Source organism: Balaenoptera acutorostrata, chromosome 12, assembly GCF_949987535.1.
Source record: "Balaenoptera acutorostrata chromosome 12, mBalAcu1.1, whole genome shotgun sequence".
Taxonomy (NCBI): domain Eukaryota; kingdom Metazoa; phylum Chordata; class Mammalia; order Artiodactyla; family Balaenopteridae; genus Balaenoptera; species Balaenoptera acutorostrata.
This window is the reverse complement of record NC_080075.1, coordinates 80,496,784-80,568,872: the sequence shown is the minus strand read 5'-3', so window position 1 is coordinate 80,568,872 and position 72,089 is coordinate 80,496,784. Positions and strand designations below refer to the sequence as shown.

Genomic DNA, 72,089 nt, shown 5'->3' with positions numbered 1-72,089 from the left:
CAGATCAAAGCAGTGTCAAAAACTGTGCACACAACCTAGCCCCATAAATCTTGGCTGTTACAGTAGCTTTCTACTGCCTTTTATTTTATCTACTTGTCTTATTGTTCTCAGCTAGAACAATGATTTGCTAGAGCTACTGTGCATAACCAGAAGTGGAAGATAACATATGTTTTTGAGATTTGTATATATAGATCTGGGCCCTGCCTTTTAGCAGATGAATAGAATTTACATACACAGTACATTGTATTTATTTATAGATGGATATTTGGGTGTTTTCCAATTTTCACTGTTAAAAACAACGCTGCAATGAATATTCTTGGATGTGTTTTCTTGTGCACATCTTTCAGAATTCCTCTAGAATATACATCTGGAAGTGGAATTGCAGAGCCAGAGAGGATGCTCGTTTGTAATTTCATTACTTATTGCCAATTTTCTTTCCACAGTAGATGATCCACCTTTACGTTTCCCCCAGCAGTGTATGAGTGTTTCTGTTTACCACTATCTTTGATAATTGTGAAGCCATTTAATTTCTGCTCATCACATGGAAATGGGTTTGTATCTTCTTATTTTATTAGTGGGGTTCTCAAGTTCATTTCACTTCAGGGTTCTACTTCTGGAAACGCCTGTTCACATCCCTGGTCAATTTTTTGAATGAGTTTTTGTCTCTTCCTTATGAATCTATTTTTTTCTTCTGGTTTTATTGACATATAATTGACATATAGCACTGTAACACTTAAGGTGTACAGCATAATGATTTGACTTACATACATCATGAAAGGATTGCCATTATAACTTTAGTAAACGTCCATCAACTCATATAGATATTCAGTTAAAGAAATATAAAAATGTTTTTTCCTTGTGATGACAACTCTTATTTACTCTCTTATCAACTTGCATATATAACATCCAGCAGTGTTCATTATATTTGTCATGCTGTACATGACACCCCTAGTACTTATTTATCTTATAACTGGAACTTTGTACCTTTTGACTGCCTTCATCCAATTGCCCTTCCCCACACCCTCTGCCTATGGTAACCGCAAATCTGATCTCTTTTTTTTTTGAGGTTTTTTTCTATTCATTTGTTTTTGAAGTATAATTGACCTACAACACTATGTTAGAGATATCACCTCACACCTGTCATAATGGCTGTTTTCAAAGGGACAATAAATAACAAAAGTTGACAAGGGCGTGGAGAAAAGACAACCCTCATGCACTGTTGGTACAAATGTAAATTGGTGCAGCCTCTATGTAAAACAGGATGGGAGTTCCTCAAAAAATTAAAAACAGAACTACGGTACAATCTAACAGTCCCACTCCTGGGTATTTATCCAAAGAAAATTAAAACACTAATTAGAAAAGATGGACACTCTTATGTTCATTGCAGCATTATTTACAATAGCCAAGATATGGAAGTAATCTAAGTGTCCATCAAATGATGAATGGATAAAGAAGAAGTACACACACAATGGAATATTGCTCAGCCATAAAAATAATGAAATCTCATCATTTGCAACATCATGAAAGGACCTAAAGGGTATTACGCTAAGTGAAATAAGTCAGAGAAAGACAAACACCGTATGATTTTACTTTGTGGAATCTAAAAAACAAAACAAATGAACAAATATAACGAAACAGAAGCAGAATCATAGATACAGAGAACAAACAGGTGTTGCCAGAGGGGAGGGGTGTGGGTGGAGAAGAGAAATAGGTGAGAGAGAAAGAGGTACAAACTTACAGTTGCAAAATAAATGAGTCATGGGTATGAAATGTACAGTGTGGGAATATAGCCAATAATTAAGTAATATCTTTGTATGGTGACAGATCATAACTAGACCTATTATGGTGATCATTTTGAAATGTATAGAAATATCAAATCACTATGTTGTGTAGCCTGAATCTATTTATACAACCTGGATACCAATTAATCCTTGGTTTGTTATATATGTGGCAAATCTATCTGAAAGTATTTATTGAGTGCCTTCTACATGTAGTGCTAGGGACATGGGGGTGAATAAGACAGACTGGGTCTCCATTTTCCTTCCGTCATCTTAGCTGAGACCCTAGAGGGAGTTCTCTAAACACTCTGTGCTTCCGTTTCGCCTTGTGTGGAATGAGGGTCACGTTTGTCGTAGGCAGGCATCTCAGATGTCCCCTGGTGATCTTTGTCTCTTGGGTTCCATGTCCTTGTGTAATTCTCTCTGAATAATGTAGGCTGGACCAAATGACTCACTTCTAATGACTAGAATACGGTAAACCTGATAGGCTGCCACTTCTGAGATTAGGGTTTTGTTTTGTTTTGTTTTAAAGATTAGACTTTTACTGAATTAAACTGAGATGTAAATTCATGACTGATTCATATCTTGAAAAATAAGGAAGTCTAGGTTGCATTAGGAGGATTGATAACAAAGGAAACACTGAAATGTAACATAAATCAAATAATTTGCATTATCCAGAGCTGAGAAATAAATAGTATAGTATAACTATTGTTCCCAATATCCAATAGAATTTAAGCCATCACTGTGGAAACAAACAGTTTATATAATCTTTTTTTTTTGTAGATTCCACATATAAGCTATATCACGCGATATTTGTATTCCTCTGGTTTACTTCACTTAGTATGATAATCTCTAGGTCCATCAATTTTGCTGCACATGGCATTATTTCATTCTTTCTTATGGCTGAGTAATATTCCACTGTATATATGTACCACATCTTCTTTATCCATTCATCTGTCGATGGGCATTTAGGTTGCTTCCATATTTTGGCTATTGTAAATAGCGCTGCAGTGAACATTGGGGTGCATGTGTTTTTTTGAATTATGGTTTTCTCAGGGTATATGCCCAGGAGTGGGATTGCTGGGATCATATGGTAGCTCTATTTTTAGTTTTTTAAGGAAACATCATACTGTTCTCCATCGCGGCTGCACCAATTTACATTCCCGCCAGAAGTGTAGGAGGGTTCCCTTTTCTCCACACCCTCTCCAGCATTTATTATTTATAGACTTTTTGATGATGGCCTTTCTGACCGGTATGAGGTGATACCTCATTGTAGTTTTGATTTGTATTTCTCTACTAACTAGCGATGTTGAGCATTTTTTCATGTGACTGTTGGCCTTCTGCATGTGAGATTAGGTTTTAAAGGTCTGTGACTTCCATCTTGCTGACTCTCTCTCACTCTTTCTTGCTCGCTCTCTTTAGGAGCCAGATACATATCAAGGGGCCTAAAGGACGAGGAACTAAGGATGCCTTCCGGCCAATGTCCACCGAGGAACTGACTCCTACTAACACCCACTGAGCGAGCCTGAAGTGGACCCTGCTCAACTGAATGAGATAATGCGACCCTGGCTGAGAATGGATGGCAGCCTTGTGAGAGACCCTGAGCTGGAGGACCCAGCTAAGCTGGGCCTTGATTCTTAACCCACAGAATAAATAAACGCATGTTATTTTAAGACATGAAGATCTGGGGTAATTTGTTATACAGCGACAGATAACAAATATAATAAATGACCTTATCAGGAGGTGCCTGTGAGGATGACATTATATAATACAAGCAAAGTGCTGTGAACACTGTGTAACACTTGATAAGGACTCCTTAAATGTTGCGAGTGTTATCCTACTTATTGCCAAGGTTAGGCAACTTGTGCATTATCCAATATTGAGGCTGACAACGAGTCTTGTCTCCCACAAATCTCCCTCAAGCCCTTTGGACCGCAGATCCGACCCAGGGAGCAGTCTTGCAGTTACAAATCTCAAGGGTGACTTCTTCAAACAGGTGAACACTCCAGCCAAGCTCAGTTCTGACTTTCTCCAGGAAGGTTTTACACACAGACCCCATCCACAAAGCACTCTCCTTTACTCTGGAAACCCCACAAAGCACTCTCCTTTACTCTGGAAATCTTCCGCCACTATTTTCAGTGTCTGATGCATATGGTATGGTCTAGAATTGTATTCTGTCTTCTCATGTCCCCTTCCCCACCCCCAGATCAACTTGAAGCCCACTGAAGCCCAGCAGTGGAACGTTACAGAGCTCGAAGTAGACCGATCAGGTATGCGTGATCTTGGACAAGCCACACAACCTCTCTGTGCCCATTTCCTCATTTGTAAAGTGAAGACAGCAATACCAACCTCAGAGATTAATACTTTCACACCTTTAGCAGAACGCCTGACCTAATATTCACTGAACAAATCTTAGCCATTTCCATTATTATCATGACTTTGTATCTCCCTCCACCCCTGTGCAACACTAGGTACCTGAAGGGGATTCTACATATGCTACAGTTTTTTTTCCTTATCACCTTCTTAGTAGATAATTGATTTCTTAATGTTACTCTTTACTCATGTCCTCTCTCAGTGGAATTCAAGCTTCATTAGTGGGGGGTCTTTGCTTGCATTGTTCATGAATTGATTCCAAGGACCTAGCACAGTGCTTAACATACAGTAAGTGTTCAGGATATTATGACTGAATGAATGAATGAATGAATGATGCTCACAAGCCACTTAGCCTCTCCGAGCCTGCCTTCTCTAAAGAGGAATAACACCACTACTGCAAGGAGCAGCTGCTGCTTTTGCCTCCCTGGTGTTTCTTCTACTTCTAACCACACAGCTCCTCCTTCCTGCGTCAAGGACATTCCATGAGATTCAGGTGGCACTGACCGGAGGGGTGGTACTGTCACCCAAGCTGGCCTGGCCAGTTGAGAAATACCACTTCTCTGGCTATGGGGGTGCCCAGATGGGTATATGCTCCAAGCAGGCCCAATCCATAAGATTCGATCGGTGTGCTGTGAGTGAGGGGTGGCTTGGGGGGGCCCAGGTTGGCTGGGCCGTGTGTGCTGGAGGTTGCCAGCAGCCATCTTGCAAAACGTGAAGGCAGTTTGCCCAAGGACGAAGCCGGGCAGGGGTAGGCAGAGCAGAGCCAGCAGCCTCAAGAAAGAGTGGACCTTGTGCTCTTTCTGTTCATAAGGACTGGCTGAGAGTCAGCTGAGACAAACAAGATTTCAGGAATGGATCAGGGGACTAATATGGAGAGAAGGACTGAGGTGCCAGAAAGAAGGAATTCTCTGTCTGAAATGCCATCCTTCCATGTTTATTTGTAAAACTCCTACTCATCCTTCAAAACCTCATTTGAGGAGGTTTTTCCTCTTCTAATTCTCCCAGGCTGAATTGATCATGATTCCCTCGTGCCCCATGGTACCAGGTTTAGACTTGATCACACTCTTACCACTACAAATTGCAGTTACCTGCTGTGTTAGTCATCCAGGGCTGCCATCACAAAATATCACAGATGGTGTGGCTCACACAATAGGAATTTACCTTCTCATGGTTCTGCAGGCTAGAAGTCCAAGATCAAGGTGTCAGCAGGCTTGGTTTCTGCTGAGGCCTCTCTCCTTGGCTTGTAGACAGCCGCCTTCTTACTGGGTGTTCATGAGGTCTTTCCTCTGTGGATGTTGTCTGTGTTCTGACTTCCTCTTCTTATAAGGACTCCAATCATATTGGATTAGGGAACACCCATATAGCCTTATCTCACTTTAATCATCTCTTTAAAGGCCCTGTCTCCAAATACAGTTACATTCCACAGTATTGCATGGGGCTAGGGCTTCAACATATGAATTTAGGGGGGCAAAATTCAGCACAAACCCCTTTTTACCTGCCTATTTCCTCCCCCAATTTTCTTGAGGTCACATGAAGCTGCTTTGAAAACGTTTGATGAATGAAAGAAAGAAAGAATGAGTAAGTGAAAGGAAAACATTGTCCTGCACCAGGGCAAGACAGAGCTTTCATTTGTCCACAATGGCCACGTCCCTATTTGGCCTGCTCTGGTGGGTATAGAAGACCCTCGTGAGCTGGCTTAAGTCTACCAGGGTTATTGGAGCTCCTTTGGCCTTGTTTTGGGTGAGACAGTGCGCCAAGGGGATGCCTACATTCAAATGGCAAAGAATCAGATTAATTATTTTAATCTTACTTAAGGTCTTCCTTGCCTCTACTCTCTTGCTCTCTTCCCACATGCAATAAATCTCCCAGAGCTGTCAATTTTTCCAAAGTAGCTATCACTTGATGAGCTCTTGATTGGACTAGAAAACCAGCTTCCCAACTGGCTTGTTTCCCACCACTGTCCCCACTTTAACGTTACCCTCGCCCTTGTGATTGCAATCTATCTGGAATACAGGGCTAATCTTGCCATTCATCTGCTAAAAAAAAACTCCAAGGACATCCCACTGTCTAAAAGACTAGGTCACATTAACCTGCCCTTCATACCTTTCCTGGCTGTTGTCTCATCCATCCATCCAGTGTATTCTTTACTCTCCACTCTCCTGCCCCACCAGGACCACGTCCCCGAGCCTCAGCCTGTGCTTCTCCCACTGCAGTGCCTGTAGCATTCTTCTCTCTCTTCTTCCCCAGGGAACCCACCCTTCCCAGGCCACGCTTCCCAAACCACGTGCTCTGCCAAAGCCTTCCCACCCTCCACCATTAGTTGTCCTTTGAGCTCTTCATCATAGACTCAACCCTTTTGTATTATAGCTATTTGTATACATATGTTTAACTACACCTGCTAGACTGGGAGTAGCCTGATGGTCTTATTAATCAGTGTATCCCCAGCTCCCAGCACAGTAACTGGAATATAACAGATACTCAAAAACAGTTAGTAGAATTTCTCTGGATGCCTAATATATCCCAGGCATAGAGACATGCGTGGATCTGACGTAGACACAGACACTACTTATAGTAATATGCAGTAATATGTTAAGGGCTTGAATGGAGGTGAGGGTGGGAAAGGCTTCCTGTAGAAGCAGCTCTTGATCTTGGGCTGGTCACATGGGTAGCGACGTTATGAAGGAAGTGAAAAACAATCCATTGCCCATGCAGGGTAAAAACAAGGGGAAGCATTCCCAGTAGAAGTAAGTTGCCCAATTCAAGGAAAATTAGAAGCAGCCAAAAAAACTTCAAGAATATTGAGTGGCGGAAATTAGTGGAGAAGTAAGAATCATTTGCTGAAAGTCTTCACGTTGAAGTGATGGTCCTTGTCTTGCAGCACTGGTCACCTGCTTTCATGAACTTCCAGATAGCAAAAGAAAGGGCGAGAGCCCACATATGGGATGACTTAAATTGGTGCAAGGGAATATGCGTGTCACTCTGATCGGGGGTGGTACATGCTGCATTATTAGGCCCAGGCTGAGGCCACGGTACAGTCATAAATCAAGAAGCGGGGGTTTAAAAAACAGTGGAAGTGTTAAGGAAACATGAAGTGGCTGACCTGTGGGGCTGGGCTCTTACTCCCGACAAGAATTTCGATGACTAATGATGTGGATACAGAAGTACTTAACTTTCTCATAACCGCATGTGTAATTTATTTAATTCTGGGGGTATCATGCAGTTCTGGGAGCCCTTTAAGATGACGATCAGTTGAAAAAGGTTTCCCACTATTCAAAAGAGGCTGGAAACTTATGCTTTCAAAGAAGATTTTTTTTTTTCCCCTGGTAACTGGGGTTCATGGATAGAAAGGTGGGATTGAGGAGAAACCACCCACCTTTCTAGTTTAATTTATAGTTTTTGAAGTTCTACCAGTAGATAATCATTCAACTGGGTCTTTGATAGCCTTTAAAAAAATAAAAATAACTGAGAAGGAGGTGTATCTCACTTCAGGATTTAGTGGATCGTGTTCACAGAGATTCGTGGCAATCTGCTGAGAGAAGGGCCTAAATGCTTGTGGGGCGTTGAAGGATGACAAGTCACATAAGCCTGAGACTGCCTACCTGCCTGCCCACCTGCCGTTCTGTTAATCACCTGCTGCCTCATGTCTCTGAGCCTCGACTTCCTCATCTCTAGAAGGAGACTAAGAATACCCACCTCACAAATTGTGGAGAAGATCAAAAGGCAAAGTTAGAAGCATGTGTCCATACATGATATGCTTCTTAGATGTGTGTGAAAGTCAGATATATTTAACTTGAACAAGCATTATAAATTTATAGGCATATTATAAGAAAAGATTGGTCCCAGCTAATTATAAACTACATAATCCCTAACTGGACATTATTGGTTTAGTGCAGTCTTAGAAATAATATTTTTAGTATGTCTTTTTTTTTTTTTTTACTAGTTTCTTTCTTTTTCTTCTTATTTTACTTTATTTTTATTTTTTTACTTTACAACTGAACACAGAGATAGTGAGCATAAGCCAAGTGAATGATATTGTTTACTTGTTTATTTGTGTCTTCTTTACAAGCGTAGGCCAGTTTTATAAATCTTTTCAAAGAATTAATATTGCTGATCCTCTCTATTGTATGTTTGCTTTCTATTTCATTAGCATCTGCTCTTATATTTTAAATTCCTTATATGTTTATTTTTTTATTTACTCGAGTTAATTTTTCCTGTACTTTTTTTAACTTCCGAAAAAGAATGCATAGCTGATTGATTTCCAATTATTCTCTATTTCTAATATGTTCATTCAAGGCTAGTATTTCACTATCATTTTCTAAAAATATTTTAAAATTCCTATTTTGATTTCTTATTTGATCCATCACTAATCTAGAAGTGTATTTCTTGATTCTCAAACTTACAAGAGTTTCCCAACTATGTTTAGTTACTGACGTCTATCTTAACTCTGTTGTGATTAGGGAACACTATGTACTCTCAAATTCATGAGATATGTTGAAACTTGCTTCATACCCCACTATAAAATCACTTTTTGACATTCTTCTGCCTGTCCTTGAGATTTGATATATTCTTTTTTTGTTGGGTACAGTGCTGCATATCTGTCCATTAAATCAACTCACTTAACCAAATTGCTGTTCAAATCTTCGACAGGCTCACTCACATCTGGCCAGCTTTGTCAATCAATTACAGAGATAGATGTGTTAAAAAATATATCCCACTATGACAGTAGATATGCCCATTCCCCTTGTAGACATGCTTTTTTGCTTTTGGCTTTGTATGTTTGGAGGCTCCGTAACTTTGAATTTCATAGTTAGGTTTATGAAATTTTTTAAAAAATCTGTTATATCTTCCTGGTGAATTAAAAACATTTATCATCATGAAGTGACCTTCTTTAGCTACATAGTGCTTTTCAGCTTAAGTGTTAGTTTGTTTTAACAGAGTTATGCCCGTTTTAACTTGGTGACTTTTCCTGATGCATATTTTTCCTTTCTTTTGTTTTTAATATCTTCATACTTACTTTCAAGATATATTTCTATAACACTGGGCTTTTAAAATAGTATAAAAAGCTCCATCTTTTTTTTTTTTTTACATTTATTTTTAATTAATTTTTATTGGAGTATGGTTGCTTTACAATGGTGTGTTAGCTTCCACTGCACAACAAAATGAATCAGCCATACACATACAGATATCCCCTCCCTTTTGGACTTCCTTCCCATTTAGGTTACCACAGCGCATTAGGTAGAGTTCGCTGTGCTATACAGTATGTTCCCATCAGTTGTCTAAAAGCTCCGTCTTTTTTACAGAAGTATTTATTCACTTTTATTTATTATAACTACACATTTTGTTTTACATCTACCACGTTATTTTGTATCCTATATTTGTTCCACATTTTCTACATTTTTCCTTATTTCTTATTTTCTTTCAGAAACATTACTTTTATCATTCTGTTTTTTCTGCTATACTAGTTTAGAGATTACACCTTTTAAAAATTATTTCAATGGTTAGTCTATATTACATCATTCATCCTTAACAATAAGTTTGAATACCAAACTTTACATTTATCTCACTCCTGCACAATAGAAAATCTTCAGAACAGTTTAACTCAATTCACCCCTTCCTGATTTCTATCTAAATATTATCAGGTATAAGTCTATTATCTTACATTGTTATTTTATTTACATTATTATTTATAAATAATAAATGTTTCTACAATTATTATTTTCTAACATGATTATCAGCTTTATACTTACACAATATTTTCTTTGTTCTTGCTTCTTTCCTGTACCTCAGAACTTCTGTTTGGAATTACTTTCCATGTGTCTGAAGTGAATCATTTAAAATGCCCTTTGGGGAGGGTTGGATTGGGAGTTTGCGATTAACAGATGCAAACTATTATATATAACATGGATAAACAACAAGGTCCTATTGTATAGCACAGGGAACTATATTCAATATCCTGCAATAAACCACAATGGAAAAGAATAGGAAAAAGAATATATATATATATATATATATATATATATATATATATATAACTGAATCACTTTGCTGTACACCAGAAACTAACACAATGTAAATCAACTATTCTTCAATGATATATGTGTGTGTGTGTGTGTGTGTGTGTATATATATATATATATATATATATATATATATATATAATATGAAATATTCTGAAAAAAATCTATGAGCAGCCACCATTTATATAGCTATATTTTAATTTAGTGTTAGGTATTAACTCTAATTATGGTATTAAAATCAATTGCAAAAATAAAGTGAAGCAATAAATAGGAAAAAAAAAATAAGATGCCCTTTGATGTGGTTCAATAGTGGCCAGTTCTCTCCGTTTTGGTATGTTTGTTAAGATTTTTATTTTGCATCCATCCTGGATATATATTTTGATTGGGTATAGAATTCTGGGTTGGCAGTTATTTCCATTTAGCGTATTACTGTCTTCTGGCTTACATACACTACTTCTGGTGATAAGTCAGCTGTCCATCAGTCTTGCTTTTAAAGGCAATTTCACTGTAGCTTTTAAGATCCTCTCTTTGACTTCTGTTTTCTGTAGTTTCTTTATGATGTATCTAGTTACAAATGCTTTTTTATTAAAATATAGGGTTCACTCAGTATTGTACATTCTATGGATATTGACAAATGTACAATGACATATATCCACCATTATAGTATCATACAGAATAGTTTCACTGCCCTAAAAATCCTCTGTGCTCTCCTTATTCATCCCTCCCTTCTCTCTTAACTCTGTTAACTGCTAATCTCTACTGTCTTCATAGTTTTGCCTTTTCCAGAATGTCATATAGTTGGAATCATACAACATGTAGCCTTTTAAGACTGGCTTATTTAACTTAGCAATATGCATTTAAGATTCTTCCGTGTGTTCTCATGACTTGATAGCTCATTTCTTTTTAGTGATGAATAATATTCCATTGTCTGGATATACCACAGTTTATTTTTGTTTACCTAACTGAGGTACATATTGGTTGTTTCCAAGTTTTTGCACTTATGAATAAAGCTGCTATAAATATCCGTGCAGTTTTTTTGCATGGACATATGTTTTCAATGTTTACCTTTTTAATATTCCTGCTTAAAATTAGGCTTGTTGGAGATGTGGATTATTGTTTTTCATCAGTTCTGGAAAATTCCCTCTCATTTTCTCTTCAAATATTGCCTCTGTCCCTATTCTCTCTTTGTTTTCTTTCTATAACTCCAAAAATATATATTATATATTTTTATTCTATCTACCACATTTATTAATTTCTCACCTAAAATTTCCATTTTTGCATCTCTCTTCACAGCATTTTAGATGGTTTCTTCTTATTGTCCCTTTGGCTCATTACTTCGCTCTTCTGTCATGTTCAATCTGCAGCCAAATGCACACTCTGAACTTTTAATTTCAGTTATAGTAATTTCCATCTCTAGAAGTCCAAGTCCCATATCATTCTAAAATCTGTTGCTTTTATATTTTTTTGCTCCCTGCTTAAATTTTCAAACTCATTTTTATTTCTTTATACACAGTAAGTATAGTGGGTCTATCATCCAAGTCTGATAGTTTCCATATCTGATATTTTGCCATCAGTGCTGATGACTCTCACTCATGGTACCTGCACTTGCAACTTTAGTGCTAATCATTACCCTTGAAAAAATTATTTATGGAGGTTGTCCAAGCCCTTTTATGAAGGTACCTTCCTCTAAAGAGGATTTGAAATTTTTTTTTTTTTCCTGCTGGTCATCTAGGGTATTACCAGTCCCTAACAATTTTAGACCAAATTGATGGTTTGAGTTTTCTTGTATTGTCCTGGTGAAATCAATTTTCACTTATGCATGGGGGCCAGGGGTTAGTTTATAGCCTTCCAGGGATGGGTTTTCTCTTCTTTTATATGTTCCCTCTTCTTCTCAATCTTAAGACAACTCCCCTGTTACATGGGATAGTTGGGAATATAATATAACGTTAATTCTTGCTCACCCTTACCTTGAGTGTGTAGTCGTTCAGAATCCCAGCTTAATGTGAGTTTGTGTGGGTGCCTATCAATCCCAGATTTTGTTCAGGCTTTCATTTCTAGCCTCCTTCAGTTTCTAGGCTTCTAAGTAGTCAAAAAAATTTTATACTCGTTGTTTCTTGTAGGGAGACAAATGTTCTCTATGACAAAGTAATTTTGCCTTCTCACTTAACTTTTAGGATTCTTACCTTCATGTTTGCATGATCTTGATCAAGAATTTCTCACCATCTTGTCAGCATTTTGGTGTTTTTAAGAAAATTTATTTTTTTCTATTTTCATCAGAATTGTTAGATGTCCTTAAATAAAAATTGGTCCAAATAACCTAGCCTGCCAATTCCAGAAACCAATGTTCCCTGAAATAATTATTTTGAAAAAGAAACACACAAAAAATCTTTTCTCTGTCACCTCCCATTTTATTTAGAAAATTTTACATGAAATAATGTTGATGTATCATGTGTGTTATCAGTTACATAGTGGGAAAACTATCCTAAGTATTAGGAATCTTTAATTAGTGGGTTTTCACTAATAGGATATGTGTAATCTCTCTGAATTCTCAACAGATGTTGGAGAGTTAAAACTGTTGTATTTCAAAAGAAATGGATGCATTTACTATAAAGTACAGTAATATGGTTCTTTTGATCATTGTACTATGATTTAAGTCAGACATCTTCATTGTTTGTGCAATTTCTCAAAACCCATGAAAGATGATATATTTCCCTCTGGCAGAAAACCAACACTCTGGATTGGGCACTGGGTTATTTAACCACCCTGATAAATAATTTACACTTGGGGATATTATGCAGAAACCTTTTCAATTAACTGGTGTTGACAGAGAAACTAAATATAGTAGTCAATGAAAAAATTTTTTTCAACACATTCTTGACCTAACAGGCAGAAAAAAATCTTATTTCAAATATTATCTCCTCTAGAAAATGAATATACTAAAGGGAAAATTGTGAATAATAATAATTATAAATATGAGAATTAAATATCTACTTTTTTTTATTTTAGAGAAGATTTTAACTTTTTCTGTGCACATTATTTTAGTTCACTAAAAGAAGTGTACACTGGTACAATGGAAGGAGTCAGAGGCTCTAAAATCTGAAAAATTTTGTTTCAAATGATGAGCTCATCAGGCTTCAGGCAAGTCACTAGGCTTAGGAATAGAAATACCCTGCAGTGTTGTTACAAGGATCAGAGATAATACACGTAAAATATCTCACAAAAATAGTAGTTATTATTATTCTAGAAAGAACTTTCTCCTAATTTGTCCTATTAATTTATGACCCATGGTCTTAGGAATTTGCAAAAATGTGGCATTCTTTAAAAAAAAATAAGCCCTTTAACTGTTTTATACATATATACTTATTTGAAAATTGATTATGGGGCAGAGTAAATACATACTGGTTATGGCAGAATTAATTGTGTTGCCTCTGGAAGATCATATCTAATCAACTGAAGGCAGCTTGTTTACTAGAATACACAGGACTGCAGAAAAAACTGGAAGGCAGTAGCCAATAATTTAAACTCTATAGAAGCTTCCAGGGGAAGTTGTGGCAAGATTAATTCTTTTTCATCTGTGAGCCTTCTTTGTTGATATTCTAGCTTCTCTCCTATTAATTCCAAATTACCACTGACTACAGTTGTCAAAAATGATGACACACTTACTCAGGGCTTTCATGTTTATCATTCCATGTTCTGCATAAGAGTATGTAGGAAAATCCAGCATTGCTTTCACAAGCCAGAAGGGCCTTCTTTTCCCTGTCAGGGTTGAAGTCATTCTCTAAGGTGTAGGAAGAGACCATCCTCCAGGCCGGTTAAGTCAGCTCCATCTACCCTGGCTATCAATAGTGTGGTAGACTGCTTAGTTTTTAGGTCATTAATTAACTAATTAAATAATCAACCTAATATCTTGTGAATAATAGATATAATACAGTCCTGTACCAGATGTTAGCAGGAAGTGGGAATGTTCAAACATGTCCCTGCCTTCAATGCAGTATAGTCTGGTTCTTGAAAACTCACATCTAGCCTTTGAATCCCCTCTCACCTTTACTTCTCTGATTTGATTTGCAGCAGATAAATAGAAATAAATATTCCTAGGGTAGCCAGGGTTTCAGTTATGAATGTCTTTTTAATCAGTTCACACTATCCCAAACACTTATGCAGGATTATCCATTACAAGTCATTCTACAATCTTAATCAAATTGCCTGCTAAAGGAAGCCCAGTATTTATTACTTTTTTCTTAAATGGAAAACAGCTGTGATAAATTAATCCGTTCACCTGAAATCTCATATTAGCAATGATTCTCAGATATTCTCTCAACTGACAGTCTTTCCAACTATGAATAATATATTCCTCTACCCCTATCTGTGTCTTTGAATGTGGCTAATTCACCTGGTCCCTTTTCTACCTCTCTGTGAGGTACACTAGAGGCAAAAATGTCTCCTGAGCCTGACTAGCAATATTTAGATGATAAACAGATATTTAAAAAAGGAAAAAAAAATGTCACTCGGAAGGCAGCATGGTCAGCAACAACAGAACACATGCTTACAAGGCCCACATTAAGGTCCACGTCCATCCAGAGCATAAATCTCCTGCTTATGCAGGTACCACTGCTAACGTCACCAAATATTCAGCCTCAGAATTAACTTCCCCTCCTCTGATTCTATAATAACAAATCAAGATTCTGATTATAATTTGGCTCCCCAAATGGATTTCCTCACTTGTGTACAAAATGCTACCTAAAGGAAAGAGATTTCCAGTTCCTTTGGTGGTTTTTCATTATCAACTGACATTTTGACAAGTTCAAATATCTGAGGCTGCTAAGCTAAGGCCCAAACATCATACCATTGATTTCACCAAAGGCATTCCATGTTGGCTGCCTCTCTTCCATCAGCCCCGTCCCTTTCAAGCTGTAATATTCAATTTCTTCATGTCTTCTATATATGCCTTCACTTGCTCATTTGCAAAGTGATTTTTATTTACAAATTTATGTTTCTTCTCTCTGGTCAGTAATCCTGGTGGTCTGTTTTCTTTATAGGAAACAAAATCCATCCCAGAGACGGTATTTTAAGGAGAACAAGATAGATTATAAGAAACTAGGTGTCTACAAAATGATCGGAAGGGCTGGAAAAGTGGGATAGGTTATATTCGCAGGAATGACTCCAGAAATACAACAGAACTGACCTGCAAGGGGAAGTGACTGCCTTTGCCGTGATCAGGAAGGTGGGAATCTGGAGGGTGCGATGGAAACACTGAGTTACAACACACAGCGCCACAGCTATGAGTCAGGGGTCAGGAAACGGGGATTAGGAGGTCACCACCATTGTAGCCTCCTCTCAACACCCACTAAGAAGTGGATGGACACAGAATTGTCAGGTCCACCCCAATTGCCTCTTGTTATCAAAAACCAAAAGAAAACCAAAAGAAGAAGAAAAAAAAAAAAACCCACCAAACTAAACAAAAAGAAACCACTCTGTACCCACAACCTTTCTTGCCAGCAGAAAATAGTCAGAAACACTAGGAAGAAGTCTTCCTTTTCAATTCCCTCTTCAAAATCTCACTCTAGGGGCATCTACATGTTGGAAACGGGTTTTCATCCAGAACATAGGCAATGTAGATTTTTGTTTATTGTTTTAAAACTCTCCAGCCTATGCAAGATAAAAAGGGTGCTCCAGATGTAGGTAGCAAAGAAAACTGAATGGCAATTGACCACATCCAAAATATTATTGGTTCTATTTGTCTTATGTTCCTACAAACTTAATATGTTATATTGAAGGTATCTTATCTTGCACACAGCCCACTACTCGTATGTAATCTCTTGATGCTTGTGTATGCACTTGTGGGTATGATCCAAATTGTGCCCTGGAGTTAGCTGTAAGCTATACTTGGCGTGATGTCCTGTGTGAGATCCTGTATAGTTTCATACCCATGGAGGCTACAACTAATGGTTAACTATGTAATGTGTGGGTATCATTGAATGTCCCCGCATCACACATAGTGTGGAAAACTAGAAAGGTAAATCCCCATTGAAAAGAACACTCTCATTTGACTTCTTGCATCCCACATTTACTTTAATGAGATACAGACCTCTCCCCCAAATCTGCTGTTCCTTTCCTTTCCACTTTGCCATAATTTTCTAATTTAAGTATCGTCACTTTTTTGCAACTTCAATTATTTTTTCAAAATATTCAAATATAGTTATCCTCTTTTCCAGTTCACAGGGAACTATAGAGTAAAAAATGTGGACTCAGAGGAAAATGAAAAGTATACAGTGACTTTTGTAACACCCCCAGCTTCATTTATCTATAGGATGGCTCTTGATAGCTTTGTGTGAGCTTTTGAAAGTTCAGCCAAGCCAGCTGCATGATCAACACAGAGACAATAGCTCCCACACACGGGGCTGCATGGATTAAAGAACCTGATCCATCAGTAAATCTGCCAGATGGCAGTGGAAGAAAGCTTGTAACTCTCTCACTTTCATTTCAACAGCAGCAAACAATGTTCAGTGTTTAAAATAAACTCTTCCAGATGAGCTAAAGATAAACTCTGAGGTGGGTGGACTTGAGCTTGCTAGGCTGCAGCTCTGAAGTGTTTGATTACATTAACACAAAATCCCTGGGTAGAACCCACTTCTGTCAACAGAATGCTTAGACTCGAACACCTACTACACGAAGCCATTTCCTGTGCTTTCATGGGTTGGTGGCAGAAACTTGCTTTGCTTTTTTCACAAACTAATAATGATTATACATTTCTCCCTGCTCAGCATTTCCTCAAACCATGTGTATAACTTCCAGATATACCTAAAATGCCAACACTGTGTGTAGGTCTGCACAGATAAAAATCTGTTGAGTATATTTACAATTGAAACTTCTATTTACTAACTCAACTTACAGCTCACATAGTAGCAAAAAAGATGCCATTAGGATTTAGAGCCATTCTGCTAATAACTGGATAACTATCCAGATCTATGGAGTATACAAAACAAACAAACAAACAAATAAATAAATAAATAAATAAAGGTACAAGTATTTTAAGTTAGAATTTATAAAGGAAGTTTGAAAATAGACTTTAAGACCTGCAACTTAGGACAGATCAAGCTGTAATACATCACATGTAACATGGAAACTTCTAATGATAAAATGACATACTGAAAAATAACTGCTAAGTGTTCAAGAATTCATCTGTTTAACACAATGAGTAGGAGCTTTAAATGAGAGACTGAAGCAGAGTTGATGAAAATACGTCTTAGGCTGCAAAAAACATTCAGGACAAAATACATCAAATAATAAATATATTGGGACATTAAAAAAAAATAAAACATATTCCCAAATTTAGATTAGGAGGCTTTGGGTGAATGTGATTCACTACACAGATACATTTATTGCCAGTTCCTCCAAACTGAAACTTTTCTGATATGTCAGTGATAGCACTACTTTATACAATAGAAGCCCTCTTATTGGAAATTGGTGGGTCACATGAAAAGTTGATTGAAGAAAGAAATTGTAAAGATGAATCATATGCACCACAACATTATTATTTGAGCTTAAAACATATAACATGTCCATTCATTTCCCAACTTCTGATATAAAGCCAAGGACTTGTCTTTTTTGTTTTTCTGAGTCTTTAAAATGGGGTCAAAATTTAAAGCCACTTGTAAAGCACTTAATACAGACAACTTTTAGATTTTTATAATATTTATTTTTAGTATTTGACAGTTGTTTTGAAACGTTATTCAACAGTAAGTTTTTAGTGATTCACCTTCATTTAGCTTTTACAAAGCACTCAGCTTACTTTTCATAGAAATCCATTTTCTCTTTGTATTCATATTTCATTGGTTTGCATTATGATTAATAACTTCTAGTATGATTAATAACGAGAACAACTAACATACACATACAGGTTTGGTTTGGTTTCCTTTGTTGCCTCCCAAATCCTGCGAGCCTGGAATAATGCCTGGCACATACTGGGCATTCAATAAATATTTATTAAATGAGTAAATGAATGGTACGAAACTCACTCTTCCTAAGTGTATAACAGAATAGGTGGGGGCAGAAGTGCCAGAGGTACGCTAGCGGGGAGCCTGCCAGCCTAGTGCATTCGCATGCTGTGGGCATCAGTCACCACGTTTTACAAACAGAATGGAGAATCAGTTATTGCAGCCGGTCTGTTAGATGATGGCTAGTAAGAGGGCTTCTACTGTACTTTGATTAAACATCTAGTGTAGCAAAAACTCTTCCTCATGTCTGTGCAAAACTGAGGGCTCCATTTAACTTTCCTCTAGGAGTAGACGCCCTTCCTCCACGGTAACCTGTAACTAATTTAACTCCCTATTATCCAGAGAAGGTTTGGGAAACATCTGAAGCTGTTTCTGTAGGGACCAAGCTCCTGAAGAGTGATTAGTAACATGTCTTCTCTGCAGCGTTCCTTAGCACATTTGGAATCAATTAAATATTCAAATATAGGTTCTCTTAGATCTCTGGCCAGGCGCGGCAGGTTTGTGAGAGAGGAAGCTGAAGGCAGATAACTGCTATTCCTCACACCAGAATCTATAGCTGGAGAGAGATTTGAAGAATACACTCTTTACACTTCCTGGGTCCGCAAGCAAATAGTCACAGGAGATTAGAAATGATTAGGAGAAACAACAGGAGACTTATTAATAGGAGTAACAGTGTACATGAGAACTGCACCTTACATGGTGTCTTAAAGACAAATGAGTGGGAACTTCCCTGGTGGTCCAGTGGTTAAGACTCTACCTTCCAATGCAGGGGTTGTGGGTTCGATCCCTGTATTGGAGAACTAAGATCCCACATGCCTCGTGACCAAAAAACCAAAACATAAAACAAGCAATATTATAACAAATTAAATATCATATTTTTAACAGATTGTTAAAAAAGAATATGTAACAGAAAAAGAATATGTGCATATGGCTTAATAACCTTAAGTATTTACAATCTAGCCTTTTTTAAAAAAGGTTCCTGACTCTTAGTTTAGAGGTTTTTTTCCCCATTATGTGTACTCACCTAATTACTATTACTAATAATAGTATAATGATAAGGTACATAGGGAAGAGGAAATGAACATGTGGCAGGTATTTTGTTAAACTCTTTACTCTGTCGGCCTCTTCACTGAACAATCCATTAAAGTTAGCATTCGTGTCTCAATGATAGAGCCAAGAAAACAGAAGCTCAGAGAGGTTAAGTAACTTGCCAAGGTCACAGAGAGAATTAAGCAGTAGATTTGTTCATCAAACCCAATGCGGTGGTATATTTAAGCAGTGAGATCACTTTCCCAATGCTACTTAGAACCCCACTATATAAAATAGTTACTCTGAGTGAAGTTGAGGCAGAGGACCCAGAAATCTCACTCATTTTCAGAAAAACCTGCTTGAAATAGAAGTCAGTATTGCAAAAGATTAAGTCAGTAACCAACATGAAAACGGGTTTCCAACTCAATTGTTCCATTATCTGGCACATTACATGCTTCTTTCTTAACAATATTTTGCTAAAGGCGAGAGTATCAAAGTAACAGAATTGTCTTTTTCTTATTTCCTTGCCCAGTGAAATAGAAGTCAGCAGAAAGGGGAAAGGAGAGAGAAGCAAAGGGTTTAAATAATCTTCAAAATCTAACTAGTTATACTATAGCGATTAGCCCTTGATTCCACCAAACACCGAGTGGGAAGGACATCTTCCAAATGGCAGCTCGTTTTACCTTAATAGGTAGTGTTTCCAGATGAGTTTCTAGCTTTCTAGTTTTCCATCATGATAAATTAATATATCCTATTTTATTATGGTGCCACAAACAAGAACTCTGAAAGGCTCAACTCTTACAAAAGGCCCAAATCCCCTGAAAAGCATCAGGTATCAAAATGCAGCCAGAAAAGATGGTATTAAATGAAAAAAAAAAAAAAAAAAAGGCTCCTTTTTAATGAAGTCGAGGTGTAGGACAGATTTATTAGCTTCCATTTTTCCAGGTTGCATTCTGATGTATTTCCTGCCCATATTTCTAAATTCAGCAGGTCTCTTTGTAGGATTATTTTTTAAAAATAAGTTTCAAAGAATATGATGCAGCTATAATGACTACACCTGCAAAGACACACCTGTGATGATACAAACACTAAGTGTTTCTCATATTCACAACCCAATGCTCTAACAGAAAACAGACCTTCTATACCATCTGCCAAGATCCTGCCATTCTTAGAAAGAACTGATACTGGTAACCAGATATTACAGTCTTAAAAATAATAACCAATCAAGGACTAGTCCTGATCAAAATGGCCATTAAATTCTGTGTAGTTCAGTCTATCCTTTACACTCATAATTCCTTTTGCCAATATTATGAGATGGTTAAAACAAATAGTTAAAATTACTATTGATGCCTACAATATTCCTACTTACTCAATTATTTTTATGTATACCACCATTGACTTATTATTTACTCACACATTAGTCAGTATTTACTGTGTCAGGTACTATACCTGACTCTTGAGGAAGGAAAACTAGTAAGAATATAATCTTTCCTTGGATAATTCCTATTGCAATTGTCTAGCTAGAGTTGTGAACAAATAATTAGTGCACTAAATTCCTAGTAAATCTGCCAAGATCAATGAAAAAAAAGTAGAGTGAGAATTGGATCCTTCTACAGATATTAAGGAAAGGAACACACTTGAAGGGAATGTTAAAGGCTAAGTAGTATTCCCAGTCAAAAAGAGAAGGATATTCCAGATTGAAAGAACAATATAAGGAAAGGCCCAGAGGCAAGTGGGTGATTGGTCCATATGGAGGAGTGGGTTATACAATGAAAGGAGTAGAGATGTACTGTCTAAGACGTTAGTAACTAGGCCTATTTAAATTTAAATTGACCTTAAGTAATATTAGAAAATCAGTTCTCAGTCACATTTCAAGTACTCAATAAACACATGTGTCTAGAGTCTACCATATTGGACAGTGCAGACAGAATTATTTCCATCATTGCAGAAAGTTCTACTGGACAGCACTGAGTGTAAGAGTACAAGGTAAGCATGTGGCCAGTTCATGGGGAGTCTCAAAAGTATACTAAAATGTTTAAATGGAAATGGTTTATAAACTACTGAATTGCACAGTGTCCCTTCAGAAATAGCCTTGGAAGACTCCATCCTCACAGCATTGCCATGATCTATTATACCCATCCAGCTTCTACATTTGAATAAGACTTCTCTTGAAGAAAAGAATTCTGCAGCTTAAAAAAGAAAGAAAAAAGGCTGGAAACCCAGTTATGGGCAACTGGAAACCACCACAAGTTTTTAAGCAGGGACATGACACTGTGACACAGATTTGGGTTTTAGAAATATTACTTCTTAAAGCAGTGTGCAAGATATGTGGGAAGAAAAGGCACTGGGCATACCAAGACGAGTAGAGGCTAATGAGATGATAAAGGACTAATTTCAGAGAAACTTCTAAAGGAATACACAATTAAGAATTTGCATCAGTAAATTTATTCCAAGTAAGAATTGTGCATTCACACCATGCATATTATATCCGGACAACAGCCAGTATTGTCATTAAAACATTTAACACTTTAAACATACCATAAAACTCAAAGATATTTGAAAAACTTCTCAAAGTATCTATTTCAAGTCCCTGAATTCTTTAATATTTGTAATCCATGCTTGTTCAATTATAATTTTAAAACATATTATAACCATACCACTCATTATAATCATTGATATGCTTATTATATATATTTAAAACATCTTTTCTGAAATTTTATGTTCTCCAAAAAATAACTTTTTAGTAACTTCAAAGTATCTCTATGTACCTCTTAGCAGTACTATGGTAAAACCAAAATTGCGTTTTCAAGTAGCAAGTGCCCAAGCCACACCATTCCCGATCAAAGATAGAGCTGACATCCAGGGAATTCCCTGGCGGTCCAGTGGTTAGGACTCCATGCTTCCACTGCTGGGAGCCCAGGTTAGATCCCTGGTTGGGGAACTAAGATCCCGCAAGCCACGTGGAGTAGCCAAAAAAAAACCAAAACAAAACGATAGAGCTGACATCCAGTCTTACAAACAGCTCTCTTCTACTCCTTGTTCCTACTTTAATATGCCAACCATTACTTCACTGACATCCCAGAGTTTTCCTGCAACAGATTCATCCATAGCTTTGGGCAATAGTTCTTCCTCTTTACAGTCCCCAAAGTACTTTCCTGACACACCTTCTACCTCAGGGGAAGAGGCTAAATAAATCGAAGTCTGGGCACCTTCTAGTGGAGTTTTGAAAAAAGCCCATGACACCAAATTGAAAAGTGGTTTGACTAACAGTGGGATGTGTATGTGCCTCCCAAGGTTGGTCCGCACCACGCCAGGGTGTAACGCATTGACAGTGACGTTTGTGCCTTCTAAGCGGCGGGCTAGTTCTCTGGTAAAAAGGATGTTAGCCAGTTTGCTCCGACTATAACAGAAGCTTTTATTATAGTTTTGTTCACTGTTCAAATCTTCAAAGTTGATGTCTCCGTATTTATAAAGTTTGGAGGAAACTACTACAATCCTGCTGGGAGCTGAACTTTTAAGGAGTCCAAGGAGAAGATTGGTGAGTAGGAAGTGCCCCAGATGGTTCACTCCAAACTGCATCTCAAACCCATCTTCAGTCTTCATATACGGGCACTGGAAGATGCCTGCATTGTTGATCAAAACATCCAGTCTAGGCTCTTCCTTCAAATGGCAAAAAGAGAATGGCAGAGTTATGAACACAGGCCTTAAATGTGCCTAAAATAAAATTTTAAACAATTCCTGCAAACTACAAAAATTCTAAAAAACACCTCTATGAGTTTTCAACAATTGAGAGAAAAGAAGAAGATGACAACAATGACTTGCATGCCTGACCTGGTGCTTTTCATGTTATCTCATCTACTCTCAACAACTCTATAAGCAAACTGAAGCACCAGAGTTAGGTGATTTGTCCAGAATCACAGGGCTCCTAAGTGGCAAACAAAAACCTGAAGTTGAAATCTGACACCAATGGCCCTATTCTTAATTAGTAAGCTAGACTGCTTTTCTAATTGGGATTTTCAAACCATAGCTAGACAGTCAATGTGAGCTAGAGAGTGGAACTACAGCAGAAGACAGGTCAGCATTGTTTATTCCCAGAGCTACTAGTATCAACACCAGGGGCAAGTTAGGATTGTTTTATTCTGTAATTTTCTAAGAATAAATGTCACCATGGGAATGGAGCAACTCCGAGTTGTTTCCTTAAAAATGGGATAAGCAATAGAGAGGGTGAGGGATGCAAATTAAGACTGGAGAGAACATCATGAATAAATCAAAGAAACATTGAGAAAAATATTAAACAGGTAGTATAAACATATCAAAAACAAAACCATGAATCATACATACTAAGTCTCACAATAACAGCAAAGGAGACTTAACAGAGGAGGTCTGCCCAGCAAACACCTTTAACCTCTATTACGACTCTAGAATTCACAGTTCTTTTTTCCCTATATGAAATCTACCTCTTTCAAGCTTCGAGGAGCCCCCAGCTTAGAGATCTATACAGTCAGAATTTCGCACTTTGACCATATCCTCCTGCATCTTCCCAGATTAAAGTCCTAAAATTTAGACTGTCCTCAAAGGGAAGTCTTTTCATTCTTTACTTCATGTAAGTTGGCTTTCCCTTGTCCCTTCCTGGCTCCTCTGTCTCTTTTGATGGGCAGAGAAAAAGAAATGTACAACGTGTTCCAGGTGTAAAGACACAGTGATGACCCACAATTAAATAAATTTGAGGTCAAATTTCAAATATCACTGGCCCTTTTGCCAAATGTAAGTGAAAAGAAAAATGTGTTAAATTTCACAACTGTTATCAAAGCCTACCTGTCAGTGGATTAACTATTTCTCATTCTGTCTGTCTCAGCACCTTTTGCTTTTCCAATAGTCAACTTCAAAAAGAAGGCAAAAGTTCACCCGTGGGGGAAAGAAAGGAGTGTTCTTTTCAGTAATCCTTTGGAAGAGTTTCCTGTATTAATCATTTCTGAGCCATCATTCTTTGTTGGGCTTGTGTTATTTTAAGACTGTATCATTTACTGTTTTTTAAATTCTAGAAGATAAATGACATAAATACCAAGAATACCAACCTGTGGGAAATTTACACTTCCTTTTTTTTTTTTTTTTTTAAATTCTGGTTATAGTCACTGAACTACTGAACTTCAGAGCCAGGAAGGAACTTAATACATACTTAGAAGCAAGGACAACTTAGTTATCTCTTTATCTCCTTAACTTTTAATTGGTTCTGTCAAGTGGCCAAAGTAGTGAGAAACCATAGGTATCAAGGAATAAGTATACCCAGCCCCATCTACATTTTTAATGAATAGGAAGATCCACTTTTGATTCTCCCAACATCTCTTGTACACTATTACTTCTTATTTCTAAACCTGATAATGAAATACTGGTCATAAAGGCAAAGCAAACCAAAACTCTCTGGATCTGCAACAGCTCCCCAACTGTGCATCGAGTTGCCCTAGAGAGTCACAAGGAAACTCTCAGGGTGATTTGGAGTATTTTAAATTTTCAAGGGAAACAAAATGATACTCTGCTCAACATCTCAAAAACTACCAAGCTCCAAGTGGTTTACATCTTCAACATTTTATTGTGCTATATTCCTTTTGATGATGTCCTACCTTTGCAAAGCTGAGTGTTTAGTAGTTGCTGCAATAAAGTGCAAGTACAATGTTAAAAATCAACATAGAACAGAAATGAGGGTGGCAATGTTCAGTCTGATTCCAAAGTTTGACAAGCTGGTCCAGTGAACAACAGATGCACATTTCCCGTTAGTATACTTATGGTTATAATAATTATGGTTATTGAAAAATGAAATAAAAATCTTTTTTTCTTTCATCTATGCTATGTGTATTCTTTTTTTCAAACAGCTACTAAGTTGTTACATAAATACTTATTAAGTTGTTTGGATCTAATTACTTAATGAGTAAGCTCTTAGATATTTGTTTTGGCCTAAGGGCATCATGAAAAAATTAGAAAGTTTGGGAACTTCTGCTCTAGACTCAGGAAACTCCTTTTCATATAGGCTCCTTTTCTATGCCAGCTAATTTTAAACATCACTCTTCTGAATGCCCTCTTGCAAGTCACTTCTGCAGGGAACCCTTCTACCTCAATTTCAGCAGAGGACATCCATTTCAGTGTAATATCTACTATCTAAACAAAGAAATCCTCTACCTCACTGGCAGGCAGCAGAAGTACTGTATAGGGGTTAAAAGCAAGGGCTCTAGAGACAGATCGTGGGCAAATTACTTAGCCTACCTATGCCTTAGTGGCCTTACGTTGTAAAATGGGGATAACAATGCCTACCTCACAGGGTTACTGTGAAGACTGGATGACAAGAGCAGTCAAAGTCACTTTAATTTCATTAAAAATTAAAAAAAAATATCTGAAATGCTTGGAACAGCTCCCGGCACACAGGAAACTTTCAATAAGTGCTAGGTATTATATGGTTTTCATTTCTGTCCTCATTTAGAGCACATGACCACTGGCATTCCAAGCTTCAGTCTATTTGGAAGTTAGGCCAGAGTATGGTTAAGGATACTGCTCATGAGTTCACTGGTGGCAGAAAGCTAAACTTCCTACCCTAGCAGAGGGGGAAAAATTGCTCCAAGGTCCTTGTCTAGCAACTTCCCCTATGTGCTCTCAGGCTCTTTGAGAGATGGCTTGGTGCACATTCACTTTGGACACAGGAAAAACAATCCAGGAACCTGGCGGATCTCCTCCTGAGCTGTCCTCACACGGCAAGAGGAAATGTTCAGAAACTCGCTTATTTTCCTCTTGGGCCCATTTTCTTACTCATCATTCTTGGAAGACAGAAGACTGCCCTACCAATTTTTCCAGCCTTCAATTCCCAAGCCGCCCGAATCATTCCCAAGGTCACACCCCCTCGACTGTGGGCGGTCCCCTCCCTGGCTCAGCCCCCGACCCTCCAGGCCCCGCCTCGCCCGCCGAAGCCCCTAGCCAGTCCCCGATCTCCGGCAGGTTCCCAGAGCCCCACACCTGGAGCACCTCCTGACAGAAGGAGCGCACGGAGCGCAGCGAGGCGAGGTCCAACTCCTTGACGACAAGCTCGCCGGCCCCGCCGGAGTCAGGCCCCAATTCGGGGCCCCCAGCCTGGCAGATCTCGCGGCGGAGCTGACCCGCCTCCTCCTCGGCGCGCGTGCGGTCCCGGCAGCCCATGATCACTCGCGCCCCCAAGCGCAGCAGCTCGGCGGCTGTGGCGCGGCCCAGGCCGCTGTTCGCACCCGTGATCAGCACTGTCTTCCCGTGCATGAGGCCGGAGTCCCCGCCTCGGTGCAGCCGCTGGACGCTGGGCCCCACGAACCGCCGGGCCGCCAGCCACAGGGCCCCACCCAGTGCGGCCAGTAACGCCGCCACGGTAGCCACTGCCATGGCCGTCCGGGCCCAGGGCCCACCTGCCCCTGCGCGGGACTTCCGGGGTCGCCGGGCGCCCGGGTCTGAGCTCGCCACCTGTACGCAAAGAACGCTGGGGCGCGGCCTGTCGTCCCCTGACGGCGGCGTGGGGCATGCTGGGACTTGTAGTCCCCCTTCCGAGGGCACCTGATTGGTTAGTAGAGGACAGCGCTCTGTGTGGCTCTTCGGCGGAGCCGGCTCCCAGCCTGAGAGAAGGGTGAGCACGGCCCCGGGTTTTCAGGCTCCTGAGGTCCCTACCCATGGAAATCCCAGAGCAGTGGTGGCCTTCCCCGTGGAAATGCCTAATGACTACTTTGAATTTACAAGTCTCTTTATAGGCTGCTTTACAAATCCCACACTTCGGGGCTGGCTTAGTGTGTTTTCCGTTAAGGGCGCCTGGGACTTGTTAACCCTCAGTTCAGTTTACCTTCATCCTCTGGACAATGGTCCCTGCCGAACTGAAGTCTGAGGAGAGGCTCTTTTTTCCCACAGCTGACGCTAAGAACTTAGCAACATGAATCAGTTAGAAATAGAATGGGCCAGTGGTTCTCAGACTTTAGCGTTGCATTGGAATCAGCTGCAGGACCTGTAAAAACAGAAATTTCAGGGCCCAGTTTCAAGTTCATTAGAGTCCAAAATGGAACCTGAGAATGTGCATTTCTAACAAGTTCCCAGGTGATTCTAATGCAGGTGATCTGGGGACCCCCGTTTGAGAATGTTAGACCATTGTGGCCTTGACCCATATATAAAAAGGCATTCTCAAACGGTCTTATTTGACAGTGGTAGAGATACACTGGGAAAAGCGTGCACTTACTGTACACATAGACTTCTGAGCAGGCTCATTCACAAGTGTCTTCCCCATTCCCTCCCGGAGAATATTAAATGTAACAAGGAAGGGAAAGTGCTTTTTACACTGTAAAATGCTTCAGAAATGTCAGGGGTTATTGCCACAGGGATCCATCTTCAAGCTGCAAACTTCAAACTTTAGACCAAGCTACTCTTAAGTCGTCATACGTTCATCTACTCACCCATCCAATATATGCCAGGCCCTGTGCCCTGTGAGAGTCACGAAGAAATAGGGCACCATTTCTGCCCTCAGGGTGCTTACTGTCTGGTCCAGAGACCTCTCCTGCCCCAGCCCCCATTCTAGAATCTTCAGGACAAGAGAAGAGACACACAACTTCTGTAGTTTGAAATAAACTCCCTAGATGATTTTGATAAACTCTCCTCCACTCCCTTGTATTTGGGAAGGATATAACATGCAACAAAAAGGCACAGTACAAAGAGCCAAGGGGTAGAATGCCAGAAGAAGGTTTCTTATGAGTGCCGAGAATGGAGCTCAGAGGTGGGACAAGCACTGTCCCTGAGGATTAGGCAAGGCACCAGGAACAGAAATCATGAGGGGGTGGGCCTTTATGCCATCCTATCTGTAACTTGAAGCTGCCTCTCACACTCACTGAGCCGGGAGCACGTTTCCTCTCTCTTCCTTTCTGTCCATCCACATCTTTCCTGTCCTGCAAAGCCCACCTCCGTTCTCTACGTTTCCTGACCACTTCCAGCCCATACAGATTTCTGCTTCAGCCTTGTGTGTGACCCTCACTTGGCACTGAGGACAAACAGCCCTCTCATGTTGGCTATTTGAGCTTGCACATTTGACTTCTTCTAAGGGATTGTTAAAGGATGGGATTATGCCTGAGTCTCTCTTGTGGCCTTTATCTTGGGGAATGCGTAGAAAACAGTAGGTACTCAGTAAGTGTCATGACTGATATATTTTGGACTGCCTTACATCAAATTAGGAAGCAGATCAAAAGATGTGTGTCAGCAGTGGTATGCTTTAACTAGAACCGGGGTGGAATATGTATATGTGGGTGGGGTAGAGATGGAGATGGGGCTAGAAGGAGCAAGAGAGGGTGTGAGGAAGAGAAGATAGACAGCATATAGCTTTTGAAGTGAGATCTAAATTTGAATCTTAGTCCTACCATTTATTACCTGCACATCCTTGGACAAGCTACTTAATCATTTTGAATTTTAGGTTCTTCATTGATTAAAAAAAAGGAAGGTAATAATATTGATATTATGTCACGAAAGTTTGGTTTGATGAGAAAATGAGGTAACATCTGAAAATAACCAGCTTGTTCCTAATGTAGTAGATTATGGTTAATAACTAATCAATGTTTTTTTTGAAAACAAAACAAAAATCACAACAGAATGGCCACAATGAAGGCTAGGATACTACACTTACTTCATGTCACATTTTGAAGTGGTAGCCAAGGCTTTTTTTCCCCATATAAACATTGGACTTACCTGCTGGGCCCAAAGCCAGAGACTTCAAATATGAAGCCTTGTAGTCCAGAGGCAATGAACCCAGGAAATAAGCTTCAAAGAACCCTTCCAGGAGGTTCTGTCTGGAGCTCATCTTAGATGAAAGTAACCTGTACGAATAACTGCTTTATTTCTGAATAAGCAATGTCAAAATTGGTATACTCATGCAGGTAGAGTGGTATTTTCATTTTTGCATTGATTAAAAGGCTGTTCACAGAGGCAACAGACTAAAAAGCTCCAGTTTTCAAGAGTGTACTTAACCCTTCTCTTTTCACTTGTGAAGACCCACTATTCTATAATGATGATGGGTAATGATTCATTCTAGCTACCAACATCCATAAATGAGCAATGCTTTGTAAAACTAAGTAGGCTTCTGACAAAGTCCTTTAAGCATTCAAGGATTCAAGTTCTAAACTTATTCTAAAGAGTCATCATTATGACTTACACACAGAGGTAGTTGCAATGTCGTCAACAGCATTGACAGCTCCAAGAGAAGTAGCTTGAAGGTAACTTGAGAGTTCAAAATGTTTTAAAAAACTCAAGAGAAAACCTTTCCAAATGAACAAAGTTCTGAGGTCTAATCTACTCTAATTGCCCTAGAGATCCACAAGATGTGGCTTCTGTAATACCAGACTCACTGCTTTATTTCCCCTTCCCATCCCTAATTGTTCTCTTTTTGATTAATTCCATAAGGTACATGAGCTGTGATGGTGCCAAATTTCTGTGCCCCTTCAATGTGGAACATGTGGTCGTCAAAGAAGATGTGGGGCCTTATCTTCACCAAGATGGGACCTTTGGGGGCTCCAGCAAGGAAAAGAGCTTCGTCTATCTCTAGACCCCAGCGGCGAAGGGTTTTCAGCACGCGGGCGCCTGAACTGGCTGCACTCCTAGCTGTAACCAGGTAGGTCCTGATAGGGCAACATAACCGTTCGTCTTTGGCATAAAACTTCTTTTGCAGTCTGCCTAAATCTTCCAGAAAGCCTTTCAAGGGACCCTGTAAAAGGAACATATGTCACAGCTGTCATCCAGTGAGCCAAAGGAAGTGAACGCTAAAAAAGCAGATGTTTATAAGAACTTACAATACTGCATGAAACATGCAGTATAGACCAGTGATACAGTGCTGAAACTCCTTGCATTTATGTGATTATATTTCCTTGTATGGAACCATCCTTGCATTCCTAGAGTAAAACATAGGATGGCCATATAATTTATCATCTAAACACAGATATTTTAAGAGTGAAAGGAGCTTCCATAAAAAGTTGAACCAGGGCAACAGACGTAAACTATCCATGGCAAAATGGGATACTCTGAAAGCTCAGTTAATCAGCAAAAGCACTACTCTTTTGATTTACTTTTTGTGAATTGCACATTTTAACATTATAAAGTGTACTTTTTTATCTTGTTCAATTCCTTCTTGGCTTGAATCCAGTCTTCTCTATATTTACAATTACTTTATATATCTTCACACTTTTATCTTCAACCTTTCTGAACACTTACTTTTAGCTGTACCTCTAGTATAGAACATAGAATTGGATTTTGCTAAGTGATACAATCTGAAAGTCTTAATTTTTAACACAAAAGCTGAGTTTGAGGCCATTTCTATTTATCGATATCACAAATATATGTGATAATGGTTCTGTATTACAATTTGTATTTCATTTTTCGTGTTTAAAGATTTCAAAAGATTGTTCACTGAGTGTCTTTTTTATTTGAACATGTGTGTATGTGTGTTTCTTCTAACATTTAGGAAGGTTTGTATTATTTCCTTCTATTGGTTACCTTTATAACTTTTTATAGTACCCTCAGTCCTCTATTTTTTAAAATCCAGGATCTATTATTTTTTATAATGAAAAATAATGAAATTAGGGTACTTCTTCACCTTTCTCTTACCCTCTATTTTTTCTTCAATCATTTGATTTTAACTGTTTTATCTTTCTCAGTGTTTGCATTTGAATTATTAAAGATTCTTATATTTCTATCTCTCAGCTTTACATTTTATCCTTTGATCAGCTATTGTAATTGAAGATATCAGTACACCTACTCTTCCTTATAACTTTTTCCTCCATATTTTTCCAGTTTTTATTAGTTAAATAATTTCTACATTGTTAGGGCATATAATATGTGCGTTCTCTTCTGTCACTCTAATCCCTGCAGTTGTTTTAGTTTTAGATCTATGGTTAAATATATTCTATGCCCATTTGTGCCTTTGTGTGTTTGTAGTCACCTCCATATTGGCCAAAATGTGTCCTCTTGTATTAGTTTTCTCAAGAATATCTTATGGAAATAATAATCCCTGAGAATATACTATGTTCTTAACTGTTGATCTGTTTCCTTTTTACTTGAATGAGCTTTTGACTGGATATAGAATCTGTGATTTATATTTCCTCTCCACATGATCTTATAAGTAGGGCTCCACTGTGTTTTGCTACTGAGTGCTGCTGTGGAGAAGACTCAGGACAGCTTGATTTTCTTTTCCCCACTTGTGTGTGCAGGGTGCCCAAAGAATTATTTCTTTATTTTTGAAGTCAAATAATATTACTAGGGCATGTCTCAGTGATGATCATTCTCTATTATTTCCCTATAGTATAATGTGGCCTTTAGTTTTTAACCTTTAATAGTTTAATGTATCCATTAAAATATTCTGATAATTCAGGATGTTTTCTTGCCTTATATTTTGATATGTTTGCATCTTTATATCTACCACACACAACCCTATCCTCCTCCCCCCATAACATAATTTCAGTGTTTTCTTCAGGTATTCTAATTTTGCATATGTTGGATTTTCTTTACCTATGACCTATTTCTGTCATTTTTCTCTCTAAAATATTGTTTTTCTATTTGCTCATTTCCAGAGTTCTACCATTTAACATTTTATCATCTCTTCCCTGATTTTGGGGATTTCCACTTTATGACCCAACTTTCTTTTAAGCAAATGTTTAGTCACAGTTTTTACCTATACTTTGGCAACTGTTTCTAGTGAGAGTTCTTCATCTGTTATTAGATTTTGCTCTTCTGTGTCTGCCTTTTTCTCATAGTATCTTTGCATATGTTCTGTGCTAGTTCTCCTTTTATTACCTATCTCTGAAGAAGATTAGTTTTCCTTGGAAAAATTAGAGAGATTCTGGGGAAAGGTCATGGATAGTATTTTAATATTGACTTGTTTTCACAATTCAGAAGCTCCTTTCTTCTCTGCTGTCATGGAAACCATTTTCCACAAACATGGCTTATCTATGTGATCATTTGTTTAATGTTGCTTTGTCTAAGGCTGCACGTATTAGAAAAAAACAAAAAGTCACATAGGTAAAAACACTATAACGTATTATATTATTGTTATTATTTTTTTGGCCACAGAAACAAAGTGTGGGGTAGTGACTGTTGGCAGAAGCTGCCCTGCTCACAGTTTGATTTTGAAACACAGAGGAACACGGCTCTCCCTGATGCTTTTGAGTAATTTTCAAAGAGAATAAATAGGGCTTGGTCAGTTTATATCGCCATGTTCAAACCAGGTACCCATATCATTCTTTCTTTCTTCTATTTTGGGGTATGTTTAACAGTTTATATATTTGTACAGTAGTGTAAGTATGTAATTTTTCAAGAAAAAATATAGAAACATGAAGGAAAGTTACTTGAAAATACCTTTTTGAGGAGTTCTATGATGTAGAACATTTGGATTGCCTTGGATATAGAAAGCTGGAAAGACTGTTACTCCTATCCTAACAACAAGAAAAAGCCAGATAATCTGAAACATCATAATTTTTCTGGAGCCCATGAAAGAGCTGAGGTAGCAGGGCAACCGACTAACACGCAACCTAAGGGAAAAAATTACGGAGAAATCTTCCAGGGCAGATGGAACTCAAGAACTGGCGCATCTTTGGCAGCGCACTAAAGGAAGACATACCAGACGCCATAGAAGCAGGTATGAAAAACTCAGGTAATTTTTAAAAACAAATTGGAAAAGGACAAGTATGGGCTAATGAGAGAACACAGAAGCCCTGGAAGCCACAGACACAAGAAATGCACACTGTTTTCCAGACTCTTTTTTTCCCTATGGATTTCACTAGTTTCTTATGAGAAGGACTGCAGACAGGGTGGAAAATGAAAGAATACAGTCCTTGGTGATGCAGACGTGGAGGAGAGGAGCCGCTGCCACTGTGAGAAAAGACTAAAGATCTACCTTGTCCCATACTTCCTAGGGGACAAAAGTATTAAACTGTTTTGAAGAATGGCTTCAAACACTGTTACCCCCAGGGAACAGGTAAAGATCTACTGCTATGGGGGGAGGGGAAGGAAAAATCCTCCACCCTTGGGAGAGGGGCAGGAGACCCAGACCATTAGATACCACCCCTATCACTGGGAGAAAGGTGAGATCAATGATATAACTTCATCCCTAAGACCTAGGAGGGTACACACTTAGATTTAGACTGATCTGGGACAACAGAGAATGTCTCTTCCTCTCACATCACCACCTGAGCTGGCAGAGACAAACAATAACAGCTGGGAGAAGGGTAACAGTGTGGAGGCCACTCATGAGGCATGGACACAAAGAGAAGGCCTACAGCTGAAAATGGAAAAGGAATGTTATGAAAAACCCTTCACTATCCTACCAGAGGAATGTGAAGCCTGTGATGAAATGAAGGTAACAATAGCAGCAACAAAATGCTTACCTAGTTGAATGCCTGATTTGGTGATTCAATCAATCACACTAATTGCTAGCGGAAGAGGAGCCATGCCTATTACCAGGCAAAAATACTATTAACCAGAGCCTATACTGTCTACAGACTATGATTAGAAATTAATCAAAGATTTATGAGACTACAATAAAAATAAATTAAAAGAGCAATTAACTTTCAAGAGAAAGTAATTAACAGAAGACTCAGTGATGATCTAGATGTCATAAATGTAAGAGAGGAAATTGAAAATAACTCTGATTAATATCTTAACAACTCTATTAAAAGGTGGATGACATACATGAGTAGACTAGTAATTTTAACAAAGAGATGGAAAAGATAAGGGTTGAATGGAAATGTTAGAAATAAAAATTGTGGTACAGAAATGAAGAATGCTTCTAATGGGTTCATTAATAGAGCCAACATAGCTGAGAAAAGAATCAGTGAACTTGAAGATAGGTCAGTAGAAATTACTCAAACTGAAAATAAAGGGAAAAAAATAGTGGGGAAAAAAAGAACAGGGCATTGAAATACTGTGGAATACATATACACACACCATATTCAAACTGCTGAAACACAAAGAAATATAGAAAATCTTGAAGGCAGCCAGAGAAAAATAGACACATTACTTACAAAGGACCAAAGATAAGAATCTCAAACAATTTGTTTTCAGAATTTATGCAGGTCAGAAGACAATGAATGGGTACCTTTAAAGTGCTGAAATAAAAATAGGGTAAATGCAGAAAGCTATAGCCTGTCAAAATAAAATATTTTTCAAAAAAGGAGAGCAAAGAGTTTTTCAGGCAAAAAAAAAAAAACCAAAACTAAGAGCCTTTGGTAACAGCATATCGATTCTATATGAAATGTAAAAAGATGGTCTTCTGGCACAAGGAATAAGATACGAGGGAGAAACCTAGATCTACACAAAGAAATTAAGATTCTTGGAAATGGTTAAAATGAAGATGAATGCAAAAGACATATTTTTGTTTTTTCCTTATTCACTTTAAAGATAATTGACTGCCCAAATAAACAATAGTAGCAAGGTATTATGAGTTTATAGTATAGGTGAAAGTAAAATGTATGCCAATATCACAAAACATGGGAGGGAGGAATTGAGAGTATACTGTTGTAAGGTTCTTACACTGTACATGATGTGGCATAATATTGTTTGAAAGTAGACTGTGATTAATTAATGTTGTATATTGTAAATCCTATGGTAACCACTGTAAAATCTAAAATGAGTAATAAATCAATAGTGGAGATAAAATGGAATCCTAAAAGCATACAATCTACACAATAAATTCAAAAGCAAAAATAATAAAAGGAAAAAGAAACTAAAGTTAATTAAAGATGAAACAAATAGAAAAAGAAGATGGTAGATTTTAATCCAACCAAAGTAATAATCACATTAAATATAAATGATCTATACTATGTATAAAATAGACAACTGATGGGAACATACTGGATAGCACAGGGAACTCTACTTAATGCACTGTAGTGTCCTAAATGGAGGGGATATATGTATGTATGGCTGATTCATTTTGCTGTGCAGTAGAAGGTAACACAACATTGTAAAGCAACTATACTCCAATAAAAATTAATTAAAAGAGTAAACCAACTGTAAAGAAAGAATTTGATTATAATAAAACTTAGTCAGGGCTTCCCTGGTGGCGCAGTGGTTGAGAGTCTGCCTGCCAATGCAGGGGACACGGGTTCGCGCCCTGGTCTGGGAGGATCCCACATGCCGCGGAGCGACTGGCCCCGTGAGCCACAATTACTGAGCCTGTGCGTCTGGAGCCTGTGCTCCGCAACAAGAGAGGCCGCGATAGTGAGAGGCCCGCGCACCGCGATGAAGAATGGCCCCCACTTGCCGCAACTGGAGAAAGCCCTCGCACAGAAACGAAAACCCAACACAGCTATAAATAAATAAATAAATAAAATATTAAAAAAAAAAAAAAAAAAAACTTAGTCAACTTGCAAATAAATAAATAAATAAATAAGATCTAAAAACAGCAATTAAAACACAGGGGTTGTCAGATTGTACAGAAAAACAACAGAAACTATGTAATATCTACAAGAAAACCAATTTAAATATGGAGATATTTTATATGTAAAAACATAAATGGTTAAAAGTAAAAACATAGAAAAGTTGTACCATACAAACATCAGTCCAAAAAAGAAAAAAAAGCTAGAATGGCTGTATGAATATCAGAGAGAGGGGCGTTGCATAATGAAAAGGTAGTAATTTGCCAAGAAGATATAATAATCTTAAATATTTGGGCACCAAACAACAGAAATTAGAAATACATGAAGCAAAAATTATGTAATTGAAAGGAGTAACAGATTAATCCTCAATTATACTTGAAGTCTTCAATGCTGCCTCCTCAATAGTGGATAGAAGAAATAGAAAGAAAATCACTGACAATATTAAACACCTGGGCAATATGACCTGAATAATACACTATTAACTTACCTAATCTAATTGACATTTATTGAATATTCAACCCCAAAACAGCAGGATAAACATTCTTTTCAAGTAGACAAGAAACATTTACCAAGATAGACCATTTATTCTGGGTATAAAATAATCCTCAACAAATTGCAACAGTTGAAATCATAGAAAACATATTATCTGACTACAACAGAATTCTACTTGGAATTAATAACAGAAAGGTATCTGGAAAAATTCCAAATTTAATTTCACAATTAAATAACCCACTTATAAATAACTCATAACTCATAGATAAAGTTACAGGGAATTAAAAAGTACTTTGAATTGAATAAAAATTACAAACCACCTATCTAAATTTATAGGATGCAACTATAGTAGCATTTAGAGGAAATTTTACAGTATTAAATGTTTATTATAGAAAAGAAACCTCAAATCACCTTTAAAAACTTAGGAAGAGCTGGTTATTAAAAAGATAAATAAAATTGTTAAAGCCTAGCATGATTGACCACAAGGGGGGAAGAAAAGAGAGAAGGCAGATATTACTAATATCAGGAATGAAAAGGGATACATCACTAAAGTTCCTAAAAATAGTAAAATCATAATAGTGAAATATGAGAAAATATTTATGCTCGTTAATTCAGTGACTTAACTGAAATGGACAGATTCCTTGAAAGACACAAACTCATAAACTGCCAGAAGAGGAAAGAGAAGAAAGAGAAAATCTGCATAGTAGTTCTGTATCTATCAAAAATAATTGAACTCTTAGTTAAAAGCATTCTAAATAGAAAAGTCCAAGCCCAGATGGCTTCTCTGGAGAATTCTACCATATATTTAAAGAAGAAATAATACCAACTCTACACAAAGTCTTCCAGAAAATAGACAGGGAGAAAATACTACCCACCTCATTTTATAAGGTCAGCATTACTCTATAAGATATTACAAGAAAAGAACACTCAAGAACATAATGGCAAAAAAAATTTTTTTAACTAAATTTTAACAGATTGGATCCAGCAATATATAAAAAGGATAATACAACATAACCAAGTTGAATTTATACCAGCAATGCAATTCATCAATATAATTTATATTTCAACAGACTAGAGAAGCCACATGTTTTTCTCAATAGATACAGGAAAGACATATGACAAAATTCAACATGGATTTATTATAAAACACTAAAACAAAACAGGAATAGAAGGTAACTCCCTTAACCTGACAAAGGGCATCTTGCAAAAAACCTGTAGATAATATACTTAAGAGTCAAAGACTGAATGATCTCCCTCTAAGATCAGGGAATAAGGCAAGGAAGTCCACTCTCATAATGCTTATTGAACATTGTACTGAATGTACTAGCAAGGGTAATAAAGCAGGAAAGATAAAGGACATACAGAATGGAAACAAGATTTTATTCACAGTCCACACTGTCTATGTAGAAAATCTTTAATAATCTACAAAAATTTTATTATGACTAACAAGTGATTTTAACAAAGTTGCAGGATACAAAGTCAGTATACAAAAATAAATTGTGGTTCTGTGTATTTGCAATAAACAAATTAGAAATTAAAAATTTTAAAGTATCATTTATAATAGCATCAAAAGTTATTAAATACTTAGGTATGAATCTAATAAACTTTGTGTGATAGCTATATGCTGAAACCTACAAAACACTGATGAAAGAAATTAAATATGACCTAAATAAATGGAGAGATATACTATGTCCATAGGCTGAAAAACTTGATATTGTTAAAATATCTATTCTCCCAAGATTAAGCTATAAATTCAACATAATCACAATAAAAATTTCAGCAGGATTTTTTTCCAGAAATGGACAAGCTAAGTTTTAAATTTATATGTAAATGCAAAGGAATCAGAATGTCAAAAGAATTTTGAAAAATAACAAATTTGGAGGACTCCTGCCACCAGATCTCAAGTCTGACTATAAAACTATGATAATCAAGACAGTGTGATATTGGCAAAAGGACAGATACCTATATTAAAGGAAAAGAAAGCCAGTCTTTTCCACAAATAGTGCTGAAACAATTAAGATATATCCATAAGTAGTAAAAATGAACCTTAATACTTTGCACAAATGCATCAACTCAAACAGGTAATAATTCTGAAAAAAAACCCCCATAAAATTCTAAAAACTTCAGTTCAGAAACATAGGAGGAAATTTTTGCCTTGGGTTAGCAAAGATTTCTTAGATATGACATAACAAGCACAATTCATGAAAGAACAAATAGATAAATTGAATTTCATTAAAATTATAAGTTTCTGCTCATTGAAGGACACTGAAAAATATTAAAAGAGTGAAAAGACAAGGACAGACTGAGAGAAAATATTTGGAAAACAAATATATGATAAAGGACTTGTATCCAGAATTGTAATACAAAGAACTTTCACATCTCAATAATGAAATAAAAAACAACCCAATTCACATGAGCAAGAGATTTGAACAGATATTTTTGCCAAAGAATACATATGATGGCAAATAAGCACTTGATAAAGTGTTCAATATCATCTGTCATTAGGGTAATGCAAATCAAAACCACAATGAGATGTAACCACCAGAACAGCTTAAAACAAACAAACAAATGAAAAACAACTGACATTACCAAATACTGGCAAGGATGCAGAGCAAAAAATCTTTCATTGGAAATGCAAAGTGGTGTGACCACTTTGGGAAATAGTTTGGCACTATCTATAAAGTTAAACGTATACTTATCCTGTGACCTAGCAATCCTACTCCGAGATATTTACCCATGAGAAATGAGATTTTTGTGTTTACACAGAACCCTGTATGCAAATGCTTCAAGTAGTTTTATTTATAAATGCCAAAAACTGGAAATGACCTAAATATCCTCCAATAGATAAATGTATAAAAAAATGTGGTACATCCATAGAACAGACTACCACTCAGCAGTAAAAAGGAACGCACTACTGATACAGGGAATGACACAGATGAATCTCAAATGCATCATTCTAAGTAAAATAAGTCAGATTCAAAACATTGCATCCTATGGGGTTCCATTTATATGACACCTGGAAAAGGCAAAACTATAGGGACAGAAATCAGATTAGTGTTTGACAGATCCTGAGGATAGGGGTCTAGGATGACTACAAAGAAGCACAAGGGAATTCTGTGAGTATTTTGAGTTTGATCGTGGTTTCACGACTGTACATGTATGTTTGTCAAAACTCTCAGAACTGTGCACTAAAAATGATGAATTATACTACATATAAAGTATACCTCAACAATTCTGATTAAAACACACACACACACACACACACACACACACACACACACGGAGATCACTATCCCAGAATGGTGAAATGAGAGAGATCAAATCAGGAGACGTCCATTACTTGTCATGGTACCACATTGGAGGCTTTATAAGCTACAATGAGAGTGGCTAAATTAATCCCGTCCAGCTGTCCCATTTGCTGGTGACTCTCAGATCTCCTCCATTGGAGACAGTTGGGATATTGTCATGATGAAACCATAAGCCCCATGACCAACATAGTTGAAAGCCTTGGTTAGGAATCATATCTCATAACTTCCTTCTCTTCAGTGGAAACATCTGGCAAAGCCTGGTCTTTATAGGAAAGCTACCCTTTCTATGTGAAAAATACCATATTTTTCCACTGTCAGAAGGACCACATTATGAAAACAAGTATGCTTAGTAAAAATTCATTGGGTATTCCTGCAATAACTAGTGTTGAACTTTACAATTTCAGTTGTTTAATGGGAAAAATGATTTAAAATATGGAGAAAAGAACTGATAAGTACAGAATCTAAAAGAAATTTGGATTCTTTCCCTGAGATGAAAAAAATGGTATTTTAAGATTATCTTGAAATAATTCTTGTTTTGAAGTTTTTTTTTCTTTTTAAGTGCTCTTTTTTAGAGATCTTGAACATTTTAATAATGCTTAAAGGCTAATGTACAATGGGCTCTAAATTTCAGCAAAGCAGACTTATGTAAAATATAACAAGGGTTTTCCTCTCAATAGTAAACTTTGCTAACACTGAACAACTTTTTGACATGAGCTCAAGGCTTCTAAAGAAGCTATTTAGGAAGGGGCTGTGAAGTTAAACATCACACAAAAAAACACACAGAATTTAAATATCACTTGCTGTAATGTGAGGTAAGTTAGTAAAACTTTCATCTTTCAATTAGTCTCTTCCTACTTTTATAAATGTAATAAAACTAACAATATTTAAGATCTTAAGTTCAAGAAGAGCTGAGAAAAAAAGGCCAATTTAAAAAAAAGGCCTAGGTAAGATTCATAGATTAAAACTGAATGATCCATTATTTCATATTCATTTTGGAGAATACTTTGATGTTCAAATCTCCTTTGTTTCAGAAGTGCAGGTTTTGTTCATTTCAGACCATGACTTTTAACACTTCGGTTCATGGATTGATTCCAAAAAACCTAAAATTTTAATTGTTCATACTTTGTACTTGCTGGGGGCTCATTATTTGATTTAGTTTAAACTCTCAGTTTTGCAGATTTTTCTCAATTAAGTGCTACCTTTATGGAGTTTAAGGGTATGGACAGAGAGGTTCAACAAATGTTTACTGACCTATTGGAAATAACCTTACTATTTTGAGAACTATTATGTAGAAATGGCTAGTTGGTAAGCCGTATTACCTCTGTTACTCATAATTTGGAGGAGATGAACTTTTTCTCATGAGAAGATCATAGAAACATTTCCAAAAGGATAGATAAAAGAATGCTAAAATTAAAAAAAAAGTTGGCAGGAGATGCTTTAAAATAAGGAGTTCATGAAACAAGGGGAGAAAACTACAAAGGATAAGAAGTGAGGAGTGGCCTGCCTAAAAAAATTTAAAAGTCATCCCAATGAAGAAATATTTATATTGGTATGTTGGAAAATAAGTAGATCAAAATTAATTAGAGCTCATTGAACCTACCTGAGCAAGAGGCTTATTCTCAAATAGTGCTTCATGTTGAAAGAATTTGTCCAGCCCGTGCTCCTTGGTAATATGGTCAGACTCGTCAGAAAAGAGGACGGCATCCCCATCAAAGGCCACACGGAGCTGTGTGTCACAGTAAGCCATGTCTTTGGCTCCATCAAACATTGTTGCAGAGGCGATCCCTGGAAGACCGTTGGAATTAATTAATACTCTTCTTAGGACCATATGTTTTAGTGTCTATTTAAAAAAAAAAAAAATTCTTCCCAGACCTCGAATTTCCTCTCTCGCTATTACCTGACGACACAACTCTTCTTCACAACCACACATCTCAAAACAGTTGTCTTTGTACTGCCTCCGTTTCTATAAGGGATGGGAAAATGTAAAATGGGTGTAGGATAGGATAATCACTGAAGATGTCCACCTCCATGAAGGTGAAAGCTCTAAAAGACAAACTTAAGGGCTGCCACTTGTGGAAACACCTTAGCAGAAAACCCAACAACGACATAAACCACATAATCATACGTGAAGGCCAATGGAATGAAACACTAGTGCAGACCTCTTTATTAACTAGAGAGAGGAAACCAAGTAATACCTTCTTGTATTGCTTCTTGTACTTTTTCAGAATCCGCAGAAAGATACAAGTTGGTAAGATATGCCTTCAAATAGCCAATGGGGCTTTTTCCACCAGTCAGACAGAAGCGGTCAATTAGTAATCCTATTATCAGGCAAGAAAGACTTTGTTATGTCAGAGACTAAAGACAGTATACTTACTGGAAATGCAAGTGAAAGTTACCTTAGGAATAAATGAGTGCCTACTGAAGTTTTAGAACTACCTTTGTAGTACCAATATTGAAACATGTCTCAGCTATTTTATATAATGGTGCATGACAGTTTATGAAGTATAGCCAGATAGGCCATGCCAGTTTACTCTCAAACAGCTGTTACGGCAGGCATTATTATCCTCATTACAGAAAAGGAAACTGAGACATAAAGACTGTCTAAGCCCAGTGCTTCACATTGACTCTTGTCTAGACTAGAACAGTGCACTTTTCCTTTAGCTACAGCATCCTCACTTGTTGAGAGGGCCAGTTAAGATGTAGCTCTGTTTTTAAGTACCATTTTAGTATTTCTTTAGTAACAATACAATAGTAATAGCAAGTAGTGATAGCATTTAAACTGTTTCCCCAAAACAACAACAAAAGGTCTGAAATTGTCTCTCTTGACTTGAAATGTTAAATGCAATCATTAGCAGACTAACATTAATATACCATTAAATGCCTTTCAAATCAACAACAGTTAAAAAACCCCACTAGATGTTGGTGAGAGGTTTGTAAAATAGGCACTTACATACACTATGGATGAAAGTATAAATTGGTACAAGCTGTCTAGAAAGTAATTTGATTTTTATTGATAAAAGTATCGATAGCTTTTAAGCAGCTTATACCTTTTGACCTAGGATTCCTTTAGATCACAATTCACTAAGGAGCCAGGCATGTAAACAGATAATTATAATATAGAAAAGACCATAGCAAAGGGAGATACAAATTGCCTTCAGCACCGAGAGAAGGTAAATAACTAACTCTTCAGGTGAAAAGTTGTTATTCCATGAGCAAGGCTGCAGAAGATTGGGCTTTATTTGTTCATTAACAGAATTAGTATGTAAATAACTAGAATTCCTCATGCTACTAAGCTCAATAGGCTTAGTGTGGTGAGGGACAGATAGACTTAAATCACCTACTAAATCAAATAAGGCTGTTTTGTAAAAATAATAGCTGTCCTTTATTGAGTGATTACACCACTCATCTCCGCTAAAGCTTCTATATACATTCTCTCTCTTCATAGCATAATACTATGAAGACTGCGTTTTTGAAAGGTAAACATATTTTCAACTGTGTATCAGTAAGATGTTGGCCTTATAATTAGGATAATATAATATAAAACTTATAACTTGTAATAGATAGTGATTATTTGTAAATATGCCTAATTTAAGCCTAGAAGTTAAATATGCCAAATTTAAACCTTATTTTGACTTGACATACCCTTAAGACTGGATATGTCACTTAGAAAGTGGGCTAAAGGTCCCCACATAAGAAGTCAGGTAAATTCATAAGAGGAAAAATGAGGACCTCCCCTTAAAGTCACCAACACACTAATGGAAATGCTATGAAGAGACTAGTGTCAAACCAATTTTCCCTGTAAAGGAATAAAGACAGTTTTGCTGGCATGAGTATGAATTTGATGTGTGGAGAGAGCAGCCGGGGAGAGTCAGATGTTAAGAGTGGAAAGGAAAGGTAAAAACCTTTAAACCTTTAACATGCATCTGTGGTGAGCAAGAAGTCTGATCGCACAGAGAAAGCCCTGGGTTGACGGCTCCTTGAAGTCAAGTTCAGAAGTGAAAAACATAAAACAGAGAAATATATTGCAGGACCTGGGATTAAGACTTTGAAATTCACACTTGACAAGTTAAGTCCAGAGCTTTGGGCCCAACTCTGTGCTGAAGTTAAAAATGAACATGGCCTCTCTTGTTCTGACATAGGCAAATAAACATTCCTCACGCAGAAGGGGGTGTCACTATCAGACACTGCATTAGTTAGGCCACAGTGAGCAAAATAACATGGCTTCTCTCTTCCAGAGCAGCGAGCTGTTCTTCCACACGGTATTTATTTTACTTACCATAGTGATTGACGCTGTTTATAAGCCGCACTCCCACTTGGGCATGGTTATTAGTCATCAGAACAATATCAAATAAGTCCTGTTCATCAGGATACAGCTCACGGAGTCTAGCATTGACATGCTGCAGTGCCTGAAGGTTACAAACACAAATGTGTGTGAAGAGGGCCAGGCAAAGTGGGCATTGGGGGTCTGGGGAGAAGGGATCCCGTAGGTGTCCAATTCAAGCCCTGAAGACTCTTCACTGAGAGACTGTGGCTCCTTTAAGGCAGGGTTATGCCATTCATGTCAGTATTTTCAGCCTCGCATACATAGGACTTCAGTTAATGTTTCCTGAAAGATGGGTAATGTTTGTTGAAAATTGTTACAACATTTGGTTTACTAGAATTATTTCTGTGAAGTACATAGATAGGCTCAGGCTAACCCTTTTATGGTTTGTCTGTTTTTGTTTTTGATTCATAAAACCTGCCTTTCTTGATCATCTGATGATTATTTTTTAGTGAAAAGTATAGTCTGCTTCAAGAATTTTCATGTTATCCTTGTGCAGAGGCCATGCTAATGGTCCCTGTGTTGTTCCAATTTTAGCACATGTGCTGCCAAAGTGAGCATTTTGTATATTTTTTAAAACATGAGTCTCTAGAATAGGTTTGTGGTTTCCTCTCATGCTTCCACTATGCCTCATAACTACTTTCTACTTACAACACGTGGAGGTGTCATTTGTTTCTGCCTGGTTATGATGTTATTGTGTAATATTTGTATAAGTTATATATGGGGTCAGAGCTATAAGTGCTGTACATTTCAGTGTAAGTTCCAAGAACCTTACTTTCTCTATTAAAGTCATGCCCCTAAGTGCCAAGAGCATCTTGACTTTCTTAATATGCTGTGTTTGGGGCAAGAGCAGCTAAAGTGAATTTAATGTCATTTGAATGGGGTGTTTTATTTCTACTGCTTGGAATTGTAAACTCATTATTGCTTCTGGTTACTGCTCCTTCTATGGAGAGAACAAAAGTTTCTGTTACAGGTCTCAGGATTTGGACTCCACTTAGGGAAGTTCAACATGCCAAATCTAGGGCTGCAGTCCCTCCCTCAACAGTGTGGAAGCTTCTGTTAAAATATAAACTGACCTGGGGTAGACTTAAAAAAGGCAAGAATGACAAGTGTGGACTAGGAATTATAAGGAAAGCTGGATGAGATCCCAGGGATTAGCATGAGTCCTTCCCTGCCATCCAGAGTCCCGGAGGGCCAAAGACAGCTTTGCAGAGTACCTTGACAAAGCGGAAGGCCGGCCCTGGGGCCAGGACGACATTCTCATTGGAAAGCTGATACTCCATGTACTTTTCCAGACCCTCTTCCTTGTAGATTTTCCTGCCGTCCACCATGTTGAAGAGCGCACGGGATGACACAGCGATGGTGATGGCATGCTTGGGTTTGGGCTGCAGAGAGGGGCACCGACAGGAGGACGAGTCACACAGACCTGAAGGGATCAGGAATGGGCCTCATCCCAGGGCAGGGTGGGAAGGAAACAGTTGGGTCCCGGCTTGGAGGACTGGGTGCTGGAGGCAGCCAAGGGCTGGGTCCTGGAGGCTGCTGTGCAGAGGGGTAGGTTTAGGGAGGAGAAGAAGGGGCCTGGGTGAACTTCCCTGTACCATGGAGAGGAGGGAGGCTGAGAGAGGTCCGGCCGCGGGGCTGCGTGGAGCGGCAACCCGGGTACCAGGGGAGGCGGGCCCTGCTCACCGGCCTGGGGCGCGAGGAGCTCGGTGTCTTCTCGTACAGTGTTCTCACAGATGCCCAGTAGGCATCGTCCTCGTCCTCCTCTTCCTCTCGCTGCCTGACCAGGTCAGACATACAGTCTTGATCCAGCTGTGACGGGTAGAGAGCCCTGCGCTGGGCATAGGATTTCCATTCAGTGGGGGGCGTGCGCGGATATTCCCGCTGGTGCGTATCCCTGGAATCTCGCGAGTCTCGCGACTCTCGCGAGTCCCGCGACTCTCGGATTTCCCGCCCCAGGCCGGGAGACCAGGCGTCGGAATTCTCAGCCATCTTGGTGCTGCGCCGGGACCCGGTCTGGAGTTGGACCTCCGGGGTCGTGGAAGAACGTGAGTCGAGCGCAATGGTTGGTGTGGGTGGCGAGGGCTGCGCTGAGAGCGGCTTTGGCGACTCTTGATGGCTAGGGGAGGTGGATGAAGTCCGGGAGGTCGTGGAGCTACTGGGGGGCTGGAGCAAGAAAGTGGGCTTCTGAGTTAGATGCCCGCCTAGGGTCCCCGTCCTCATCCCTGCCCAGCTGGAGTCGAGGAGCTGTCCCCCTTCTCTGTGTTCCATTCCTAGCTCTTAGGTGGATCCTGGTTCATCTCAGCTCCTTTAAGTAGGGCTTAAAGGGGCTCAGACGTTTCAAGGCTCCATATATTAGACATTTCTGTTACATGGACACAGAGACAGACTGCTTTCATTTCCCCCCAGTTGTTCCATCAGCACCTCGCACTTTTTTTTTTCTTTTGGAGTAGATAGGGTAGAGGTCCTTTTCCTTGCCCCTAGGTAGCTGGCGCATAGTTTGCAAAGTTCTGTCACTTTCTTCACATATACCTGCTCAGTCAGAGACCTTCAGGTAGGATAGAGGGCTTGAGGAAGGGACCTTGCTTGCCACTGCCTCCATCTGTGACCTCCAGTTAACTTGATGAGCAGCTAGACCAGAAGTTCCCACCAGAAGGCTCTGCAAAGCACCTCAGGGGCATCTGTCTCCACATTTGCTCTGTGATTAATGCAGTGAGTGCTGGGAAGGTCAGTAGGCTGGAGAATCAAGTGTCTCCCCATCACCTTCAGAGCTTCTTGTGCCAGTGAAGCTCAATTGGAGAGAACCATCTTCCTAAATAGGAACTGGTTCTAGTCATTCTAGAGAAAGGACTCCTTCACTAAGGTATGAGATAGATTATTAAGCATCCATATGTTATTCCAGTTTTTGTGATTATTTCACGTGTTTCAAAGGACATGTTCTTGGTTAGATTATTGAGCCAGTCCTCACAGAGACAGATGGATTGGTTCTCCCGGTGTCTGGGCCTGTGTCACACTCTGCATCCAAAAACTAATTCTCACAACAAACTTTTTCTTCTTATGTGACTAGGCCTAGTTAAGGGCTCAAAGCGTCACACAACCTAATACTCTTCAACAATTTATCTGCTTTGTTGACATTTTCACCCCCTCTTCTGAGTCTTGGGTACTCAATGAATAGTTTTTGAATGTGTGAAGGAAGGAAGGAGAAACCATGGAGTTTAATCATTCAATGTGCAGTTTATAGACCTAGAGATCCTAGGTTTTAATCTAGCTCTATGAGCATTACTAGTGTGAAATCTTAGGCAAGTTACTCTGCGTTTCAGTTTTCTTACTCTAGGGATTGATGGGGATGGGGGTCTGTGAGGGCTAAGTTAGCTAAAAGATATAAAGTACACGGAACAGGGCCTGGCACATGGAAAGCATCAATCTATGTTATTATTATTATTATTATTCTGGCATGTACTCTTCCCTTTCATTCCCATCTCTACCTTAAGACTTGTGTTCTTGCTTCTGGACTCATCTACTGATGGAGCTCTGGTGGATGGGCTCCGTGAAGTTCGAGACCACTGATTTCTCACTAGGTACCCTCGAGAGTCTGTCTTCGGCAAGGTTAATTCTTGTGATCCCTTCCAAGGAGAGAAGAGACCCAGGAGTGTAATACCCCACTACCGAGTCCTCCCACACAAATGCTTACGAAACAGCCATGGCAAGCTAAATATAGCAGTGATCAATGAGAAGGCCCCTGCCCTCTAGGACGTGTAATTCAGTCTTGGCCCTTGTGTATTATTCTAGCTCTGGCCTAATCCTAACTTCTGTGAGGAGCAATAAAGTGGGAATCTACCTGGAAGAGCATCCAAAACCAAGAAACAAGTCTGATATCTCATAGTTTTTCACCTGTGACTCTTATGCGGAACTTAGTAGAGTTGAGCATTTTTCCTCCCTTTTCCCCACTTCCGCCCTTAAGGATAAGCTTGTTAGCAGATGCTGAAAAGACATACCCAACATTTTTGACCAAATTACAAAGATGAAGGCCGCTGGTACCTCAACAAGGCTGTAGCGGGACTCCCAGGCAGCTGCAGAAGAGGGAATAGCGCCCTCTAGCACTGCCTTTGGGAGGAACAGGATGGAGGAGACCATGGAGAGGCAAGTGGAAGTTTCCATCCCCGTATCCTTCCCCTCACTCAGATTGCCTCTGGTTCCCCTCCAAAGTTAGTAGTTTAGTCTCTGCTCACCCTGATCACGGTGATCTGCCAGCCCTGCTCCCACAACAGGCACATGTGAATATAAATACGTATCATGCGGCAGGGGCCAAGAAGCACTTTTCCCTCAGCTGCACAAAGGCAGCGTCTACACGACGAGTGACCCCGCATGGGGCAGCATCTCAGCGAGTGATGCGGTATGACTGCACGCCTCATCTGAAAGATGGTGCAGAAGGTGGTCAATGCGATGGCCGGACTCCCCTTGCCTCCCTGATTTGAACAAAGGCCAGTCTCCTCCCACAGGCTGAGCAGAGGTTTCTACGCCATTTATTCTGCATGAACATTGGGATGTATGCTGGATGGGTAGGCAGGGGCCAGCTTCTTCTAGTATTTTCTTAACCTCGCCACGAGGACGTTAGGTGTCCCTTAATACAAACCTTGATAACTCAGTCTTTTCTCCCCAAACTCCCCTGCCCGCTAATATTTTTTTATTATGCTGTCGGCTCTTTAATTCTCTCACCAACTCTGAAGAGGTCAGCTCACCTGGGTGCTCAGACGAACTCCTGATTTCTCAGAATCCTTTCTAGATTTGTCTGCTTCCAGGCTGTCTTTTGAGTACCTCGGTCCAGTCTCATTCTTAATATGGAAACAAAGAATGTTTATTAATTTTTCATCTCGGGGCATTAGAAACCTTGGGTTTGGGGAATCAAAGGATAAATGAAAGTTAGAATTTGTCTCTTTGGCACTATCAAAAATATAAATTATAGATATTATTTTTCCTCTGTTCTAACAAGAATGAGTAAAAAGAACACATATCAGACAACTATACAAACAGATTTTTATATAGAAATTTGTTGGTTTATAGATTTGAGACATGAAGCATTTATCATTTACAAAATGGTAACATGGGAAATGCTGTGGGAGAATTTCCCAGGGGTCAGCAGGACTTGGATTTAAATGTGAAGCTACTCACACAGAACAACTTTTTTTCTCTGTTACTCTGAAGGTTGCTACTTATGGAACTTTTTCATTTGCCATGTAGAACTGAAACTTCTCTTGTTTGTTTTATTCATAAACCAATTTTCTGTGGATCTGAGCCTCATCAATAATAGATTTTTTAAATCAAGGACTTTAATCCTGTACAGATCAGTCAACAGGCACGTCTTTTATTCATATTCTCTAACTATTCATAGCATCAAGAGTGAAAAGAGGTCTCTTATTAACAAACTAATAGGGAAGACCATGTAGGGGAGCATAAGAAAATGGCTTATTTCATGGACATCTATTCAAATATTTGTTTTCATTTTCAACTGCAGGAAATACTGTTGTATTGGAACAGTGTTTCTATTGTTTCCTGCCAATTTGGTAGCTGTAATGCAATCGAGATTAGTGTTATTTATCTGTTTAAGGAGCTCAACTTCTGGCATAGACCAGAGTGCTCAGGGGCAGTCTGTTAATCTCTTTAGGCTCTGTGCCTTGCACCCAGGAAAAATCTCATTGATGTTAGTTGAATGACTGAGTCTATGTCTGAAGAGAATGGCATAGCTGCATAATCCTAGAACTAATCCTAAAATCTTTCCATCAACCCCCTCAACACTATCACCATGAAGTCCTGTCACTTACTCCAAAAGATATTTTAAATCTAGTCCCTCTTCTCCATTCCTGTTCCAGGCTTCAGATCGTTATGGGTCTGCATTCTTAGAATATAGCTTTTGACCAGATTTCATGGCCTTAAATCCTCTCAACTTCTAGATCCACCTACCCCATTTATTTAGGGTGATATTTATACAATGTAAATCTGCTTATGCTTCATTTCTGGATACACTCTTCATTCGCTTGGTTAGAGAGACCAGGAGTCTCATGATGTATCCTGTCTACCTCCAACTTGTGTGCCCTCCACTCTACACTCTATCTCTATGTTCTGTTTTTGCCAAATGACTTGTATTTGTCTATGTACCACCCTTATATTTTATAACCTCCTTTTCCCTTCAGTGTTCTTCAGAACCAAGCTCAGCACGACCTGGGAGAAGTTCTCAGTATTAAACATTCCTCTGTGTTGCCTGTGTCTTTTGTACATACTTTTACTGAGTACTGAATTGTACTTTGTTTATGTATTCTCTTTCCTACTAGGTTGTGCATTCTTCAAAGATAGCAACTGTGTTTTCGCCTCTTACCACTAACATATGAGCGTTTGCTCAATAAGTGCTGACTTATTGGATGGACTTACACCACATGATTTCATCTCCTTTTTCTCCACTCTTCATGTTCTTTACTTCTCCTTTTGTCTCTATGTGTGGTCATCATCTGAAATTTGATTGCTGCAGAGCATTTCCAGAGGCAAATGATGGACTGATATCTACACTTCCTCAGTTCTTTGGCAAGATTCTAGGACATTCAATTCACTGACCTTCTTTTTCTGTTTCAGAGATGTTTGACTCATTTCTTTAACTATTGAAATTCTTTTGTTGTTATGCAGGTTTTCCTCTCCCCAGCTCCATTTCCTGTTGTTTCTGTTGCTCAGTCTCGGTTTGCATTTAGAATGTCAAATTTATGACATCACATGTGATTCCATAGTAACTAACTGACTCTCTGAATATGTGACTTAAAAAATAAAAAGAAATAGTATTATTTGAGTGCATCCACTCATAACCATTGTCTGGGTTTTTAGGAATCAATGTCTAAACAATGTTCAAATGTTTAATAGGTAGCAATATCAGTATTACTGCTTCCTTCTTTTTAAATCTCTTTAACTTTAGTAAGTTACTCATTGTATCAATTCCATTCGTGGCTGTACATTTTCTGGTACTGCCAAAATGAATGGCAAACTCATTTGTGGACCCGAGCGTTTATTATTGTTTATCCTGACAGATTTGGGAGAACTTTCTGAAAATCTGGAGACTTTTTAACAGCTGAGATCTTGTTCTAGACACAGAGTTTAGACTTGAGTTTAGCTTTAGTGTTTGGTGTTTCTTTCACAATGGGAAGGCCATTTCCATTTATTAAGTCAAAGCACTTAATGTGGCTAAACATAGTGTGGCAGAATGATACTTGCACTGTTTTTCCTGGTGTTTGCCCCATCTTTAAACGTTCTTAAACACAATCTGTCCCTCTTGTATACACACAGAGAAGAATATGTAAAATCCAGTCCTTGACTCTGGTTTATAACGTCCAATAATGTTCTTCACTTATGGTTCTGATTTTAGGTAAGACACATGCGCCATGCCAGCCTGATTTTGTCAAACCATCGTGGACTGAGACAGATTTCTGGCCTCTCTTCATGGGAGTTGATGACTTAGTTTGAATATCAGAAGTTTTTGACAGCTTTAATCAAAGTTCTCCAAAGGATCTTCTAGATAGTTAAATACATATGCTCCAGGTTAGACTGCTTGGGTTTAAATCCTTCACCCCCTCGTGTCTCACTGTGATCCCAGACAAGTTGTTTAATTGTCCTAAATGTCAATTTCCTCATTTAGAAAATGGAAATAACGATGGTATCAACATCAAATGGTAGTTGTGATGGTTGAAATAAAAGTATTTAAGACAGTGATTGGCATTCGTAAGTGATTAACGAATATTAGTTATTACTTTTACTGATAATTTTGCTACAGCTATACTACAAAGTTAAAATTGAAAAAAATCTTTAACTGATTTAATCTACACTGCAATCTAGTTGTAGGAACAGAAGTTTAGAAATATTTCTTATTCATGTCCATGTATAACCAATCAAATGTCAGTGTGGTGATTCTTCCCATTTCCTAAACTCTATAGTCTTAGTGGCACAGACAGAACAGGGAGGGCAGGCTGAGAAGGGGCAGGCATTAGAATAGCAGTTAGGAACAAAAGCTGTGAGTCTCAGCTTGTGTTCTGCAAAACAGGAGGAGGATTTTGCAGAGAGGAGGGATTGGAAATGTCTTTGGTTTTTGACCGGTCCTCTAGCCTATACCTAAGATCTGCTTTTGCTTCTGGTCCCTTCCATGTCTCTTCTATGTAACTCTGCATCCATATATTCAATAAGTTCCTTGATTATTGTTCTTTTCCCATAGTATACCACCCAGAATAGAATATGAGCCTAATGAGTGTTTTAAATTATTTTATGTATCAATGTGTAAATATATTGTTTTGTTCTGAGTGCTAAGGGTGATGTAAAAAATTATTTGTTTTTCTTTCAGATTTTCTCATTTGTTTTCCTTTATTATATTCTGATTCTTAGCTCTGTTATTGAGCCTGGAAAACTACACATATATGTAGGCAGCTGTGTTAGTCAGCATGCTCCAGAGAAATAGAACCAATAGGATATATATATAGATATATACGGGGAGATTTATTATGGGAACTGGCTTATGTGATCGTGGAGGCTGAGAAGTCCCACAGTACACTGTCTGCAGGCTGGAGAACCAGGAAAGCCAATGGTGTAATTTACTCTGAGTCTGAAGGCCTGAAAACGAGGGGAGCTGGTGGTGTAACTCCCAGTCCACTTGGTTTGAGTAATCATACATTTAATGACTCCACAATGTTCTAGAGTGTGTACACTACAATTTATGTATTTCCCTACTATTGAATGCTTGGGGGATCTCCAAGTTTTTGCTATTATAAATAATATTTTCTCAAGTATCTCCTTTCGTTAGCTAAAGTACAAGTTCCTTAGTACAAACTTTTTCTGTCCATAATGATTAGTACATTAAAAAATATAGTTGGGTGATCAGTAGCATCTCCAAATTGGCATATCCAAATCAGAACTCTTGATTTCAATCCTAAAACCTGCTTTCTGCTCAGTGTTTGTCGCCTCAGTAAATGATACCTCATTCACTCAAATTCTGCCTCTGCTAATCAATGTATTTGGACCACTTACTCCATTCAAATTTCAGTTTTGTTGCCCTCAAAATTGGAATAGTGGGCTTCCCTGGTGGCGCAGTTGTTGAGAATCTGCCTGCCAATGCAGGGGACACGGGTTCGAGCCCTGGTCTGGGAAGATCCCACATGCCGCGGAGCAACTAGGCCCGTGAGCCACAACTACTGAGCCTGCGCATCTGGAGCCTGTGCTCCGCAACAAGAGAGGCTGCGATAGTGAGAGGCCCGCGCACCATGATGAAAAGTGGCCCCCGCTTGCCACAACTAGAGAAAGCCCTCGCACAGAAATGAAGACCCAACACAGCCAAAAATAAATAATAAATAAATAATAAATAAATTAAAAAAAAATTAGAATAGTAACATCTACCTGTCAGGAAGGCTGTAAGGATTATAGGTAGTATAATAACGTGCATAGCAATAATGGATATGTTCATTATCATTTTGTTTTAGTGAATTATGAACAAAGAATTTTGCAAAAAGCATTGCTGTGATGTTATCATCGATGCCTTACCAAGTAGATATGCTATTATGGCATAACTAGACTGTCAGATTGAAAATGAGAATATGTGGTCTAATGATATTTCCAATCAAGACTATTTTGGAAAATTTAATACAGTTAGCAATGGACGCCGTCCATGTCATAGAATGGATAGTTTGGGGCATGTTGGGCCTAATATTAGTCAACACAGCTTCACCTTTCCTGAGACAAAAGAATGGGTTGTGGAAAAGGAGAAAGAGTCAGGATTTCGTTTTGTCCCCATCTGTCACTTGAATTGGCTTGCTGTATTCGTTTTCTACCTCTTTGTAACAGATCACCATTCATTTAGCAGCTTAAAACAAGTGTATTTATTATATTATAGTTCCTCAGGCTAGAAGTCTAGGTGGGCTTAACTGAGTTCTCTGCTCAGGATCTCCTAAGGCTGAAACCAAGGTGTAAACCAGGATGGGCTCTTACTTGGAAGCTCTGGGGAGGAATCTGCTTCCAAGTCCATTCGTGCTGTTGGCACAATCCAGTCTCTTGTGACTGTAGGACTGAGGTCCAAGTTGCTGGATGTTGGCCAAGGTTTACTCTCAGCTCCTAGAGGCCATTCTCAGATTCTTGCCCCAGGAGCTCCCTCTCATTAACGGAGAACCTCCCTTGTGTTGAATTCCTCTCCTGCTTTGAATCTCTGCCTTTCTCTTTTGTTAACAGACAGAGGCAGTGCTTTGTTCTGGAAGAAATCACATGATTAGGTTATGTCCACTTGGAAAAAATCTCCTTTTAAATTAACCTGGAGTCAGCTGATGAGTAAGCTGAATTATAGCTACAGAATCCCTTTTGCGATGTACAAAACCTACTCATGGGGGTGATGTCCCACTATATTCACAAGGGAGGGAATCATTTAAGGGTAAGAGTCTTTTGTGGGGACATGATCCTAGAATTTTGCCTACCACACTCATTTAACTGACTTTACCTTAGAGAGCTTTCAAAACACAGAGCTAATTGAGTAAAACCCAGGCTTGGAAATTATTGACCACCACCATCTACCTCAAGGAATACAGGCTAACTGGGGTTTCTTCGGGCACTTGATTTAAATACATTTCCTATTTTTTGAGAGTATGGGCTGGGAAAGTTAATAGATGGAGAGGAGTCTGAGCTTATTCTTAAGTCTCTTAGATTCATGTGTTTGGATATTTTTGGAGGAGTGGTGGACATATGCCTGTAGCCCTCTGAGAGTCTGTGACTGTTGAGGCAGGTGTGGAACAGACCTGGGAGCACCTTGACTCCTGCATAGAGTGTTTATGCGCTCACAGTGTTTCTTTTGGAATAGTACTGAACATAAATGTGGGGATAAAGTGATTTATCCTTCTTAGCTCCTTTCTGTAGAAATGGCATCTCTCATGATTGGCCTTCAAAATATATCAGGTATCAATGTTGGCTTTTGAGTCAAATAAACCTGCATTTAAAAGCCAGCCCTGCTACTAACATGTAGTTAATCACGGTAAGTCCCTTAACATCTCTGCACCTTGTTTTTCATCTCTATAAGGTGGGTGTTATGATACCTAGTTTGAGTCTTTTAGGGAGGAATATATATGTAATGCTTGTAATGTGCTTGGCCCAGAGTTCCTGTTTCTGTGGCTGATGGGGTCATACACAGTATTTTGCAGCCACTCTCATCAGGAAGTAGAGATTTCCCACCCCTTGAATCCAGGCCTGCCTGTGACTTGCTTTATTTCATGTGGCGCTGGGAAGTAACATTGTGTGAGTTCTAGAGCCTAGGCCCTCAAAGGCTTGCAGTGACTGCTTTTTCCCTTTTGAAATGCATAGGGATGGTTTGAAATCTTTATGAGTGAAAAAATATGGACAATGAGAGCTCATGATTTTAATCATAGGACACTTTTCATATTTCAGACTATTTACTACTTTTTAACTACCAAACTGAGTGAGGCAACTTGTCCAAAGTCACAAAATTGGCAGTTGGTAGAATCAAGTTTCTAACTCAGTCCTACCTGCCTCTAAAGCTTAAAACGATTGTTTGTTTGTTTAATCACACTTCCTCTTCAGGGAGCTTCTCCAGTGGCCCATTCTTCTATCCCCAGCTTAACAGCAGGTCAGTCTGAAACCCTATGCAGTTAATTGAATTGTCTAAATAATTAGATCAGACAAGTCTTCATAGTTTCTAAATATGAGCCCTGTCCAACAAGACTGTGTCTCTATAAGTCTCAGAGCCTGATTAAGGAGTAGCTTCTCATATCAATCCTGTTTATGGTGTGTATGCACAGTTCTCTTGCCAAAAGCTGGTAAGTGGAAATTCCTTGTCCAAAATATTGACTGGAGGCCAATGTGCATATACCAGGCCCTGCCCAGATGGCAGTTATGTCAGCGTTCTGCTTACATAGGTCAAGGCTGCAAAGTACAAGTTCTGGGAAGGTTTTCCAGAGAGGAGAGTATACCAGTCAGAATTCACCAGTGAAGAATAAGTTGTTTTTGAAGTTCACGTTTCTTGAGTCTGTCCATCTTGATTATCCACATGACTCAGGAGATACCAGGGATTCAGGGAGCCAGAGAACTCTGTCTGAGGCACAATGTGATGGGATGTGATTGATGGATTGGGAAAGAGTAAAAAAATGTAAAACACTTGTACTTTAGAAAATATTTTTAAAAAGTTATCCTGAGGGGAGTCGTAAAGTTAAAGATGCTCTTTAAACTATAAGTCCTTCAAAAATAAAAGTGTTACTTAATTGCTGTGTAGGTTAGCGTTCTGAGCTTCAATCTTCTCATCTGTAAAATAGGAATTAAATGTTTATATACGTCACACAATTTTGTTGTAAAACTTGAATGAAATCATACAAGTAAAAGCACGTAGCACAGTTCACAGTAAGTTCTTAATAACACACACCTCCAAGACAACTTCCATTTAAAAAAAGTCTTCATGTTTGAACAGGGAGAAAAGGTCAATTAGAAGATGGCCACAGGGCTTAAAAATCAGGCAGGCCAAGTAGAAATTGGTGACCACTTTCTCATAAAGGCAAGGGAACTTGGTGCCAGTGTGAAATCGGGGTCTCGATCTTTTTAAGAAAATCATGAGGAGTTTTTTCCACTTCTCATTTGGCTTAGCCAAAATGGTCCATGTTCACCTTTATTTCTCCATCCTGCCTTCAACACTTACTTTCGTAAGTAAAGTTAACAAATGATCCCATTTCTCCCATTAGTAACAGCCGTTAGCAAGAATGTTCGACACTCACCAGCATTAACCAAACCCTAATTAGCCAAACACGGCCTGCCACCCCTTACAATGCACACCTTTCTTTCCCCACGCCTGCTATGGCTCACCTAAAAGAAACATTTGTAGAACTCCCCTCCTTAGCCCACTCTCCCTCACATCATTAATCAGCTTGCTATGCCTCATCCAAAGAAACAGAAATTATTCAGTTTCCTGTTGCATGCCGGCCAGATGAGCAAGTGCTAAGTAGAACTTCAGTACGTACCCTCATGTTCATGGCATATAAGCGGCTGCACCTGGAGCTACGGTGTGTTAAGGAGGACATGTCCTGGATTTCACAGAGGCTGCCTTTAAGCTGTCTGGTTCTGTATGATGCTGTGATGCTTCCGCTTTCCAGAGCCAAGCCTGAATAGAACAAAGCAGGGAAATACCTCCTAGCCTGGGACCTGGTGGCAGTTATCAGCTTGCTCGGAGGACCCATGATCTGAGAGGGGCTGTGAGGACTCAGGGGCTTTCTCTGTTAGGTTGTTTTAAAATAAGAAAAAAAAAACACAACAAAAAAGAAAGAGAGGGTTGAGGCATCTACCTATATTCGTGCTCATTATGCTGCCCCTGCATTGTCACTAAGTTATTTCCTGTGTGGAGGTGGCAGTGGTTGGAGCTTCACTTCCATGCATCAGGAGCTCTCAGGCAGCTCTCTTTGGACAGACAGTATATTGTGGAGAAAAGCAACGTGGTCTGCAGGCTTGGCTTTGAGCATCAGTGCTGCCACTTCCTATGGGTCTCTGCAAGTTGCTTAACCTCACAGCCTGTTTCCTCATTTGTAAGATAGGAATGATAATAATACTGACCTCATAGAGAGAAAGGAAACAAGACATGTGAAGGATGAAGCACAATGCCTGGCACAGAACAGGCGCTCAGTAACCATCCTTATCCCAGGTCCCCTGCCTCCTGATTCACCTGCAAAAACAAATTTCAGGGACTCTGGGGAGGATTTTATCTGGACCCTGTGACCACCTAAGGAGGGCCTTGCCCTGAACTTCAGTGCCCCATGAACAGGAGACTAGGAGTCTTTTCTCTTTGTTTTCCTTTGGCCTGTTTTTTATTTGGGGTCTGTGTGATTTCCTGGCAACAGCCCCGTTGGTGGTGAGAAAATATGTGTGTTTGCTATTTGAGGAACAAGCAGCTTGTTTCTAGAGGTTCCTTCCCCCAATATTGTTGTAAAATGTAGTTCAGCAGTGAATGTCCCTCAGTGCGGCACAGCTCAGACTCCAAGTCTAGTCCAGCTTGGATTCTGTGTTTCTGGGGATGCATATGGGCCAAATTGGCTTTCATGACATTTTTCAGTCTTTTGAAGTTTGACTTCAAGATTGGTAGCCTTTTCTGGTTAGACTCCTCGGCAGCCCACTTTCTCCTCCCTAGTAAAATAACAAAGCTTGCTTCCACTCCTATGTTCCCATTTCTGTGGACGGCACTACTATCCTTCCAGTAGCTCAGGTAAAATCCTGGATTTATCCTAGACCCTGCATCTTCCTCCTTGTCACATCCTGTTACTCATTAGCATCTTTTGGCTTGACCTCCTTAGTATCCTTCAAAACCAGCCATGTCCTCCCATCACATATCCATTGTCGTACAGTGGTCCCTTCCACAGCACCCCCTGCAGCCTCTATCCTAAGCACTAAGCACACTGATTTACACTTTCTTGTTCTCGTATTTTTCCTTTCCATTAGTCTGTGGAAACCTTGGGGGACAGGGCCTATGAGTTAATCATCTCTGCATCTCTAGTGCCTCATACAGGAGTTGAAATAAATGCTTCCTGGATTAATTAAAAAAGAATATAAGACATTGTGTCCCCAATTGGAAAGACTTTCTATATCAGAGGACAGACTAGGGTTTGAAGAGGTGATTTCTGTGACCTGAAAATGACTCCCAATCCTATCTCCATTAATCCTGGGCTTGAATGAGATTGTACCCATTTGCGTTTTTCCAACTATCAGCCAAAATGTTCTCAGTAATTAATTAGTCTACTCAATAGCTCAACAGAGACTATTCTAAGAAAACATAGGTATCGGTGCTGCCTGATGACCCACAGACATCTAAAACTTGACATGTCCAAAATTGGACTTATCCACTCCTTCCAAAATCTTTTCCCTGTCCTATGTTTCTTACCCCTGTGAGCCTTGTTACCTAATCAGGAACACGAGAGTTATGCAAAGCCTCTCCTAGCTCTGCCATCCTGCCATTCATTTGGGCACTGAGTTCTTCAGCATCAACATCATAACATCTCTTGAATCTGTACCATCCTCACCATCATTGTCTAGTTCCCACCCTCATCACTTCTGACAGGAACCTTCTGAACTAGGGGTTAATGGAGTGGATGATATTTCAGATACCATCAAGAAAAATGGACTCATTTTATAGATGAGGAAACCAAGGTCTAGAAAGAAGAAAGGACTTAACCTAAGATCATAAAGCCAGTTGATGATGCAACCAGGAATAGAAACCAGATCTTTGCAGGCTGTCTCTTCTTACCATATCTAGCTGCTTTATTTTATTTTATTTTCTCTTAGTCTATCTTTCTCATTTGCTTCAGTTCAACAACAAAACACTTATTGACAATCAGCTTTGTAACAAGCTTTATACCAGGCATTGGAGGTCCAAAGGCAGGAGAACAGAATCTGGGGTTAGTAAAACTCTTGTCTCTTTCTCTCTCTCTGTCTCTCTGTTTTTCTCAACAATGGATGGCCTTCTCCCTGAGTGCAGACAGAAGTCAGAACGTACATGAATGTGGCCCTTCGGGTTTTGTTCTCTCTTTACTGTGCATATGTTCCGAGGCTCGGTGTCACATTATGCAGTGCCCACTGATAAATAGTAGGCAGAGAATGGACGAGAATGATTTTGAAGAGGGAGAAAATGTCCAGATGTTAGTAGCTCATAATGTTTTAATTTTCCCCAACGCCATCACCAAAGGTTTGTCTTTGGTTTATTTGTGTTATCACAACAGTGATGATGGAGTTAAATTCAGCCTTTGAAAAGAGGATTTTTGCTTGTTTCATTTATATTCTACTGTTCTTTCATTAAACATTTCTAAATATCCACGGGGCCCAATTCTTACAAAAATAAATCAGATAAACCTAGGGTTCTTGCCAAGTCAAATATCTACAGTTTCTGGCAATTATGTAATTTCCAATTCTGCTGCAGTAACTATTGCTGATAAGTCAATCGTCATAAAGAGAAATGTTCCAGACCAATCTTTATTAGTGTGTCCTTCACTGATATATGCAAAGTCTTATTTTAAAAGCAGAGTTCTAACTTTTTTTTTCTGTCCCTAGTGAATAGCTTCTCATCATAACAATTTATATCTGGATAATGTCATTGTAAAATATAATAATGGTAAATTAAAACCCATGAAATTAGGTTCTGCTGTTATTAATAAAAACTGCTCTGGTTTTCCCCATTTTGTTATGATGGTGCTGTCTTATAATGCAACTTTGCAGTAATGTATTTCTGGCATTGCAAGATGATTTGGCCCAGACAAAAGCAATATTTAGAAAGTTACTCTGTGGAACTGCTCTGGGAAGAAAGAACTTGAGAATCATGTGCTAATTTAAATACCTCCTTAAAGTTGAGGTTAAACACATTATTGATTAGGAAAGGCTTTTAGAGAGAGAGAAAAACTGTGCTATTCTGTAAGTGGTCTAAAATAAACAAACTGAAAATACCAGCATGCTATTTTTTTTTTTCCAGGGTTACATATCTGTTTGGTGCAGATATACATTGTTTAAAACACATATATTAAAATAAAAGCATTATTTTCAAATCATGATTTCTGCCTGTGCTTTGAGAGGAATCCTCTAGAGACATTCTCCTCTGTAACTACAACTCACATGCTATGAACTTGCTTTTATCAGGGTCGTTACAATTTGTAGAATTTAAAAAAATTTTATTGGCGTATAGTTGATTTACCATGTTGTGTTAGTTTCAGGTGTACAACAAAGTGAATCAGTTATACGTATACATATATACACTCTTTTTAAGATTCTTTTCCCATATAGGCCATTACAGAGTATTGAATAGAGTTCCCTGTGCTATATAGTAGGTCCTTATTAGTTATCTGTTTTATATATAGTAGTGTGTATATGTCAATCCCAATCTTCCAATTTATCCCTCCCCCGCCACTTGCCCCCTGGTAACCAGAAGTTTATTTTCTACATCTGTACCTCTATTTCTGTTTTGTAGGTAAGTTCATTTGTACCGTTTTTTAGATTCCACGTGTAAGCGATATCAAATGATATTTGTCTTTCTCTGTCTGACTTACTTCACTCAGTGTGACAATCTCTAGGTCCATCCATGTTGTAGAATATTTTTGCTCAAATTATCTCATTCATTTCCTACAATAGGCCTAGGAGGCAGGGTTTCATTCCTATGTTATAGATGAGGAAGCTTGCGCTGACACCAGGCCTTATGCACTGTTCCTTATAGTACTTCTAGCAAACAGAAGCCTTGGCACTCAACCAGACTTTCTGCCTCTTGACAACTCCCCATCCCAACATTGTATCAAAGTGGGGAGGTGGTCCTTTTTTTTCTTTTTGTCTTTTTTATTATTTATTTATTTATTTATTTACGGCTGTGTTGGGTCTTCGTCTCTGTGCGAGGGCTTTCTCCAGTTGTGGCAAGTGGGGGCCACTCTTCATCGCAGTGTGCGGGCCTCTCACTGTCGCGGCCTCTCTTGTTGCGGAGCACAGGCTCCAGACGCGCAGGCTCAGTAATTGTGGTTCACGGGCCTAGTTGCTCCGCAGCATGTGGGATCTTCCCAGACCAGGGCTCGAACCCGTGTCCCCTGCATTGGCAGGCAGATTCTCAACCACTGTGCCACCAGGGAAGCCCGAGGTGGTCCTTTTTGATGCACAGCAATTGAGTTTTACTCTCCTGATGAAGATACCCAGGAGATAAACCCAGTTTTTATTTCTGTGAGGGGAAAGCAGCCTGACAGAGTCATCTTAGTTTAGATGCTGTCCTCTCATAAGACAGAGTGGTAGCCAGGATGTATTAAAAATCCTTTCCCACTTCACACCCTCATGGATTCAACGAGGAAGGAGCACACTGTTGGATGCCCGTGTCCGTGGAGAGCCCAGACTTTTAGGTTCTCTAACAGCAGACTCGCTTTGCAAACAGTTATCAGAAGTATTTTGTTGATGAAGACAGTGCATTTCAATTTTTGGAATATTTTCAGATGCCTTTCATTACCAGTATCAGTTAAAAAAAAGCTTGGAAAAATGGGAATAGAACTTATTCCTAATGACTAGGAGTCATTTCTTCCAGGTCTCTGCTGCTTTGTGTATACTACAGGGCTGGCTGAATGAAAACTTCCAGCCACAGGACATGTGGAGACAATCAGCCTAGGTAGGTAAGGAAACTTCAATTGAGAAGCTAGGCTGGGTGAAGAGGACTAGAAGCAGGGTTCCTCAGGCTCTTAAGGCAAGTGACACATAACTTAAGTATTTAGTGTCGCAAAGGGTGGGGCTAAAAGAAAATACGCTTACCGCACACCAGGAAAGCATTGGCTTTTCAGCAAAATGCAGACAAAAAATAAATACTGGAATAGTTTTGAAAGCAAATGATATTTAAGTTGCAAAAATTAGAATACAAAAGGCATCATTTCTGTTTCGGTTTGTATCCAGTCAGCGTTGGGCTAATCGTATAGATTTCAAGCTGTTGGACAATGGTGCTTATCCTCACTTTGTGTGTGCAGGACCATGGCAGGTGAAGAGGACAGTTGCAGGGTGAGTAAATGTATGATTGCAGGGTGATGAATGTATAATTCATCAGCTTGAGTCTTAGGGCCATTTTTGTGATTGAACAACAGGCATTAACCCTGATGCTATCTACTTGTCACTTCCTCTACTAGGTTATAAAACCTCTTTGCTGGGATGGGCGTGTCTTGATGAATTGCAGGGGGAGGGGAGGTTATTCCGGGAGGAACCTGGACCTGCCCTTGCGAGTCTCTTTTGGCATGGTGGGTCATCTGGTTAAAAGGTCAGACAGTGAACATGTCCTCTTTTGAGGCCCTCTGCTGGATTGCTTCTTATTCCCACTGATCTGGTTTTCAGACTTCAGTATTGTTGCTGATCTTCCTTTTAAACAACTGCACCAAACAGTGAGTAGGTATCTTTTGAGGCTTGAGCTCAGTACTTAATGAAGGATCCAGAGAGCCATCTGGCTACCAAAATCTTCTGGAGGATGAGGTCTCACCTAAATGTGAGCCAGGGTTTGTTTGGTTTTTTTTTTCAAAAAATTTATTTATTTTATTTATTTATTTTTGGCTGCGTTGGGTCTTCGTTGCTGCGCATGGGCTTTCTCTAGTTGCTGCGAGCTGGGGCTACTCTTCGTTGCGGTGCGTGGGCTTCTTATTGTGGTGGCTTCTCTTGTTGCAGAGCACGGGCTCTAGGCTCGCGGGCTTCAGTAGTTGTGGCTCGTGGGCTCTACAGTGCAGGCTCAGTAGTTGTGGCGCACGGGCTTAATTGCTCCGCGGCATGTGGGATCCTCCCGGACCAGGGCTCGAGCCCGAGTCCCCTGCATTGGCAGGCGGATTCTTAACCACTGAGCCACTAGGGAAACCCCAAACCAGGGGGTTTGAATCCTGCATCTTTTGGTCTATATCTTTATTGTTCATACAACAATGGAATAATAGCCATTGGATAATAGCCGCAGGATAATGACAGCAGTTGTCCAAGTGTCCTTCTTGTCCTTGCCCAGCCTTCATCTTTCTGTGATCACAATGTGAGATAAGCATCTTAGGGGTAAGAAGAAAGAAGCCAGACAACTTCTTCCTTGTTTCTTCCCGTGGTAACAGTTATTCCAGTGGCGATCCCTGGCTTCCTGCTTTCGGGGCGTCAGAGAGGACCCACCGCTCGTGCAGCCCCACGCTCCCTCCCGCAGCTGTCGTGCTCTTCAGCTGTGTGGCTGGGTGGCTCTGAGAGTCAGGGAAGGATTGCTGGGCTCCCACATATTTCACTTAGAATTCGTTTGGAAATGAGGGCACTTGGATTCCCTGCTGCTCTTGTTTTTTCTGGGACCGTTCATCAGGGATGGGGAGAGAGAGAGGTGTGCAAAGGCAATTATTGAGTGGCGTACACAGCAAGATTCACAAGCTTGGAATCTCTTCAGGTGTCCTCCTTGGGGAGTGTTTCCCTCTGAGTTAGAAAGTTCTAGTTTTAGCTTGATGAATTGTTTTCCAGTTATTTCAATTGTTTAGCCCCTGCTGGAGCTAGAGTAATGAATATTCAGAGCAGAGAATGTGGCTTTCTGAAATGATATCATAAATAGGGTTGTCAGATTGAGCAAATAAAAATTCAGGGTGGCCAATTAAATTGGTATTTCAGATAAACAGTTAATGATTTCTTAGTATAAGTATGTTCCAAATATTGCATGGACCCTCTCAAATATTGCAAAGGACATACTTAGAATAAAAAATTGTTTATCATAAATTCAAATTTGATTGAACATACTATATTTTATCTGGCAACCCTAGTCATGAATAATTAAAAGATGATATTGCTGTTATTCACAGAAACTAATTTATTTGTTCATGGATTAGTTTCACTAAAATCAATAGGTATATTAGATATTTGTCCCCATTTTTTAGGTAAATTACAGCAATAGGATAAAATATGTATTTTCTGTTTTATATTGTGGAAATAATGGGAATATCCACACAGATAGGAATTTTCATTTGTTCCCTATATGGTAATATGCTATACAGGTTTAAGTTTGTTTTTGTTTAGCTCATGAGAAGAGTGATACCTAAATATAAAATTCTTTTTTTATGAAATTAGTATACATAGTAAATCATGGATTGGATATGCTGGGAAGATTGAAACAAATAATCTTATCCTGATTTTATTAATAATATATGTTCCTTGTAGAACATTTAGAAAATACATAATAGGAAAAAAATATACCTGTAATGTTATCTATTTTAGATTTTTGTGGAAATACTTAGAAAAAGCATTTTGGGATTTTGTTGTAATAAAATTTTGCTGCCTTTTAAAAATTCCCGGGCTTCCCTGGTGGCGCAGCGGTTGAGAATCTGCCTGCCAATGCAGGGGACGCGGGTTCGAGCCCTGGTCCGGGAGGATCCCACATGCCACGGAGCAACTGGGCCCGTGAGCCACAATTGCTGAGCCTGCGCGTCTGGAGCCTGTGCTCCGCAACAAGAGAGGCCGCGATAGTGACAGGCCCGCGCACCGCGATGAAGAGTGGCCCCCGCTTGCCGCAACTGGAGGAAGCCCTCGCACAGAAACGAAGACCCAACACAGCCATAAGTAAATAAATAAATAAATAAAAATAAAAATTCCCCGTAATAACACGAATACCTTTTGATTTCATTAAAAGCATTTAGAAAACATTTAGTAGAGACATACTATTCTTTTTCCTTATTGCCTTGATTTCTTTTCCTGCTCTACTGTTAAAATGAGGATATTGATACATAACTGCTTATTTGTATCACTGATTATTTTCTTTGGACATATTTCTGGAAATGCCTTTACTGGATCTTTAGATCAAAACATTTTCAAGACTTGAGCTATTTGTTGCCAGTGCTGTTAGATGGAAACCCACACTCCCTGAGCTTTATGTTTCAGTGTTCTGGCCAGAGGGACATCTCCTGGAGTTTTTTGCCCTCCTACCTCTACGTACTCCTTTCCACAGGGATAGGCATGACTTATCTAATGGGTGAGTTTCGAAGCGAGCGGTTTGGTTCAGCTTCTCCTAGATTCACTTTCTTTCAGATGTGGCTGTGGCATAGAGGGTACCTCTGGGTCTTCTCTTCACCATGAGGTCAGATTACCAGGGAACTCTGGCCAGCTGGGCATGTCTCCAGTCGTCCGCTCTGCTTTTGGGTAAACTGAAGTTTGGAGGAAATATTAGAAAGTTCCCTGTGAGTTTTCATTTAATTCATATCCTCTTATCTAGTTATTTTAAGTAACACATCTGATGTTTGGTCTCTCTGATAGCTATGTCTAATTCTCAACTAGTCCCAAACTCAAACTGGTGACAAAAGTATTACTATCACAAATTAAAACTCCAAATATAAGCTCATTGGCCAGAAAGAGTTGAGCCATAGTTAGAGGGACTGGAATTTAGAGCTGAAAATAACACGAGGAGAATGAGGTTTTGAGTACCGCTAGCACTGGCGTAAGGCATTACAACTTTCTTTGCATAGGTCTCGCAGTTTTGGGCCTTTAAGCTTGGCAGCTGGCATGGGACATGTTGTAGCTGTGTGGCTGGGATTATTAGTTGGTACGGGACATAAAAACTCTGGTAAACATGAATTGTGTGGTCCTCAGTATGTCACCTTGATCTGATTACAAGGACATGGTTTTGGGTGAGATGGGAATTAGGTTGCTGGGAAAAGGAACCTCTTAGTTCTGTTAAAGATGATTTTAGAATTAGTATATAGACTTTCTAACTATTTGCCGATGAAAGCCTTTTTCTCTTTCTCTACTGTGGAATTTTTTAGCATGGGTAGCAGTCCAGGACTGAATCCTTCAAAGATAGCTAAGTTTCATGAAGAGTAGACAGTAGCAGTGTGTGGGTTCTGTCAGCTCTGTCTCAATCTTGTGGAATTCCAGAGACAATTTCAATGTCTGAGCTGTGTGAAAGAATTTCATGTTTCAAATCTTCCACGGGGCAGCTCTAGTTTTTTGGGGGAGTCTGAAGCTTAAGAGAAAAAAACACAAAAATTTGAATATAAAATTAGGTGTGAAAGTAAATGTTTATTAAGAACATGAAACAAAATCACAACAAATTACTGGTGACTTGGAGATCCAGATGTCTTTTTTTGAAATCTCTTTGCCAATTTATCTGGAATGCTTATCTAGAAATCCTTCCTGGTTGTGGCCTTGCTTTTCCTTTCCTGCCAGAACACTATGGCTCCCAGAACTTACAATAGCAGGCCCTGATGTGTGAGCTTTATTAAACTTCATCAGTCTGTCTCTGCCTTCTTCGGAGCTTGTCCTTCCAGGCCCCATTAGTCATCTGAGAGAACATTCACCTCTTACAAAGGGATGATAGCATACTTCAGGGAGATGATTCTCCCCACTTAGAATTCTGAGATTCCTCATGGACAGAAAAATGTGGTCTAACAGGACAAAAGTGCTTATTTCACAGGGTGCTAGGCTGAATTGTGTCCTGTGCTCCATTCATATGTTAAAGTCCTAACCTCCAGTACCTCAGCATGTGAAATAGGGCCTGTATTTGGAGATAGGACCTTTAAAGAGGTAATTAATGTAAAATGAGGTCATATTGGTGAGCCCTAACTGAGTATGACTGGTGTCCTTATAAGAAGCAGAGATTGGGACATAGACACAGAGGGAAGACGATGTGAAGACACAGGGAGAAGATGACCATCCAAAAGCCAAGGAGAGAGGCCTCAGAAGGAACCAACACTGCGAACACCTTGATCTTGGGCAATCAGCTTCCAGAACTGTGAGAAAATGAACTTCCAAAGAGGAAGTACCTAACCCATCCGGGTATCAGATGTGGGAAAGCAGTGGATTTTCAGGTATAGTAATCATAGATCTTGGGCCAGAAGCCTGGGCCTCCCCACTCCCTTTTAGAGGTGACTGCTAACACACAGGCCTAAACTGTTGATCTTAGTTCTCCCAGCAATGTTTATTTGAACAATTCAACATTTCACTGAGTAGCAGGTGATTAAGCATGAATTTACAGAGAAGAGATCAGTAGGTGACATAGTTAGAAAACAGGCACCTCCTGTAGTCAGTGGTTACCCCTACTAGGAATGAGATCTGAAAAGGCAGCAGGAGGGATGGTTACAATGCATTTGCAACAGATTGGAATGCAAGTCAAAAAAGTGCGAGACAAAGGACAAGGAGGTGTCACTGGGAGCTGCTCACAGGGAACCGACCCACTTCTTCAGAGAGGACTCCTCAGGACACAGCGTTCTGCAGGCTCCTGACACTCAGGATAACCCATTCTTCCTTCACGCTTGTGGTCCTGAAAACTGTCCGGTGTAGCATGCCATCCGACTGGAAAACAGTGGCCCCTCCTTCTGCCTCTCTCCCACTGTATTTGCTGGGGCTGCTGTGCTTTCTCATCTTTTTACGTAGTGCAGCTGAATATGTAAATACTAAGAAAATATTCACTGAATGCATTCAGACATTTCTGAATGAAATGTGAGGTTTCTTAGACACTATAAGGAAGCTTAGTCTAGTGGAAAGGGCACATTGGACATACTGTAGTTGGACAGTCTTGGATTATGCTCCACCATTTATACCAGTAAATGGGAAGGGCCACTTCTTTTAAACTTTAGTTTCCTCCTTTGTTGAATGAGGCTAGTAGCAGCCTCTAGTAGAAATTACTTAATCAATCATGATGACAGAAGGATAAAACACAGGGTTACCATGAAGTATCTTGCCAGGCTGTTCTAGACCAATACTCTAGTCATGCATCAGATTTGTCTGAGGATGATTCACATTTAGAAGGATCCAGGCCCAACTCCAAGATCTAACTCAGTAAGCCTAGGGTGAGCCCTGATAATCTGCATTTTTATAAATACCCCTCAGTGATGTTACTGTGCAAACAAATTTGGGAGCCAGTGCTCTAGACTATCCTTACTGATCTCAGAATCATTCATAAGTAGTGGGCATTACGGATCTCTGGTAGAGACTTAGAGTTTATACCCTTTTTGATCACCCCACAGAACTCTGTAATCACAGATTGCCTCATGAGGTTTATGTCTTACAAACATGCTTTAGAACTGCTATATGAAATACTTCAAGTTTCAATAAAATTATAGTTGATCACTTTTCCACACTCAACTGTATCAAACAAAATAAAATGGGTTGATTATTAGGAAACAAAAATATAGTTATATTTTAAAAAATAGAAAAAAATCCATAAGTTTTTCACTAATTTCAACCTCAATTGTAACAATTCTATAACCATTTACATTTCAATAATTCTTTTTGCTAAAATGTGAACCTATTATTTACTTTTTTAGCCTGTATTTCTTGTTTTCTAGTAGATACAACTGTTTATATGACTTGCTGATTCCTTAATTTCAACAAAATTCCTTGCCTTATTTCCATCCCTCTTTTCCTGATACTTCCCTCCAAAACAAAAGGACAATGGTCCCCTAAGGAATGACGGTTTCTTTTTTGTGGTTGCATCCCTTTTGGTGGATCTCCCCAAAACTGAAAACTTTGCTTCAGTTTGTATTGCTCCGTCATCTTCAATATCCAAGTAAGCATCAGGCCCTTGCAATTATTCCTTCATAGATTTTCCAGGCTGCATCCTTTTTCCTCTTTTTCCACTGTCACCCATTTATGCCTCTGCCATCTGCTTTACCTATTTGTTATGGATTGAACTGTGTTCCCCCAAAATTCATCTGTTGAAGCCCTAACTCCCTCCCCCATTACTGTATTTGGAGAAGGAGCCTTTAAAAGGGTAATTAAGATTAGACGAAGTCATAAAGATGCGACCCTAATCTGATAGGACTGGTTTCCTTCTAAGAAGAGGAAGAAACACCAGAGCACGTGCAATCTCTATTTCTCTCTCTCCCCTCATGTGTGTGGAGGGAAGACCATGCAAGGACATAAGAGAGTAGGTAACAATTTGCAAGCTGAGCGAGGCCTCACCAGAAACCTACCCTGCTGGAACCTTGATCTTGGACTTCCAGCCTCCAGAAAAGTGAGAAAATATACTTCTATTGTTTAAGTCACCCAGCCTGTGGTATTTTGTTATGGCAGCCCGGGCTGACTGATACACTCGCTATTTGTCACTTTGTGCTTGGAGGAAGCACTTCCCTCTTTCCAGACCCTCTTGCACAAGTAGCACAGTCAGCACAGATAATTACATTAGTTTTCTATTGCTGCACACCAAAGCACCACGAACTTAGTGGCTTAAAACAACACCCATTTATTATCTTGGTTTTTATGACTCAGTAGTGTGGGCATAGTTTAGCTGGGTCCCCTGCTCAGAGCCTCACAAGCTGCAGTTAGGGTGCTGGTTGAAACAGCAGTCTCATCTGAGGTTAAGAGTTCTCTTCCAAGCTCATGATTTTTGGCAGAATTCATTTCCTTGCAGGTGTAGAATTCGTGGTGGCCCCTTCAAACTCAGCATGAGAATCTCTGAAATTTCTAGTCTTTTGTAAAGAGCTAATCTGATTAGGTCAGGGCTATCCAGTACAATCTTCCTTTTGATTGATTCAAAGTCAACTGATTAAGGTTCTTAATTATCTGTAAAAATTCTCTTCTCCCATCACATGCAATGGTTCTGTCCAACGTGGTGTGTATACAAGAGGGTGAGAATCTTAGAGGGCTATTTTAGATTTCTGCCTACCATGCATATGATTCCTAGATTCCTGTTTAGTACTAAAGGTTATGCACAATGCTTTGATTTGTAGTTTCTGTTGTACTCAAGCTTGAAAGAGTGTACAAATGAAAAGATGGAAATGTGCATAATAAGCATTAGTGCAGTAGGAGTGGAGCAGATGGTCCAATGTGCCAGGAGTTCTGAGGAGCTCCCTGTGGCCTGACAAAGGCTTCTTAGAGCCTTAAAGATGAGCTGAATTGAAATTGCCAGAAGGAATACTTGTGTTGTCAGTGTATAATAACATTGTTTTACCTCATACTTTCTATTTTTACTTATAATATTTTCAATGAGTTGAATTAAATGTTGCTAAAGATTCGTTTACCGTAACAATTTTAATTGCTTACCTACTGGGCACCTGTCTGTATAATGCAGTCTTTTTTTTTTTTTTTAATTTATTTATTTATTTATTTTTAGCTGTGTTGGGTCTTCGTTTCTGTGCGAGGGCTTTCTCTAGTTGTGGAGAGCGGGGGCCACTCTTTATCGCGGTGCGCGGGCCTCTCACTGTCGCGGCCTCTTGTTGCGGAGCACAGGCTCCAGACGCTCAGGCTCAGTAGTTGTGGCTCACGGGCCCAGTTGCTCCGCGGCATGTGGAATCTTCCTAGACCAGGGCTTGAACCCGTGTCCCCTGCATTGGCAGGCGGATTCTTAACCACTGCGCCACCAGGGAAGACCCCAAATGCAGTCTTTTTAACCTGTTACTTGTTTTGGAAAGTTCCATTTGGAGAGTAGGTGGGAAGATAGAGAGATAAGTGTATATAGTTAGCCATTACCCTTTTAGTCTTTCATTCATGGGGCAAACAGGTCATTTCCTCTTTCCAGCTCAAAATGCTTTTATTTGTAAGTTGAGGGTTTAGATGGAATAATTTATAAGGACCTTTTCCTGACTTCCTCCCAGATTTCTTTGACATCTCAGCATAAGCTAGGCCTCCTTATTTTTATACATTTAAAATGTATAAAAATATATTTTATAAAATAAAATAAAGTAGCACCTCTACTTTATTACTTTCATCTCCCTTAAAATTACTTGTCAAAAGTTTATCCCCACTAGATTTTAAAGTATCCGTGGTCATGGAATATATCTCGTTTACCATTGGATTCCAGTGCCTGGCACAGTGCTTGATATATAACAGGTGCTTAATAATTATTTATTGATCAAGTGAACAATCATTTCTGATTATTCCAAATGAATAAGCTCTTATTTCTATATGCTCAGTCACCTATTAAAATATTATAGAAATGTTGGTCGTGCTTTCCTCTGATGGGCTGGGCAGAGTTAATGGTGGCCCTGTCTGTAGAGTACACTGGAGCAGGAGGTCTTGGGGCCAAGTGGACTTCTTATGGATGCTTGTTCAAGGTGGCCAGAGGAATCATATAAAGAGAGCAGTGTTGTTGAAAGAAACCAAGGTTGAAGCTAGGAAAGTGGTGGTAAGTGACAGATTCAGCAGGTAAGGTAAGGATGATGAAAATGGGCAGCAAGTTTAGTAGACAGTTGTTGGAAGGCGGTATGAAATCAGCTGCAAGAAAGGGACTGAGAGAGTGATTTAGAACTAAAACAGTGAACAAAACGGAAGTGCAGGCTCTCCTGTTTTATGTTGTACCTGGTGTGCCGGTAGGTGAAGGGGGAAGTGTGAGACTGGTAATCTAAGGAATTACACAGGATAAGGGAGTTTGTTATGCCCTAGGTGAATCCTTTCTGTGTATTTATAGGATACCACTATTCTCTGATATTTAGAGCGTTCAACTTAAAAATGGGCCATAAGCAGATAATTTGCTTTAAGTTCTGTTTTATTTAGAAACTAAAATGTTTTCCCATGAATTCAGTGTTACATGAAGGTTGATTAGATTTTCAAGGCAATCCAAGAACACTATTTAATGTGCATTTTACCAAGAACATTATAGAAATGCTTAAATGGTTCGTTTTTTTGGAAATCAAACATATGTTATATTTTCAGATTGCTTTATAAGAAAATATAAAATTCTAATTCTAATATATGTAATATGAAATTCTAATATATGTATTATGCTTACCAGTTTCTTAGTCATATATAACAAAACTACTTCTGTAATTTACTTACTACTGTTTTGCTTGAAATTATAATTTTTTAAATTTCTTAATCTTGTGGGAGTAAGTACATTAATTTCCATTTTAAGCCTCCATTTGATATTAAAATTAGAACAACTTGTTCAAATCCTGTAGTTTTTTCTTGAATAAATATTGCTAAATTTTCATTGAACAACTTGGCTTAGGT

At 39.1% G+C, this 72,089-nt stretch overlaps 2 protein-coding genes and 1 non-coding gene across 7 annotated transcripts; all 3 read right to left on the bottom strand.

Annotated features, from left to right (window-relative positions):
- Window positions 1-21,613: 21,613 nt before the first annotated feature.
- Window positions 21,614-26,699, bottom strand: RDH14 (retinol dehydrogenase 14). 2 transcript variants are annotated; one of them, XM_007183488.2, is made up of 2 exons: window positions 26,197-26,699; window positions 21,614-22,851 (listed from the first exon to the last, which is right to left on the bottom strand). In XM_007183488.2, the coding sequence occupies exons 1-2, from the start codon at window positions 26,578-26,580 to the stop codon at window positions 22,234-22,236; spliced, it is 1,002 nt and encodes a 333-aa protein (XP_007183550.1). In that variant the 5' UTR covers window positions 26,581-26,699; the 3' UTR covers window positions 21,614-22,233. The 2 variants fall into 2 exon arrangements, with proteins under 2 accessions (XP_007183550.1, XP_007183549.1); XM_007183487.2 differs by having other exon boundaries at window positions 26,188-26,697.
- A 2,885-nt stretch (window positions 26,700-29,584) lies between these two features.
- On the bottom strand, window positions 29,585-50,369 carry NT5C1B (5'-nucleotidase, cytosolic IB). Of its 4 annotated transcripts, none has more exons than XM_007183484.2 (10): window positions 50,301-50,333; window positions 48,437-48,529; window positions 47,927-48,109; window positions 47,175-47,320; window positions 45,384-45,861; window positions 44,915-45,082; window positions 43,653-43,782; window positions 41,572-41,694; window positions 40,977-41,161; window positions 29,585-29,917 (listed from the first exon to the last, which is right to left on the bottom strand). In XM_007183484.2, exons 1-10 carry the CDS (start codon window positions 50,331-50,333, stop codon window positions 29,585-29,587), a joined length of 1,872 nt encoding a protein of 623 aa, XP_007183546.2. The 4 variants fall into 4 exon arrangements, with proteins under 4 accessions (XP_007183546.2, XP_007183545.2, XP_057414487.1 ...); XM_007183483.2 differs by having other exon boundaries at window positions 45,384-45,863; window positions 47,183-47,320; XM_057558504.1 differs by having other exon boundaries at window positions 45,384-45,863; window positions 47,183-47,320; window positions 47,927-48,059; window positions 48,438-48,529.
- Window positions 44,152-44,258, bottom strand: LOC114238102 (U6 spliceosomal RNA). Its single transcript, XR_003623524.1, has one exon. It is a non-coding gene; the product is annotated as a U6 spliceosomal RNA (small nuclear RNA).
- Window positions 50,370-72,089: the final 21,720 nt, after the last annotated feature.

Bases quoted from the DNA above. Each gene is read 5' to 3' on its own strand.
- RDH14 (XM_007183487.2), bottom strand. From the start codon at position 26,580: ATGGCAGTGGCTACCGTGGCGGCGTTACTGGCCGCACTGGGTGGGGCC. The intron at 22,852-26,187 runs GTGTGGGGCTCT...TGCCATTTGAAG, and splicing joins TCTGTCAGGAGGTGCTCCAG to GAAGAGCCTAGACTGGATGT.
- NT5C1B (XM_007183484.2), bottom strand. From the start codon at position 50,333: ATGAGTCAAACATCTCTGAAACAGAAAAAGAAG. The intron at 48,110-48,436 runs GTGAGCTGACCT...ACCATCTTTCAG, and splicing joins GAGTTCGTCTGAGCACCCAG to ATGAGGCGTGCAGTCATACC. The intron at 45,083-45,383 runs GTGAGCAGGGCC...CCCTCTCTGCAG, and splicing joins GCTCCTCGCGCCCCAGGCCG to CCCAAACCCAAGCATGCCAT.